The sequence below is a fragment of the Ruditapes philippinarum genome, unplaced genomic scaffold (assembly GCF_026571515.1).
Source record: "Ruditapes philippinarum isolate M1 unplaced genomic scaffold, ASM2657151v2 ctg495_1_1_1_1, whole genome shotgun sequence".
In the NCBI taxonomy this organism is placed as follows: Eukaryota; Metazoa; Mollusca; class Bivalvia; order Venerida; family Veneridae; genus Ruditapes; species Ruditapes philippinarum.
Genome location: NW_026859038.1, coordinates 1 through 58,525, shown reverse-complemented (window position 1 = coordinate 58,525; position 58,525 = coordinate 1). Strand labels below are relative to the sequence as shown.

Sequence of the window (58,525 nt, the reverse complement as noted above, 5' to 3'; positions counted from 1 at the left end):
ATGGAAACTAGAAACATGTGCTACATTCAATTTTAAGCTTATATTGATCGACTTCAAGCTGCGACATAATATTACGTCCGTGTATATCCAGTAACGCCGGAATGTGAAAATAACGCACGATTCGTGCAATAAGTAACTCATAATTGTGCAATAAATGGTGAATACCTGACAGGATTTCCAACGCGGTAAGTTAACTGGCCAATTTATATTTCATTTAACCGAACTGAAAAAAGGGAATAGCCGCATACGGCTGCGAAGACATTACTCTTTATCCTATTACTTCCATGAAATTGTTTGCTTTTCAAGATCATTCGTGAAAATGGTGACTTGACCACCGCTTTGAGCGAGATTTTGGCTTTTGTCGGCTCTTATAAGTACAACAATGCATATTTTACCGTATAATTTTGATTTTCGGTAGGCAAGTGACATTTACTAAACATTTACTGAACCTTTGGTATGAACAAGTAAAACTTTATATTATGTACGTGTAGATCTATATAAATACAATAAAGCATTATCGTTATAATTCACTTCTCCAAATCCCTCCAGAGGCGTGCACGTCGCGGAGAAGGCACACGGCAGGTCAAGGTCAAGTCATCTTAAGTACCAGAGGTGATTGGTTGACCTGTCGTGACTAACTCTTGAGGGTTGGCGCTAATGAGAGCCGTTTTTGTTATCGTCAGTATGGAACATGATGCCTGGCCAGTATTGTCGTCTCCTCTACCACGATCGAACGAAGAATGGGAATATCAGGAAGACTCAGCTTGACAAAGACGTCCCCGATGAGACTACCTTAGTGGACCGGCACGGATGCTGAATTCTCGGACATATGGTTATTCCGGCGCCGAGTATAAATAAACTTATAACTGACTGTTATAATTCATTTAACTATTTCTAAAAGGTTTTGACTTCAAGTGCAAAAAATCAATGTATCAATCAATCGAAATATACCAGCTGACAAAAGATTTCGCATAAGCTGTTTCTTACATAATATTGAAACTAATGAGTACTTTATGTTAAGATGTCAGATCTTCACATCTGAAAGATCTTTGTTAATTTCAAGTATATCTGTTGAACAGTTCTGTTCTATTTACTTTTCCCTTCCCTTCCCTTCATGCCCTCTCTTTCCTCACCCCCCTGTCCTGCCATTCCACGATCCTTTCCGTTCTATTCTATTCACTATTATATTCTATTCCATATTCTATTCTATTCACTATTTTTTTTCCTTTATTCCCTACTCTATTCTATTCCCTATTCTATTCTATAATATTCTTTTCACTATTCTGTTCACTATTCTATCCTATTCTATTTCAAATATTAAGTAGCCCATATGTTTAGACAATGTCCCAACATGTAAACCGTACTTTTCTCTGCAAGAACGACAACTGCGTTTAAGTTATGTCCCGTTGTTAGCGCACCTGTCTATATTTAATCGGATTTAATCGGATTTCTCCCTTACGAGCATCTGCTCAGACATGTGCGCAGTGACCAAATTCCTGAACCACGCGCATCGTGTAACCAAAACAATATGGCGTCTGGCAGTTGTCAAAAAATCTAAATTTCTCAAATGACCGGAATATTTACTTAAGTTGATGCTTAAAAATGAACAGAGACATTGAATAGAATCGATCATCAAGTAGCGTTGTTTTATCCGTAGAAAAATGCTTGGAGGGGCTTATTCGTATCCTTAGATAAGCGAAAACTTGGAAAAATATTGATTGTTTTCATTTGACAGAAAGTAAAATGGTTAAAATATTTAGATATGTTTGAATATTTTTGTGTATCTGTCCATTGTATTGTTTCAGTTAATTAGGAAAGGCCTACTTAAGTCACTGATAAGTTTTCCCAGGTGGAATATTGTTATTTTCTGAAGTTTTCTTTGATATTATTCTAACCGCTATTAGCAATAAGCTATAAATAATTAATTTGTAACACCTTGAAAAAAAACAACATATATGTAAATTTAAAATAAATATTGTTTGTGTATCATCAATCAATCAATAAACTTCAATTTTTTAAAAATTTAAAGTATAAAAATTCCTTTTTAAATGTAATAAAAAAGGGCCGAAACGTCTCGCGGAAAGGGCCGAAACATCTAAGGGCCGATTTTTGCACAGGGCCGATTTGGTTTGGGGCAGAATTTTCCTGTTTTTATAGATAACATTTGATTTAGAGGTAGAATAAATAAAATATGAGTTTAGCAGAACTAACAATTTCTAATATGTGTTTTTATTTATTTTTATTTGTTATACTTTTATGACAACTGTATATTCTAGTTCTATGTATGTTAACATATATATTTTGTTGTTTTCTTAAACTAGAAATTTATAGTTATAAAGTAACTAATTGTTACTGAAGGCCTAAAACTAAAAAAAGATACAGTATTTAAATGCGCACCACCAACTTGAAGAACCTATATTTTTCAGCAAATGCAAATAACATTTATTATTGTATAACTTAAACTTTTTTGAAGGACAATGATTAAGAACATGATGCCATGACAGGGCCTTTTTACCCTTCTGTACTGTAGCCGGTATTCGGCTACTTCCCCAAGCCTACTTACTACCTTTTTTCCCCAAAAAACAGTCTAAAATTCCCCTTCTTGCAAAGATTTTCCCTTTCAGAGAAATGTTACATCGAAGAAAAAAACTTGTTAACAAACTTTCTTGTTTAAAAATAGATCATTGTTTTTGTCCAATGAAAGCTAATTATTCAATTACCCACTAGAGGGATACCTCAAATCAAGAACCCTCACATGTCATACGTAAATTTTCTATAATTAGGAAATATGAGTTAATGTATTCTTAGGCAAATAAAAAGTGGCAATAAATTGATCTGTAAAAAAATCCCTGTAACTTATGTTGGACAGAAAGCTCCTAAAATAAGTGTGTTTGGGGGAAAATATGCAAATATATTATGATATTTCCCCCAAATGTATGATTTAAATAAGTCTTTATTTATAGTAATAACGGTTAAACTGCAAGTGGAAAATGCGATTGTTTTCCCCAAAAGTATTAAAACCGCACATTTTTTCCCCACAAAAAGGGCTTGGGCGCCTTCCCCAAAACTAGTGAAAAGGCCCTGCATGATGATAAATGAATTGGGGCGAATTGTCACAGAACTAGGGCGAATCGTTATAAGTATTAATATTGATAACTTAACAGTTAAAATGACAAATTTCTGTTAAAGTTAGAAACAGAGAACATTTTATTTCACAAATCTATATACTAAAACAAACATTTAATATTAATATTTCTTCATTTAGATAACATAAAGAAACTTTTAAATGATTGTTTTAAAGTGAGACAAATCATCATTAATCTGGGACGAATCATCACTAAAGTGTGGTGAATAGTCAGTAGGGCAAATCGTTATCAATTCCTCAGGGTACATGTAGGATGGAGGATAGCAGGGAAGCTGAACAAACTTCCTACCATTTTGCCTTTCACAGTCTGCACTGATAAATACCATCAAACTGAGTTCTCAGGACAGGGCCTTAAGCTGGGCTTTATAAAACCAATAGTCAAATACCTCACTCTTTCCTTGGGGTTCTTGGGCTGTGGTTACAATAATTGATAAGTGCAAAATAGTGAACTGTATTGAGTTTGAGATAAGTAAATAATTTTTTTAAATTGCCAAAAGTACAAATGTTACTTTTGTCTGTCTTACCTTTTAATACAGTTTTCAAAAATTTTAGTATCTCATTCTTTGTTTATCATTGTTATACATTTGTAAATAGAATTTGTAAATTCCTTAACAAAGGTGTAGGTCTCAGTTCAAGAATATTGAACGACAGCATGTAGACACAATTAAAACGCTGGCAGTCAATGAGAAGTCAGATGCCATTGCAAGAGCAAAGAAACTTTCTGTAGAAACCAATAGACGTCGAAGGTATTTAGTTTTACTGGTTCATTTATTTCAATTTGAATTAATATGTTCTAATGTTTAAAAATATCTCTAATAGTTCATCATATGTTTTTGTTGAACACTTATAAAATAGGTTTTTCAATAGACTTACTCTGAAATTAAGAATATTTTGGGTTTTCCCAGCTAATCCGGGGGTACAAACAAACTTTTACAGTTACAGCTTCAAAAATAAGTGCAACAGGAACTCATCTATTGTGACCTGTAGTGCACCGTGAAGCTATAACGGTTAAAAGTTTGTTTGTACCGGGGAATCGGCCTAGGAAAACCCACGTTTGTTGAGTTTTGGATAGTTTTATAGGATTAGCTTCATAATGAGGAGTTCTGAAAAAATAATTAACACTTGTATGTCAAGTATGATTGATTTAGCTTCCTAGTGAGATAACAATAATTTATCTCCAATTTCCAGTAAAAAATATATGCATACAATGTATAGTAGAACAAAAAACTTGTTGTTACACTGTTCAAATTTTGCAAAGCTGTAGTGAAAACAATGAGTTAACCCTTTACCTAATATAGACATGTTTTGACGGCTTTTCAATCCCCCCCCCCTTTTTTTTTGAGGCCTCAAACAGTGAAAAAATGTCCTATTTAGGCCCTAGTTTTGCTTCTATTTAGGGGCTTTGAAGGGGGAGGCCGCCCTCCTTATCGCCAAGAAAATTTTGGACACCTGACATGCTATAAATGGCCTCAGGTTGATCTTAAGGTAACATGTAACCAACGCTGAAAAGCCTTTTACTCTACATTTGTGTATCTCAATCCATTGAGAATTTGCAGCACTTTCAAATCAGTTTTGATGGGGGAAAAAAGCAAAATAGTGATTTTTGGCAATTTTGAGACATGGGTCCCTCTGTTACCAATGTTACTTGAAATTTAAGATTGAGCATGCTTTTACAGAGGCTATGGTCCAGTCAACATTTGTGCCAAGTTTCATCAGTATTGAAGCATTTTCACAGTTTCATAGCAGTTTGAACTTTTAACAGGAGGCTTTCCAATGAAAACGGCCATTTTTCACAATATGGCTTAAAGTTATGCTCATGAAGGAAAGGGTTAAGTCAAGATAATTTACCAGTCTAATATACCCAGAGATGTGTGTCTTCAGGACACATTATGGTATGGCATAACCCCTTTGACTGTCCATCCAAGTGTTGCAAAAGTAGTACTTAGAAGGTCAGAAAACTGTAAACAGAACAAAAGAACATTCATTCTTTAACAATAATATAAGAAACTTTGGCCCTTTCTATAACAAAACAGCTACGAAAAGATTGCTCCTTGTTTCCATTTCTTGGCATTTCAGTCAAACAAAATATTCTGTGTTAACTTAAGTATCAACAGTGTTGTTTTGACATGTTCTTATGACAGTTATCTTATGATAGTTGTTGCCCTTAAATGAGCTCAACTGCGGTCAAAAAGCCTAAAAACATAAGATTTGAAATTCATGTATGGGTCATGTAAAGCACCTAAAATAAAAAAAATCTGCAAATGAAAGTAAAAACATATAATCAGAATTAAATTCAAATTTTTTGTGTGTGTGGTTCTTAACCTTATTTGAATGAAAAGCATTGCATTGCTTTACAGTTTTGGGTCATTTTGCACAATAAAATTCTAAATTTAGGAAAAACTGGGAGAGGGAATGATCTGACAAACTGCTCTTATTGTCCTACATTAACTGGTACAAAAATCCCAGAAAGATATTTCCAGTTCTTTCATGTCAAAAAACCTCAGTGGAGTCCCTTAAACAGATGAGCATTAGCTGTTGTTTTAGGCCATCCTTAAAAAAATGTTTGTTTGCAGTAACGCGACCTACTCACAAAATTTGCCCCTACTCTAAAGTTTTTTTCATGGTCTGGATAAAAAATTAATTTTTTTTAACTAGAAAATTATGCCTTGTGCTTTGTTTTTGTTCTTTTAAAGGTTAATAGAAGAAATAAAATGTATGTATTATTTAATTAGAATTCTTTTATCAATTTATTAATTGTTACCAGATTATCAAAGCATAAATTGTCCAGCATTTTAAAATTCCATGTTTATTTGGGAGTACAGTTCAATAATAATAATAAAAAAAAATCGACCTACTTACCCACCTTGAAAATTCTGGGTCGGGTTACTGCAAACAAACATTTTTTTAAGGATGGCCTTATGTATGGATCAATTATCTTCTATATCATATACATGTACATTATTTTGTTAACTTCAAAATTTCACATTAACAGAAATGTTATCATCTGTGTCTGATAATTTACAACGAGAAATTTGCTACTGATCTTTAAAATATATTTTAGTCTATGATATCATCACATATATTTTCCATTTGACATAATTATATTATGCCCCATCTCAGCTGAGCTATGATGGTCATTTTGACAAATTATAAATGCATCATGTTTATTCTGCATGGAGCTGCATAAAAAAAAAATACTCAAAATTTTGTGGAGTTTAGTCACAATCTATTTTATAACATATCTTATAAATAAATTATACTACTACTACTTTACTAATTATATACATATAAATTATATTCCCAAGAAATACAAACAGGAATGCTCATATAGATAAAGGAACACTTGTAATATCTTGGGCTAGTTTAAATGTAGACTTATCCTGTATTCATCCCAGGTGCTAATCGTACATATTTCAATAGTGGGTAGGTAAATTATTTAATCTGTACCGGTATTTGGCACTGATATTTATTTTAAAATGATTTAAATCTGATATAGATAAGCTGTGAAGGTTTATTATCTAACCAACATTCTCTATAAATGGGAGGGTTAAATCAGGGTTATCGTGATGTCATAAATATCTGAAGTGTCTTACATGACAGTTGACTCATTTAAGTTTTATATAATACAAATAATTATACCCCCAAAAACGAAGTTTGGGGGGGTATATAGGAGTCACCCGGTGGTCGGTCGGTTGGTCGGTCGGTCGGTCGGTCGGTCCAGACGTCCGTTGCATTTTCCTTGTCCGGAGCATAACTTGAAAACTAATGGTTGGAATTCAATGTAACTACATACAATGGTCAAGCACATTGAGGGGAAGTGCAGTGCACAAGAACCATAACTCTATCTTGACTAATTACAGAGTTATTGCCCTTTGTTACTTTTCCTTGTCCGGGGCATAAGTTGAAAACTACTGGTTTGAATTCAAAACAACTTCATACAATTGTCAAACACAATAAGGGGAAGTGCAGTGCACAAGAACCATAACTCTATCTAAAGTAATTACAGAGTTATTGCCCTTTGTTGCTTTTCCAATGCATTTTTTTTGTCCGTTGCATTTTCCTTGTCCGGAGCATAACTTGAAGACTAATGGTTGGAATTCAATATAACTACATACAATGGTCAAGCACATTGAGAGGAAGTGCAGTGCGTAAGAAACATAACTCTATCTTGACTAATTACAGAGTTATTGCCCTTTGTTACTTTTCCTTGTCAGTGGCATAACTTGAAAACTACTGGTTTGAATTCAAAACAACTTCATACAATTGTCAAACACACTAAGGGGAAGTGCAGTGCACAAGAACCATAACTCTATCTAAAGTAATTACAGAGTTATTGCCCTTTATTACTTTTTCATTGCTTTCTTTTGTCCGGACCATAACTTGAAGACTAATTGTTGGAATTCATTATAACTTCATACAATGATCCAGCACATTGAGAGGAAGTGCAGTGCACAAGAACCATAACTCCATTTTGACTTATTACAGAGTTACTGCCCTTTGTTTCTTTTCCTTGTCCAGAGCATGACTTTAAAACGACTGGTTGGAATTCAAAACAACTTCATATAATGGTCAAGCACAATAAGGGGAAGTGCAGTGCACAAGAACCATAACTCCATCTTGACTAATTACAGAGTTATTGTCCTTTGTTACTTTTCCATTGCTTTCTTTTGTCCGGACCATAACTTGAAGACTTATTGTTGGAATTCATTATAACTTCATACAATGGTCAAGCACATTGAGAGAAAGTGCAGTGCATAAGAACCATAACTCCATCTTGACTAATTACAGAGTTACTGCCCTTTGTTACTTTTCCTTGTCCAGAGCATGACTTGAAAACTACTGGTTGGAATTCAAAACAACTTCATACAATGGTCAAGCACAATAAGGGGAAGTGCAGTGCACAAGAACCATAACTCCATCTTGACTAATTACAGAGTTATTGCCCTTTGTTACTTTTCCTTGTCCAGAGCATAACTTGAAAACTACTGTTTGGAATTCAGTACAACTTCATACAGTTGTCAAGGACATTCAAAGGAAGTGCATTCCACAATAGCCATAACTCCAATTTGACAAAATACAGAGTTACTGCCCTTTGATACTTTTCCTTGTCCGGAGCATAACTTAAAACATACTGGTTGGAATTCAAAACAACTTTATACAATGGTCAAGCACAATAAGAGGAAGTGCAAAGCACAAGAACTATAACTCTATCTTCAGTATTTATAGAGTGTTTGCCCTTTGTTCTTTTTCTTTGTCTGTCTGGACTTATTACAGAGTAATTCAATTAAACTTCATCAATGGCCAACCACATTGAAAGGAAATGCAACATACATGAACCACAATTATCTTTAATTTCCAACAACCATAACTCTATGTTTCAATTCTTTTACAAGGTATTCTGTTACTTAAAGTAACATCCTCATTTCCGAAGCAGACTTGTGGGGGTATTAATCACATTTAGTGATAGTTCTAGTTTAAATTGTTGTATATTTATTTTTCTACAGTTAATTGTAATGCCTCTGATGAATATTTACTTTATTACTGTTATAGTACAATAAACTATCATTGTTAAATTACCCACTTTTTAACATCAGATAATGTTTATTAATACATGTACTACAGTACGCTCAGCGCGACTTTTTCAAAACCCGCCTGACCCCGCGGATGAGGTTTACCGCGGACGAAAATTTGCTCAGATATTGTCCGTGTGACCCCGCGGACAGAAAATTTTCACCACCGCGGACATAAATCGGCGGCTGAAATCGTTTCCCCCGCGGAACGCAGTGGTAAATTGCGGAGGAACGCGGCGGTCAAACACCGGTCAACGCTGTGGAAACCTTAAATTTTAAAAACTAATTACTGTATTTAAACATCAGTATACGTACGTACATGTACTGTGACATGTACTGTACATATACATGTAACTATATGTAAAATTTGTTTGTTTTCTTTCTTTTTTGTTGTAATAAAAGTACATGTACAAATGCAGTGTTTTTCTTGTTCTTCTTCTTGTTATTGTGTTGGGTAATGTATAATATGTATTCGACATCAAGATAAATCATTGTCGTCGCAACTTCATGGTAGTGAGAAACTTGAAGTCAAATAATGAAAAAATCGGCATATGACATTTATGAAAAAGGTACTACAACAATTTATATGCCAGCTTTTGTTTCTTATTTAAAAGCTTTGAACACGTAACCCTCAACAATTTTATTCAGGCAATATTCCAGGACGTCTCTTTCAATTGTCAGATGCGTTTGCATGTTGATCATAAAGTCTTATATTTTATTTGGAACATTAAAAGAAAGCGTTTATTTCACCAAAATATACATTAAATGATATTTTGATTTATCTAATTACAGGTGTGAGCGTAATGTATATGTTTTGAAGTTTGTATCAACTGTTGAAGTTTATTTTCATTTTTTTTAGTAGTTTGTTTGCTTGTTCTTTTTTATTTTTTTATAGATTTTTTTTTGCAGAATTTTGTTTAACTTGACGTTATACTTTTGTTATTTTATTATGAACAGTATACATGTACATACATGTATATAAGGCAAACGGGCACATGGCAGTTATTTTCTAAGAACTTCCATCGACCGATTTTCAAGTTAAAAATATTTCATTTTAATTTCATCTTAAGATATTATTGTTCATAGGAATAATAGTATTTGTAGAATGTATTATATGTATTGTTTGTTACTATAAATTGAAAATGCTTTGAAGTTCCGAGTTGTTCTCAAAATTACCTAATGGAGCAAATGTTTTTCATTGGCTAGTTAATCTAAATTAAAGATTTATATAAACATATTCGACAGTTATCTCATTATCAGAAAAAATCTAGCAATAGCTGAAGTCATAAATTGGCTAAATCATAACTTTTTACACTGTAAAATGTCTTCCTTAAGACAGTCAACGCGACAAGAGTCGCATTTAATGAAAAAAAGATGACGTTAAAAAATAATAAAACGTCTATTATTTTGGAGGTAAATTTATACTGACCAACTGACCATGGCGATCCTGCGCGGGAAACGGGTGACTGATTTTATCGATAAATGAAGAACGGTCGTCAGAATTTTGTCCGCGGTGGAAACAACTGAACACCGGGGATCGCGGGGAAATTAGGCTTCTCATCGCGGACGAACCCCCGCGTTTGTCCGTGATAAAAAAAAATCGTCCGCGGTGGTATCGCGGAAAAAGCAAAACCCGCGGTGAGCGTACTGTATAATAATGAAAAAAGTGTTGTTGATTTTGCTGATGATCAGAAACTAGCTACAGCCCTGAAAGCAGGACAAGAGTGGCTTTGTACTTAAAAACATAACAGTTCTCAGGGCAAGAAAAATAGTATTATTAAGATTCTTGTACAGATTATCAAATTGATAGCAATTACTGTTGTTGAAATTCTTAGAAGTTTAGATTGAAATTATAGATACGGTTATACATGTATTATTAAAACAGTTGAGTAATGTTTTTATTTGTCATAGAAATAGTCAAATTATCAAAAATTCTTGACAGAGAAAAGTAAACATGTATCTTATTCATGCTAACTGGCCATTATAAAAACATTGAATTCAATGTTTACAACAATAAATGATATATTGATTATTTCTGTCAACTTAATTATAGATTCATTGTCATATAGAATATTTCAATACTGATCAACAAAGCTTTAGAAATACTTCATTTACTTTTATAATGTTAACAGTATATCCTGCATGTTTTATTTATCATTCTTATTAGATTCAGACCTTTCATAATTTGTTATCAATCAATAATTTCCTTTATGTCAAGTCCTTTTCATTTCTAAATAGGCATGCTATATCTTTATAAGTGAAATTTTCTATCCCCATAATCTATTGATATAGCTTCCAATACACTTGATAATATAAATAGATTTTCAAAAGAAATTCAGTTTAATGTTTTCAACAGTTTAAAAGCATGAATTTACCCATCTATTTAAAATATCAAAGGTATATGATTAATTTATATGCTCTTACATTAAGATTTGGATTTTTATATTTTGCATGGAGATATGCATTGCTGTGTTTTGTGTCACGTTTTTCATATAAAATATTTGCAATGATAAGTGGTCATGAAGCTTTAAGGCTGCAGTTGAGACTAAGGTATGGATTTGTAACATTACTGAGTTATATAGTAATATAAAATTTATCCACCAACAGACACAAATCTTTGATTAACCTAACACAAAATGGAAGGTAAATGAACTATGACTTATAACGATCAAATCATTATAAAAAAGTGATTTGATTTCTTTTACAAAAAAAGAATGTTTAAGTTAAGAGATGATAGCATAAGTTGGATTTTAATACTATATATTGGTGTAACCAAGTCATTCTATATGGGAATTGTTTGATCTTTAGATTTGATATACAAGTAATGGATGTGGCACATGTGTAAAGAATTAATTTTATGTGACCAATATGGTGAAATTCATCTTAAAAAGTTTTGAAAATTAGATATTAGTTATAATATGGGTTTTATAAAAACCTTGAAATATGAAGTCAATATAATGTATAAAAACTGAATAATATTGAAAGATGTATCAGGCCCATCTAGTTGACAGGAAATCTTTCTTGTGTGGTCTTTACACTACAAGCTGGTCAATCTGTTTTAGAGAATATTTCTTTATACTGACCCACTAAACTTACAGGATATTGTTAACAATAGCAGTATTATTTTGTCTGGTCGAGAACAAATCTATACATGTACTATATCCACTGTACTAATATAGGTTAATTATCCACAGGTATATGTCTGACAATTGACAAGAAATGAATACTCAATTACTAAAACATGGACCTTGTGCTTACCTAATACTATATATATTTATTTCAGAGCTCTTGCTATAAAGAGAAAGTCGGAGGCTGAACGCGAGGAGAAAAGACGTCAACAAATTCTTGCCAAACGACGAGAGAAACAACAAGAAGCTACAGAAAAATTTCAGAGAGGTCACATACAAAGTAGACCAGGCAGTGGAACAAGTAGTACAAGTATGTATTGTTATACTGGATGTTTTTATACTATTATCTTAGTAGTAATATCTAGTTAATCTCCTGATGAGTTTTCCTTCTTCCTTGTATTGTTTGACAGTTTTACTTATATGATTTCTCATATATTAATAAGCTTAAGTTGAAAAGCTTGAGATACATGATCTTTGACAATTACTTGTTAAAGATAGTTGCAGAATTCAATGATAGCATAATGAAAGATAACTGTGATTGTTCAAGGTTTCAAATTAAAATGTACACTGTTTAAAATTCAATTCATATCAATGAATATGTTACACACAAAGTTAATCATTATGCAAATTAACACAAACAACAGTTAAAAACTCAAATAACATCAGTAAAATAACATTTTCAGATATCTTAATTACTTAATTAATTGACTTAATTCTTAATTATGTGACATTTTTGAGTTGTTAAATATTCAGTAAATATCTTGTTTTGTCAGTGATGTGTTATATATATGCAGGTGGAAGATGGTCACCTAGACGAACCAATATACACACACAACTTGACGATGCTCTCAGAATTGTGCGAGGTAGCCCGGCCAGTTCAAGGTCAGGCTCGGCTCGAACTCGCAACCAGTCTAGCCCTACTTCCTCCTTCTACAGACAGAACTCAGACCCACTGAGTAAACCATACTTCAACAAATATGCCCATCCAAGTATCAATAATGGAAATGGTACCAACAAACAAGAAGAACTGCATAATAAAAGTTTACGTAACTTAAACAACAGTCGTAACTTATTCGAGCAACAGTTAGAATCGTACCAACAGTCATTGCTTGAACAACAACAAAAAACATTACGAGAATTCAATAAACAGATAATGAAAGAAATAGAAGTGGATAAAAATGTAATAAATTACGAACAAAATGAAGGTAATGGATTAGATAGGAGTGAAAGTCTTTCAACAGTTGACAGCCTAGAGGACGGAGACACAAGTGACACTCTTCGTCAAAGTTGTGATCTTAATGCATTTATGACGCAAAAAAATGAAAGTAGTAATGTTGTAAATGGTGCCAAAAATGTGACGTTTGCTGATAAAAGTAAAGATGAGATAAAAATATATGGAAACAACTCACATATTGTTAATGGTGCAGTAGATTTGGAGCCACAAAACATTGACTCTTATCATGCTCAAATGCAAGCTTCACAAACAACCAATCCAAGATCAGAAGATCAGAAACAACAGTTTTATATCCAGAGGCAGAAAGAAATACAATTACAGCTTCAAGAACAACAACATAAACAAATGTTGCAGCAGCAACAAAAACAACAGCAGGAACAAGATCAGAGAGCATTAGAACAGCAACAAAGGCAACAACAACTGTTACAGCAACAATATGAACGCCAGAAAAAGGACGAATTAGAGAGACAACAACAAGAGGAACGATACAGGCAGCAACAAGCTGCTGTTACTATGGCAACAACAACAGTTGGCTCCGGGTATATAGATAGTGAAGAAGGAAAAGAGAACCTGAGACCAAAAGCTCAGTTGAAAGCCTGGGGAACACCTTCACCCCACCCACCTACTCCTGCTAGCACTGTAACCACTACAACATCAACCTTTGTTACACATACAAGTCCATATACTGGTAAAAATACACACACAAACACAACTGTTCCCATGATGAACTCTAATGTTCAAAGTTCAAAAGTCAACTACATGCAGTAAGTGATAAATCGCAATCTAGTGTACCTCAGACAAACATTGTTTAGTGAAACACAATTAATTGACACAAATTCTACAATAAACAGAAAGAAATAACAAAATCCACCTAGAAATATGCAAGAGAAAAAGTCTGTCTTTCTTAGAAACAGTAACATTCAGGATTATCTGTAACACCACAATCCAACAGTAAAACTTCCTCGCCAGTTTCCAGGAACCGACTGATACCAGTGTGTCAGATGTTTAAATCCACACAAGTTTTCGAAAACAAATTCTGCTGGTTCAAAAGGCCATCTTCAACATCAGTTACCATTCTAAACCTCCAATACATGCTGGTTATTATAATTCATACGGTGCAGCATATAGTGCCAGACAAAAAGCTGACCAACAACGGCGCAAATACCAAACAAGATACACCTAGTACTGTAACAACTAATGGTGATACTGGTAAAACAAATGGAAATGTAACGTGGGGTTTACCGGAGGAGCTAGCGACTCATTTAAAGATGGCGACAACAGAATCGATGGTGAATGGAGACGATCCGGGAGATACAGATTCTGTCAGTACGATCTGCGAGGAACGGGAACCAGAACCTAAAGGTACCGGTAACTACTTTAATATTACATAAAGACTGAATAATCAATAGTTTCATGCAGTGTATATTGAAAAAATGGTAAAAGAAATTGAGAAAGTATGGTTGTTTGAATTTAGTCATTATATTTGTTGAATATCTCCAGTATGGTCAATTAAAAAAAAGCATTTTTGTTTCAGATAAATGCCAATCATAAATAAAAGATAGCAACACTATTTGCAGGCTTTGAATATTGACTTTCAAAGAATGTTTTATACTCTTATATATTTTATACTCTAATATATACTTTATATTTTTGAACATTGATACAATTTCTCATGCCCTTGCATTAAATGTTTTTCTTTCATGTAATAAATGTTTAATATAATATTTTCCGCATATCAAAAAAAAAAAAAAAAAGTTATTGAGATTTTATTGATAATTTAACTATGCCAATGTTTGTTTTATGATATTATAGAAGTAAGGAGTATATTAAAGCGTACAGGAAGTGGCAAGAAGACTAGTGGTATATTAAAGAAGTCTTGTTCTGCGGGCAATATGAAGGAAATACGTGACAGCTTGGAGATTACTCGTGTTCATCTGCAGACCAGTGCTGAAGAGAAGGAACAAAGGGTAGGTTGTCCACGTCATTGTTGTATAATACATTTGATTTTATCAGTCAGCACTATGTAGAGTGAGATATGGAAATATTTGAGCATAGATTACTGTAAATACATGTTTACAGATTTTGCACTGTTGTCTTGATTTAAAGGAAAGGTTTGGCACTATGACTTTATTGTCACATAGATGTGAAGGATGAGTCACTTTTTTTTAGCTCACCAGAGCCGAAGGCTCAGGGTGAGCTATTGGTATCAAAGGGGGATGATCCGGCGTCCGTCGTCTGTCGTCATGCGTCAACAATCGTCTTCTTCTCTTGAAACTACTAAGCAGATTTACTTCAAAAATTTGTTCTGTAGCATCCTTGTGACAGCCACACTTGAATTTGCTCGATGAATGTCATTCCCCCCAATTGGCCCCTTTTAGGGGTCAGCAGAGCTTAAAAAATAGGAAAAAACCTTTTAAACATCTTCTTCTACAGAACAATGGATGGATGATCAAACCAAATTTTTGTCTGTAGCATTCTTGGGTAGTCTTTTTATTAAAGTTTGCTCATATTAATTTTGATTGGCCCATTTTAGGGGCCGCTAAAGCTAAAAAAGAAAAACCTTTAAACATCTATTTCTACAGAACTAATTAAATGGATGATCACCAAACTTTTTCTGTAGCATTCTTAGGTAGTCTTTTATCAAGGTTGCTTAAATTATTTTGATTGGCCCCTTTAGGGTTCTCTAGGGACTAAAAATAGAAAAACCCCTTAAAACATCTTCTCCTACAGAACTAATTGATGATGATCACCAAACTTTGTCTGTAGCATTCTTGGGGTAGTCTTTTATCAAGTTTGCTCATATTAATTTTGATTGGCCCTTTTAGGGGCCGCTAAAGCTAAAAAATAGAAATACAGTTAGAATGTCTATTTCTAGAGAACTAATTGATGGATGATCACCAAACTTTGTCTGTAGCATTCTTAGGTAGTCTTTTATCAATTTTGCTTATATTATTTTGATTGGCCCCTTTTAGGGGTCTCTAGGGCTAAAAATAGAAAAACCTTTAAACATCTTCTCCTACAGAACTAATTGATGGATGATCACCAAACTTAGTTGGTACCATTATTGGGTAGTGTTTTATCAAGTTTGCTCATATAATTTTTGATTGGCCCCTTTTAGGGGCCACAAAAGCTAAAAATAGAAATACCTTTAAATGTCTATTTTTAGAGAACTTATTGATGGAGGATCACCAAACATTGTCTGTAGCATTCTTGGGTAGTCTTTTATCAATTTTGCTAACATTATTTTGATTGGCCCCTTTTAGGGGCCGCAAAAGCTAAAAAAAGAAATACCTTTAAATGTCTATTTCTACAGAACTAATTGATGGAAGAACACCAAACTTTGTTTGTAGCATTCTTGGGTAGTCTTTTATCAAGTTTGCTCATATTAATTTGATAAGCCCCTTTTAGGGGCCGCTTAAGCTAAAAATAGAAATACCTTTAAATGTCTATTTCTACAGAACTAATGAAGGATGATCACCAAACTTTGTCTGAAGCATTGTTGGGTAGTTTTTTAGCTCACCTGTCACACAGTGACAGGGTGAGCTTTTGTGATCGCTTTTCGTCCGGCGTCCGGCCGTCCGTAAACTTTTACTTTAAATGACATCTCCTCATAAACCATTAAGCCAATTTCATCCAAACTTCATAGGAATGTTCCTTTGGTGGTCTCCTTTAAAAATTGTTCAAAGAATTTAATCCCATGCAGAACTCCCATGGCAACCGAAAGAAAAAACTTTAAATATCTTCTTTTAAAAAACCCAAAGAGCTAGAGCTTAGATATTTGGCATGAAACATCTTCTAGTGAGTGTCTACCAAGTTTGTTCAAATAAAAGCCCTGGGGTCAAAATTGGCCCCGTCCCAGGGCAGGGGTTTTTTTTAGGAAAAGGGGAAGACGCTGGACGCTGGTAGGGAGGGGAAAAAATATACGAAAAAAGTGAATTTGGGGAAACTTTATTATGACGTTATTTATACTATATACTTAACTACATAGTAGAGAGTTACAACTATATCTTTTTCCCCTTAAAAACTTTATCATTATGCAAAATATTCTTTGCAGTATAACATATTTTCTTAATATGTATGGTGGTGAATGGTTTTTATACTTCTATTTTTATATGAAAATTTAATACAGTAAATAACGGTATAATAGTGTATCTGTGACACACTTTAGCTCCATACTAGTCATTTTCATAATAAGAAGTACAAAATATATTACTTTACTAAAAATAACAAGAAAATGACAATATTTTGATAGCAACTGATTTCCAGAAATAGTACCGTTCAGTACGGGATAATAGCCAAGAAAAAAAAAAATGGCTGCCTCCATGTTGAGACAGTACTTGAAGTTTTCCTTCCAATGTTTTTGGTTATTTTGAACTACAATTTGGTGGTTTATCCTGCATAAAATGAAGAAAAATAAATATTTTTAAACCATGTAAATATTAAATCTGATCCAGTTTAAAGGAAAAATAGAATTTTTTTGGGGGAAAAAAAACTTGGCTATTTACCGAGGGAAGACGCCGACTTATCGGTGTCAATTTGTTAGTAAAAAAAAACCCCTGCAGGGGTTCCATTGATTTTCCCTATATGCTTTATGAGTAAAAAACTTTAAAAATCTTCTTTTAAGAGCCCAAAGAGCTAGAGCTAAGATTTTTTAACATGAAACATCTTCTTGTGGGTGTCTACCAAAAGTTTGTGTTCAAATAAAAGCCCTTAGTTAAAAATTGGCCCTGCAGGGGTGGGGGGGGGGGGGTGCATTGGTCATTGTTTTTTCATTATATGTGTGTAGTAAAAACTTAACATCATGAAACATCTTCTAATGGGTGTCTTCCAAGTTTGTTCAAATAAAAGCCCTGGGGTTTAAACTGGCCCCGCTCCGGGGGCCTATATACAGGTGAGCGACCTCAGGACCATTATGGCCCTCTTGTTATCAAGTTTGCTCATATTATTTTGATTAGCCCCTTTTAGGGGCTGCTAAAATTAAAAATAGAAATACGTTAAAACATCTTCTCCTACAGAACTAATTAATGGATGATCACCAAACTTTGTCTGTAGCATTTTTGGGTAGTCTTTTATCAAGTTTGCTCATATTAATTTGATTGGCCCCTTTTAGGGGCTGCTAAAGCTAAAAATAGAAAAACCTTTAAACATCTTCTACTTCAGAACCAATTGATGGATGACCACCAAACTTTGTCTGTAGCATTTTTGGGTAGTCTTTTATCAAGTTTGCTTATATTTATTTGATTAGCCCCTTTTAGGGGCCACTACTGCTAAAATAGAAAAAACCTTCGAACATCATTTCCTACTGAAATAATTGAGTGTAGATGATCACCAAACTTTGTAGCATTCTTAGGTAGTCTTTTATCAAGTTTGCTCATATTAATTTGATTGACTCCATTTAAGATAAAGCTTAAATACACCAGGTCATGGCATTTCTTCAAATTATTGTTTAAACATATTCTATGCTCAAATTTAATATTAGAACATATTGACATTCCAACACTGAAAAGCAGTTGTTTCTGGTGAGTGACTCAGGGCCATCATGGCCCTCTTGTATTGATGTTTGTTTGATTGGCATGATGTTGTAGTGTTGTATTTTCATATCAGGACATGATGAATACACCAAATTAGATATACATGTATAATAATTGTTTTCCTTTAAATGTTTGTGAATTATTTATGGTATCAACAAAATGTAAGTTTTTCATTTTGGAAATTTACAGTTATTGAAAATTTATAATGAAAATTATGTTTATTTTTCTCTCAATATTGCAATTTATTCATAGGAGTGAAATGAAAAAAAAAGGGATGTGTGAAAATATGTAGATTCTGTTGACAAAACTACTTCTAGAAGAATGTATGTTGTTGTATTTGATTGGATATTAATCAAGCTTTTCTATCTTTGCTCTGGTATATTATATATCTGTAGATTATGTGTGGTAATATATGTATATAAATATTGTAAATGTTACTATAAATAGATGCTAAGAGAGAGGGAGAGACTTAAGAATCCTGCAGGGACGGTATGTGACACCATGCATGCTTCAATATACAATCATTGTTTAATAGATGTGGATTCATTATTATGCTTTATTTATTAACAGACATAATTTAATGTGGAGAATCATGTGATCTGAAATGGAAATTCACAGAAATAAATGTAGCTTCAGATCAAAGCTTACAGATTATATAATTTAGGTTTAATTTGACACCTCTACAGTTTATAATGCAATATTCACAGCATTATTTTCTGCTTCAGCAGTTATATTTTCTATCTCTTCTCCGTATGTAGATATTACTTATTGTATGTTTTCAGTAATATATAGTTCTGGCCGTCCAGAATTTGATGTTCTTTAGTTGTTGTTTTAAAACAACTCATTTTCGACTGCTTGATAAATGAAAATGTCTCTCTGGGCTGCTTTCATGCAGGCAGATCTCAAATCTTAACTGGTTGTTTTAAAATGTATGTAGAGCAATGTAAAGATAATGCAGCATCAAAGTAAACTGTTTAGTGTAAAATAATGCTGGATAGACTGAGCTAAATATAAATATTTACAACATGAATATGATAGGTTTGTATGTTTTTTTTTTCTACAAAAAGTATTTAGTTGTCTGGAATCAGCTGTTTCTGTTTAACTAATCATTTTAGATTACATGATTCTCAACAATTGTTACATTGTGTGGAAATATATTGATATTCCCATTTTATTCCTCGATTTTGCTTTCAGATTTTCTTTGCAGCTTCATTTCAAATAGACAATAATGAATCCATTGTTAATATATTACAGTTATAAACTATAGTTATATCCCTTTGTTGTGTTTGTGAGTGAACTATATAAATATCAATGTGACCCATTTAATATATCAACAATAACATGTGAAATATGACAATATATATATGTCTGTGAAATATACACTAGTATCCCATTACTATGATCATAAAATTATTGTCCATAATGATAAATTAATAAAATTAGATATACATTTAGAAATATTGACATGTGTGTATTAACTGCATGTTTTACAATATAAACATGAAGACAGGTGCTAATTTTAACACTGAGTTTACAATGCCAAGTGTCTCATTGATATACTACATTTATTTCATATGTCATAGTTATTAACTTGAATAATAATACATGGGTAAAGGTTTTCAGGTATTTTCCTAAATTTCAAGGTTTTCATACATAAAGCTTATGAACTTATGAAAATGTATGAAAGTAATGCTCCTTTTAAGGCTATAAGGTTTTTTTTGTTGTTTTTTTTAGCAGTTATTTTCTTTACATATAAACAGATTTTATGCATAGTATAATGGTGTTATGTTTATTGTTTATCCAAGAATGTCTATAGAAACCAATCTTCTATCATTACATGTCTTAGATACATTAATTTATTCTCATTCAAAACATAATGTTACAATTTTTTGATGGGTAGATACTAATATAGTATTGGTAGAGTATATTTTTCTTTGTATGGTTCTGCAAACTTGCTATGTTCAGATGGAAGAATATAACTTTGACTCTTTAGTGTTAAATAAATACTTTAGGCAGAAATAATTGCATTTAGTAACTGTCAACAGACAAGAACAAATATATTTCTGAAACATTAGTAAACTTAAAGGACTGTATTATTGAAATAGTGTGAAACAGTTTCTGGCCTGTAACCCAAACAGACCTATTTTATTATGTTTCACTTGGTACATACCGGTACATGCATATATCAATGTTAAGCTATAAAAAGTAGAAACTTATTGATAATTGGTAGTATATTAAATGTTTTCTGATTTTTCCAGCATTTTGCTTATCTTTGGTTGGATTAGAAAATCAGAATTTCACCTATCTTTGCTTTGTTATACACTTCACTGCTTTGTTGAACAATAGGAGCATTTCTTATTATAGTTTTACATTTTATACAGACAAGTACAGGGTTAAATGTTACAATGTGTTTCTCTCGGGGAGAGTACAGCCTTAAATGATATATTTCTTGTGGGGAGAGTACAGCCTTAAATGATATATTTCTTGTGGGGAGAGTACAGCCTTAAATGATATATTTCTTGTGGGGAGAGTACAGCCTTAAATGATATATTTCTTGTGGGGAGAGTACAGCCTAGTGGGGAAGAGTTCATAGTAAGGCTATATCGCATGGGACAAGTAACAATATATTTCTTGTGGGGAGAGTAAACGAGCATGTGATTTCAACAAATTTTCTACTGAAATAAATGTTTTTGTTTGTTCTTTAAAAAAAGTGTATTTTACAGAAAACATGTAAATATCATATCATGTTATAAATGTTAACATGCATTTGTAATTATGCAATGTTTATATAAACATACAAATAGTAAAACTTATTATTGGTCTTTGTTCCAATCTACTAGGCTAGTTTAATAACTTACATTTCTTTTTCAGGGTGATAATTATTTTATTTAAATCAGTCACTGTGTATTGAACATATTGAGTTATATATGATCTGTAATTAAGAGTTTATATGTAATTCCAGCCTACAAAGAAGAATGTAAGATTTGCTGATTTAACATATGATGAACCTGAGCCTAGTGGATACAGTGACAGTAAATTGTTCCACAAGAGAAATGATGGTAAGTTATAACAACAATAAAGTATGTTCAAACTGTTTTAAAATATAAAAAAATGCAACTCGTGTCACAATCTTACAAAGTCCATCTAGTAAATTTATTTTGTTTGTGTGCTACTGACTGTTAATTAATGTGCCATAATCTTTTCTGAAAGTTCACTTGATAAAAGTTGGACACAGTGAAATTAACACCAATATTTGCAAAAATGGACAAAGTAGATTTAAAGATTAAATTTTTGATAAGTTATTAACTACAGTTTTAAATATTAAATTAGTTGTTAGAGAAAAAGTATCAAAGTAATTTAAAAAAAATAATCAGTCTTTTGTCACAACGAAGTAAAAGCCAAAATTTAATATAATGTTTGACATTAGCAGTTTCTATGTTTAGATTCAGTTCATCACAAGCCACCTCGCCCAGTATCTGCTGTTACAACAAAGAATTTATCACCTAAGATAGACAGTAAACCTCCTCGTGCCACAAGTGCCACAAATGTACGTACAAGCACGATTCCGCGAGCTAAAACACAAGTTGTGAGACCCCAGGCTGCTGCACATATCATTACACAAAGTACACAGCTTCTAGATAATCCAAACGAGAAAGTCACAGTTGTCAATAGTAACTTTATGGAGAAAGTTCCAGCAATGGCAAGAGCCAATCAGACTGCTTTAACTGTAGCCCCAGCATCGGTGTATGCTGTAAATTCTGTCAGTTATACCCAGCCACAACAAAAAGGAAACTACGCTGTATCAAGTATAGTAATGCCCAAGAATGAAAGTGCTCCTTTCATTTATCCCGGCTATAATAAAACTGGTCCTGTCCCAGCAGGCAGTGTGAATGGTCCATCACAAGGTGGGAATAATTCTAAATATGAAGGTGCTGTATATGATGAGAATGGTGTACGAATAGATAGAACACCAACTGATGAAGAAATTAACTTTCTTTGGGATAAATTACGCACTTGTTTAAGTAGAAACTCCCAGGCCACACCTGACGCCCCTCAGGCAGAGAGTCAAAGTGCCAGTGCACGCCAGGCCGCTCCAGTTGCCCATACATATATTGATGGAAATGCATTAGGTCAGTTTAACAGTTTAAACAGAGTTGCCCAGCAACCAGGATACAATAACAACAATAACCCTGCAATACGCAGACAAAATTCACTTGATAATACACCTAATACATACACAAGACGTTACGGTCTACTGCAACAAAGAAAACAACAACCTAACCCAAACAGTCTGAAGTCACGACAACAACAACAACAACAGCAGCAAGGATATACAGTTTATCAGGCTCCTATTCAGAGTAACTCAGAACCCCAGCCAACAGGGCCTCTTATAAATGGTGCTGATGGTAAGTTATCTATTTGTCATACATTTACATCTGTTTTGGTTATTATGCCCCCATTTTGAAAAAAAGGGGGTATATTGCTTTGCACTTGTCGGTCCGTCGGTCCGTAGACCAAATGGTTTCCGAGTGATAACTAAAGAACCCTTAGGCCTAGGAACTTCAAACTTGGTATGGTGATTGGTCATGACCAGTAGATGACCCTATTGATTTTGGGTCAAGGGGTCAAAGGTCAAGGTCACATTGACCTTGAAAGCAAAAACGGTTTCCGATTCAATAACTAAAGAACCCTTAAGGCCTAGGAACTTCAAACTTGGTATGGTGATTGGTCATGACCAGTAGATGACCCTATTGATTTTGGGGTCAAGGGTCAAAGGTCAAGGTCCATTGACCTTGAAAGCAAAACGGTTTCCGATCAATAACTAAAGAACCTTAAGGCCTAGGAACTTCAAACTTGGTATGGTGATTAAGTCATGACCAGTAGATGACCCCCTATTGATTTTTGGGGTCAAGGGGTCAATGGGTCAAGGTCACATTGACCTTAAAAGCAAAAGCGGTTTCCGATCAATAACTAAAGAACCTTAAGGCCTAGGAACTTCAAACTTGGTATGGTGATTAGTCATGACCAGTAGATGACCCCTATTGATTTTGGGGTCAAGGGGTCAATGGTCAAGGTCACATTGACCTTAAAAGCAAAAAGCGGTTTCCGATCAATAACTAAAGAACCTTAAGGCCTAGGAACTTCAAACTTGGTATGGTGATTGGTCATGATCAGTAGATGACCCCTAATGATTTTGGGGTCAAGGGGTCAAAGGTCAAGGTCACATTGACCTTGTAAGCAAAAACGGTTTCCGATCAATAACTAAAGAACCTTAAGGCCTAGGAACTTCAAACTTGGTATGGTGATTGGTCATGATCAGTAGATGACCCCTATTGATTTTGGGGTCAAGGGGTCAAAGGTCAAGGTCACATTGACCTTGTAGGTAAAAAACGGTTTTCCGATCAATACTTAAAGAACCTAAAGGCTTAGGAACATCAAACTTGGTATGGTGATTGGTCATGATCAGTAGATGACCCTATTGATTTTGGGGTCAAGGGTCAAAGGTCAAGGTCACATTGACCTTGTAGGTAAAAACGGTTTCCGATCAATAACTAAAGAACCTTAAGGCCTAGGAACTTCAAACTTGGTATGGTGATTGGTCATGATCAGTAGATGACCCCGTATAGATTTTGGGGTCAAGGGGTCAAAGGTCAAGGTCACATTGACCTTTTAAATTAAAAACGGTTTCCTGATCAATAACAAAAGAACCTTAGGCCTAGGAACTTCAAACTTGGTATGGTGATTGGTCATGATCAGTAGATGACCCCTATTGATTTTGGGGTCAAGGGTCAAAGGTCAAGGTCACATTGACCTTGTAGGTAAAAACGGTTTCCGATCAATAACTAAAGAACCTTAAGGCCTAGGAACTTCAAACTTGGTATGGTGATTGGTCATGATCAGTAGATGACCCGTATAGATTTTGGGGTCAAGGGGTCAAAGGTCAAGGTCACATTGACCTTTTAAATTAAAAAACGGTTTCTGATCAATAACAAAAGAACCTTAGGCCTAGGAACTTCAAAAACTTGGTATGGTGATTGGTTATGACCAAATCAGATGACCCCTATTGATTTTGGCGTTAAGGGGTCAAAGGTCAAGGTCACATTGACCTTGTAGGTAAAAACGGTTTCCGATCAATAATGAAAGAACCCTTAGGCCTAGGGACTTCAAACTTGAGATGGTGATTGGTCATGATCAGTAGATGACCCTTTTGATTTTGGGGTCTAGGGGTCAAAGGTCAAGGTCACATTGACCTCTTAGGTAAAAACGGTTTCCGATCAATAACTAAAGAACCCTTAGGCCTAGGAACTTCAAACTTGGTATGGTGATTGGTCATGACCAGCAGATGACCCCTATTGATTTTTGGGTTAAGGGGTTAAAGGGCAAGGTCACATTGACCTTGTAGGTAAAAATGCTTTCCGATCAATAACTTAAGAAACCCTTATGCCTAGGAACTTCAAACTTGGTATGGTGATTGGTCATGACCAGCAGATGACCTATTGATTTTGGGGTCAAGGGGTCAAAGGTCAAGGTCACATTGACCTTGTAGGTAAAAACGGTTTCCGATCAATTAACTAAAAATGCTTAGGCCTAGGACTTCAAACTTTGTGTGATGATTGGTCATGACCAGCAGATGACCCCTATTGAGTTTTAGGTGAAGGGGTCAAAGGTCAAGGTCACATTGACCTTTTAAGTAAAAACGGTTTCTGATCAATAACTCAAGAACGCTTAGGCCTAGGAACTTCAAACTTGGTATGGTGATTTGTCATGACTAGCGTTTTACTCCTAATGATTTTGGGATCAAGGGGTCAAAGGTCAAGGTCACAATGACCTTGTAAGTAAAAATGGTTTCTGATCAATAACTAAAGAACGCTTCGGCCTAGAAACTTCAAAACTTGGCATGGTGATTGGTCATGACCAGCAGATGACCCCTATTGATTTTGGGGTCAAAGGTCAAGGTCACATTGACCTTGTATGTTAAAACGGTTTCCGATCAAATAATAAGAGAACCCTTAGGCCTAAGAACTTCAAACTTGGCATGGTGATTGGTCATGACCAGCAGATGACCCCTATTGATTTTGGGGTCAAGGGGTTAAAGGTCAAGGTCACATTGACCTTGTAGGTAAAAACGGTTTCTGATCAATTTACTAAAAACGCCTAGGCCTAGGAACTTCAAACTTTGTATGATCATTGGTCGTGACCAGCAGATGACCCCTATTGAGTTTTGGGTCAAGGGGTCAAAGGTCAAGGTCATGACCAGTAGATACTTTATAACCCTTATTAATTGTTTGATCACTGGGTCAGAAGTCATGCATAATAACCTTATCACATGACTAATTGGCTGCTGATAGGGGGCATACATGTTTTACAAACATTTCTTGTTACATTAACGTTCTTCTCTTGGTTTTAAGTCTTATTACATTAACCTTCTTTTTTTCTCTCATCAGTATATTTAACAACATTTTATGGCATGAATTTGCTCAACTGTTCAGAAATCTCATGGAAGCTTGAAAATGTATAGAGCTTCTTTTCTCCAGTGTGTTGGTTTTTGTACTGTAAACTGTAACTGTAGCTGGTTTTAATGATAATTACATTTAATGACATAAGAAAAACATTCCAGGGTTATAGAATATTCTTCTAACTTTTTTAAGAAAGAGACATTGAAACAAAAACAGGTGATGACATCAAACTTTAATATCTGTAAATTATATTTTATGTACCTTATGTAAATGTATAGATTATAAGTAAATGTTGTTTAAACTAAACTATGATATATTATTTTCAGTATCAGAGAGTATGGCAGGATTTCTGGCAGCGGAACAGTTAGCGGAACAGTCGGTATCTGAGAGTAGAATACACGAGGCCATGGAGGAGGCTCAAGCTAGACAACTTGCCTATAACTCCGCTAGACCTCAACCTAAAGGTAATTCTTTTTCACATACATGTATATCAACTTAATATTCTTGTAGTAAAACACATAGGCTTTAAATGTTGAATGTTACAATTAAACATGAAGAGCCTTATAGTGTTCTCCTTTCTAATTGTCTTTATATAAATTTACTCACTACTATTGGTAGGTTTGTAAATTATTTGCTTGTATCATCATGTCCACAATACTAGTAAGAAAACTTGTATAGAATACATGTATTAGTTTATGATTCATTTGTATTAATTTAAATTTTCAGAAGGTTGCTACTTTAATACACATATCTTGAACATGTTTGATTTATTTATTTGCTCAACTATTTGAAGAGTAGGGAGAGCTATTGTACTCGCCCAAGCATTGGTGCCACTCTTTTTTAATGATTTTGCATGCAAGTTGGTATCTCAAAAACTACTGAAGGGAATAGGTTGAAACTTGTTAAATTAAGAATGGTAAAATGATTCTAGGTATTTACATGTCCATGTAGGTATGTGACATACAGGTATATAACATTATATATTGTTTATTATAGTGAGGTCTGCATTGTCAGTAGAAGAACAGAGGTTGATGGAATCACTGGACAGACTAAATGATAAACTGAAAAGTAAGTTACTGTCATCATTATAATTTAGTTCAACATCAGAAAATCTTATGTTCAAAAGTGTATCAAATAATAAAATACATATATATATATTGTAGCTGGATAGATAGATGAATAATATTAATAATAAAATTAAAAGTAGTTTTTAACGCATTACATAATTTGAATTGTCCTGATACATTTTCCATTTAGTGAAATTCTTAACTCTGACCCTGCTAGAATTGAAGGTGATCAGCCTTTGTCACCAGTATAGAGCCATACTAGCCTGAATACTTGTGCAGTCTTATCAGGCTCTACTTCAAATTTTCAATTTGACATCCCAAAAATTGATGCTGGTCAGTCCAAAAAGTAGAAACTGGACAAGTTCATTTAAGAAATTAAGCAGTTTAAGGGTTAATATATTATTATGCTGTGTTCATACATGTGGAACTTGAAATTTAAATATTTCAGCTGCAGATGGTATTGTGCCAAATACTACCCCACCCAGTCAACCTGTACAACAACAACCACCAGCAGCAGCCAAGACAACAGTTATCTGTACATGTAAGTTAACTCACAGTGTTTCTGTTTTACAACAACAAGAGATTGTCACATGTCAATTATAGTCTCACATACCTGTCTGCAATATTTTATGATCGTTAGTTGATCTTCATGAATAAAAAAAAAAATTGCATGAAATTCTTACTGGAAAAAAAGCTTTGAAGCCTTTCATCTGTTTAATTTTGATGCCCTCACTCTTGGGGGAGGGGGAGCATTTAGATTTACCCTTGTTTGTCTGTTCCAAAATGTTATGTCACATGTAGCTCTAAAAGTGCTTGAGCTGGAGTCAAGAAACTTTACAGGAATGTTGATTGTCAGAGTAATTGCCCTTGATTTGTGTTGTGCATAGCTTAAAAAATATTTGACCTAGACAGATGAAACTTTACAGGAATGTTGGTCAGCATGTGCAGTTGTGCATCTGGGGTTTTGCTTGTAAATTGTGAAAATTGGTTAATTTCAACTATTACAGATTATAGAATTTGTTTGGGCAAACTAATGCTTAAATCATCAGCTGGGCTTAAGACAGGTCTGTAATATCAATCTTTTAAATCATTCATAGTGTATTTGCTTTTAAAGTATATGACTGTAATAAGAGGTCATGAATGAGTGGGGGCATCTGTGTCCAAAGCACACATTTCTTTGAGTTACATTTAAGTTTTACATTAGAAACTCTAAATTTATATGTTTTTCACAAATTAATACCTTGTCTAATGCTGCTTAAATATAAACAGATTTTCATTGACAATTTCAACTTCAAGGACTAATTGTTTCTAAAATCTTTAATAAAACTTATTTCTTGACATAATGAGAGTTTTACAAAATCACATTCGGATTAGTTTGGCTGAACTTAAACTACTGATGTATGAAGTTAAACTTGAGGCAAAACTGAATGATTATTTTATTTTGAAAGCTTTTTAGATAATAAATAGTTGAAATAGTCTAGCACTCAAATGATGTGCACATATCCAAATGATGTGCACATAGCACTCAAATGATGTGCACATATCCAAATGATGTGCACATAGCACTCAAATGATGTGCACATTTGAGGAAACATTATCAAACTGTAGGAAACGTCAAATATAACAAAGGTTGTATATACTTGCATACTTTATTTTAAGATGGTCATAATGAATGTATTACTTTTTAAAATTTCTAAAAATGAAAGTTTTCTTAAATAAGATAGTATTTTCTCTAAGTAAAAGAAAGTGTTTCAAAATAAATAGAAAGAAACACTTGTAAGAAATGCTGTAAGTTAAAGGAACATATATGCTAACTCATTCTAGAGATCCTCATTTCTTACTGAAGACGGAAAGGTAAATCTCTCATCTGTTATACCTTAACTTTTATTTTTTTTTGTTCATTTCCGTAAAGTTTATGTTAACTAAACATCTATGTTCCTTTACAATATCTAACAATGTTTCTATATGTCCTAACTTTACACACACCTGTCTGTTCAGTACACCAAAACTTAACACATAACTCGTTACTGCCACCTCGAATAATGCACCTGTCTCTAAAGCTACCTCAAGTTCTTGCTAAATAAATGTGCAATTATCTTCTCTCAACTCTTTAAATCAAATTTGTTAAAGATTTATTCTTGTATATGTTAGGCTACATTGTTATCTTCATTAAAGTTCAATTTCTGTCCAGATTTTGGAATTATCTTACCTTTTCACTGCTTATCTATCTTAAATATTAATTGGTTTTGACAGAAAATTCAATATCATTAATAAATTGAAATATTTAGTGAACAAATAAACTTTTGGATATAAAAGTCTTAATGTGGATTGTCATACAATACAGTTACATTATTTTCCTCATGTTTGAAAAAGAAAAAGAAGAACTATACTAATTTTTAGCTCGACTTTTCTATGAAAAGGGGAGCTATCCTACTCGCCCCGGCGTCGGCGTCGGCGTTAGCGTTGGCGTCACACCTTGGTTAAGTTTTTCGTACCACCCCACTTTATTTCAGAAGTATTACAAGTATGGCTTTGAAACTTACCATACTTGTTCACCATCATAACCTCCATCTACAGACAAGAGTACATAACTCTGTCAAGGTTTTTGACAGAATTATGGCCCTTTTTTGACTTAGAAAGTGTATTGAGCTTGGTTAAGTTTTTTGTACCACCTCACTTTATTTCAAAACCATTGGAGGTATTGCTTTGAAACTGACCATACTTGTTTACCATCACGACCTTCATCAACAGACAAGAGGACATAACTCTGTCAAGGTTTTTGACAGAATTATGCCCCTTTTTGACTTAGAAAATACATTGAATATGGGTAAAATCCACTTATTGCCTTAACCCTTTGAGATATTGCTTTGAAACTTTTAATGCTATTTCACATCATTACCCCCATCTGTACGCAAGAGAAGGTAACTCTGTCAAGGATTTGTTTTAAAAATTAAGGCCTTTTATCGACTTAGAATCTTGGTTAAGTTTTTTGTACCACCTCACTTTATTTCAAAACCATTGGAGGTATTGCTTTGAAACTGACCATACTTGTTTACCATCACGACCTTCATCAACAGACAAGAGGACATAACTCTGTCAAGGTTTTTGACAGAATTATGCCCCTTTTGACTTAGAAAATACATTGAATATGGGTAAAATCCACTTATTGCCTTAACCCTTTGAGATATTGCTTTGAAACTTTTAATGCTATTTCACATCATTACCCCCATCTGTACGCAAGAGAAGGTAACTCTGTCAAGGATTTGTTTTAAAAATTAAGGCCTTTTATCGACTTAGAATCTTGGTTAAGTTTTTAGTACCAGTCCACTTTTTGACTGAACTGTTTGAGATATTAATTTGAAAGTTGGAATACTTGTTTACAATCATGATTCCCAAACATGTCCAGGAGAAGGTAATTCTGTCAAAGATTTTATTTGAATTATGGCCCTTAACTGTCAATGTTTTGTATTATAGGCAAGCACTAAAAAAGTCGAGCGCGCTGTCTTACGGACAGCTCTTGTTAATAAGTGTCTTAATTCACATTTTCTTTTATTCAAAATTGATGCTAACAGGAAGATATTGAATGTGAGGAAATTATACAACAAGAAAATAAACCTTCACAAGATTGTGTAAGATGTCTGATATTTGTTGTTAATATAAAGCTAGTAGATGTTGTCTTTTGGGGCAGGTCTAGGATATGTCTGGGTGGTATTTGAAGGCATGTTTACGCCTATTAAATGTCAGTGGTAAAGTTATGAAATGTCAGGGGCAGACTTATAATGTCTAGGACAAGCCTATGACATGTCTAGGGCAGACCTATAATATTTCAGGTCAGATCTATAATATGTTATTGCAGACTTAGAGCATATGGAGCACCGCCCAGTTAGCTCACACTGTACCACTGCTCTGGCATGTACAGAAGAACTAGCAGTTCTTTGTAAAAGCATCTAGTACTGGTAAACTGGTTGACAGCTTGCCCAGGAACAGTGTGGTGGCTAAACTGTGCTCTGGTAAATTCAAAATGGCTTAGTGCCGTGATTCAGAGGGTAAGCTCCAAAAACCACCACTAGAGCATATCCAAAATACTAGGACAGATCCAGATTCTTTAGATAATGTAGGAACTTTTTTTATATCAAGTAGAGATGGCATTGTCTGGTTGATAATTTATTTCATTAATAACTCCTTGTTTTGATATTGGTGAGAAGGTTCATCAAAGGGACATAATACATGTAACATAATATTGCCTGTAACTGTCTTCTTTATTCTAGTTACTTTTAACTCCTCTGGATCTGTCTTGGACTGCTTTCTATATTTTATGTGTTACACATGCTGTTTATATTTGCTCATTGTTTGGTCTCTGCTTTTCTATATGTGTATACTTTGTAGATTATGTAGACTAAGACATGTATTTGTATAAACTATTGTGCAGCTTTAACATTTATTGTTTATTTGTAATTTTTTTTTTGGTGAAAATGTCTGAACAATAAGTAAACTTTATTTATACAGTGGTTAAAATTTTCTACTCCTTAAATGTTTATATTTTCTCTAAAACTAGTAAAAAGGGTAATGTTTTTTTCTCCCCCTATTCCTAGGTCCTACAGGTTAATTTTTTACCCTCCCTGTAACTGTTATATAACCAAATGTCCTGTCATTTCTCAGTATGTAACCATTGTGTAAGTATAACACATTGTTATTTTGTTAGTAATATTGCATGTTTTACAGATTTAATGTTAACATTGTTTGAATGTTATCAACTCTAACCAGCTGTTTTAGAAACTTAGTTATTGAAATAAGATGTTGCATGTTTTCAGAGATATTGAGTGGCAAAATCTCATCTTTAACAAGGGTAAAATAATTTGATATCTTGACATTTCCTGCACAATATTCTTTTGCTTTCAACAAAAACTTTCTGTGCATTCCTATAGCAATTCTGCTTTGTTGCCCTAGGAAATATATTTCCTTGTAATTGAAGACTTGAACATAAATTGCTATCACGTTAAAGACATTTCTGTATGACTTTGTGTTAAGCCAAAAAATATTGTACTGTTCTACTTTTAGTTTAAAGAAGCACTTCTCCAGATTTGTGTTAAGTTTTTATTAAAGAAGCATGCTTCCAGATTCATGCTAATTTTCATGAAAATTTTGAAAAATGCATTTTAAAGTGAAAAATTGTGAAGTAAACAAAGAAAGTAATTTAAACATAATGCAAACAGCACCTGCAATCCACGTAAACAACCAAAAACAGGTCAAAATAAGAAAAAATAGCCCTTAGTGCAGTACTCATGCAGTACAAATATGGTGAGTTGAATCTTGAATCTTTTTACTTTTCTTAAAAAATTAAGTACATTTTACTTAAGTTTGATCTTCTTGAACAAATTTGGCTCATCTGGAGACATTTTTTTACTTAAAAATTGTTTTAATGGTAAAGATGTTGTCAAAGTGATGTAACCTAGCATAATACACATTACAAAGTAATGACCTGTAACTTTTCAAAATATGCAAACACGTATTTTCTCAGTCCATTAATAATGAGGAGTAAATTATTCCATATTTTGCATAAAACATTAAACAATTTACTTGGATTGTGGTCATTTAAACTGTAGATATATTTTCCATAAGTTTAAAGTCTTTAAAATTGTATTAACTCTTCTGGAGGTGTGCTGCTTTAAGTGCAAAAAGGTTACATGATAGTTGGGGTTTAAATATAATTAACATGTACAATATTCTGAAGATGGTGTATATTTGTAAGTGCAATATCCATTAGTTCATATAAGTCTTGAAAGTGGCAATGGTATCGGGTATCATGCACCTGTGATGAGGGGTAAAGGGTAGTGTGTATAAAATATATGTTAATTATGGAGGATATTTGTACATATTATGAATGTCAAGAGAAGCATTTCAATGGGTTAGATACATGTTTTTTTTTTTAAAATAATTATAAAATAGGTTGTAATGTGTATTTCAGTTGCCAAGGGTAACATATATTACATGAGTTGGTAAGCCGTGAAATTGTGAATGATACTCAACCTTCAAACAAATAAACCAGATCAATTTACTAATGTCACACTGTATTCATTGTGAGCTATCATAGTTGATGTTTTTATTCCACATTATCACAATAATCAAAATCTTGTTATAACAGAGCCATGACTATATAACTGTCTTACCATTAATTACCGAGATTTTAAATATGTCTGGATAATGTTTGAAATAGTATCATATACGGTAGTTAAAGAAACACTGATGTTAGGGATTAGCCACAATGGTGTTATACATGTCCCTGTAGGTGTGAAATACCATTAAGGCTTGCTTTTAAGTACTTTCTTTTTCCTTCTCTGGAATAACCCTTTGTAACTCCTTGAAATAAAACTAAGTTTTGTTTGACATCCATCCATTTAATTATTTGCTTCAGCAACTTGTTCATATATGATTTAATAATACATGTACTTTTTTTGCCAGCATATAATCAGTTATGTAACTGTTGGAAGCCATTGTGTTTCATACAAATTAAAGGCAAACCCCAACAGCTATCCCTCTATGAAGTTTCCCTGTTCCTCTTTAAGTAACTTGTTTCACATCTTTCTCTGACAAGCTTATCTCTCCTTGTTTGAAGTGTGCAAATTTAGGGACAATCCTTAGTGTGTACTATATCTATCTATACTCTTGGACAATGTGAAGTGTGTATCTGTAGTCTGGGACAATGTGAAGTGTGTATTCTGTTGTGCAGGACAATGTGAAGTGTGTATATATATCTATACTCTGGGACAATTTGAAGTGTGCATTCTGTAGTCTGGGACAATATGAAGTGTGTATTCTGTAGTTTGGGACAATATGAAGTGTGTTCTGTAGTTGCGGACAATATGAAGTGTGTATCTGTAGTTCGGGACAATATGAAATTTGTATATGTAGTCCCGGACAATGTGAAGTGTGAAACTGTACTCTGGGACAATATGAAGTGTGTATTCTGTAGTCTGGGACAATGTAAAGTGTGTATTCTGTAGTCTGGGACAATGTAAAGTGTGTATTCTGTAGTCTGGGACAATGTAAAGTGTGTATTCTGTAGTCTGGGACAATGTAAAGTGTGTATTCTGTAGTCCGGGACAATGTAAAGTGTGTATTCTGTAGTCTGGGACAATATAAAGTGTGTATTCTGTAGTCCGGGACGATGTGAAGTTTGTATTCTCTAGTCCGGGACAATGTAAAGTGTGTATTCTGTAGTCCGGGACAACCTAAAGTGTGTATTCTGTAGTCCGGGAAGATATGAAGTGTATATTCTGTAGTCCGGGACAATATGAAGTGTGTATCTATACTCTTGGACAGCTGTCATATGATCATTGGATTAGATGTTTAGAGTAGTAGCATTGCAAAAATGTTTTAGAGAAAAAATTGTCTCTTATTTATACTAATTTTCACTCCCAAGATGTACATGGAACCACTCATGATATAATTCCTTCTATAAATAGTTTTAAAATATTGTTTAGGTATAAATGAAACACTACGGTAACTAAATGCACAGCATAAATGCAAAGTAAAGGTGTTTATCAAAATGTCTATAATTATAGTTTACATGAATGGAATACATGTGCTGTAACAGCTTATGAATAATATGTAAATGGACTTGAACATAATATTTTGCTGGTTTATATCATCAAATAATTTTCAAATTTCTTCTATATTTCTATAGACGTAATTTAACCTGTAAAATATTTAATATGCAAAATATTGAAAATAATAACTGCTAGTGTTTGAAGATGATTGATTAATCTGTCTTTAAATTATAGACATCACTCCTCTTTTATCTAATATGAATAATACATTATATTCTATATGCATATTATATTGAAATGGTACCATATATGATTGTCTCAAAGTATCAAGAATTTAACTACTTTTTTAGTGAAATTTTTATTTAATGTAAATTTGTTGAATATTGACCTGAATGTATCATGTATTTCAGGTGAGTGGGTTCAAAGGTCATGCACCAATTACACAGAGGAGGGTTATAGAGGCCGGGAACCACAGGGCCCGTTTGAGAATCACGTCTGCTCATCTGAAACGTAATATACACAGACACCAATAGACACGCATTAAATGTCACATATCTACTGTAACATAAATCAGAATGTCACATCTCTCTTATTACACAAGTCAGAATGTCACAAATTGATTCTGTGACATTGATATTCACCGGAATGTTAAAAATTTCAACAACTAGAATGTTGAATTCTGCAGACATTATTATCAAATGTATTACATTGTGTAAATAACCGTTACAGTTATAGATCTGGGTTTGCATGAATTCATACCAGTATAGTCTTTATAAATGTACTAAAGAAATATTAATGAACATTATTTGCTTTGATTGGAAAGGAAGGCCATACATTACTATTGTTTTCCATCAACTGTACCAGAGATGTTTCATTGTATATGTTCTTACAGTTTCGATTTTTCAGTAAGAACATTTCCATGTGATATAATGTCTCTACATATGTAAGATAGGGTCAAACGTTATAGTTTGATGACCTTGTTAACGCAGATTCTGCTAGCAGAAACACAATCTACTTGTGCGATCAGTGTTGACCAAGATCAGCCAGCACTACTGTGTCACCTTATCATGGCCTACATTGTTTGCTATTTAAGTAATAATACATTGTTAAAAATCTTCCCTAAAAATGATGACTGGTCTGATCCAGATTGAATCATGGACAAGTCCATTTAAGTTATTTAGGGTGGTAAGGGTTAACTTGATAAGAAATAAATCAAAACATTGTAACGTCTTTCATATAAGTTGTAACGTTTCTTTCAGTGTATGAAAAGGACTTTGTTACCTACATGTTGTTGTCACTGTAAATTTTACCTTTTATTTAACAAATTCAATTAGTTATAAGTCAAAGGGTCATTCTTTCCATGAACAGACCTATGTATACTGTACGTATCTAAATAAGGAACGAAATTACTGCATCACTTGCTGAATTACTGGTAATTAATATATCAATGTTTGTTACATGTAAACATGTAAGAGTGCAATCTTCTGTCACTTCTTGTAACCATGGTAACATTTACTTCTACCTCAACATTCTTGTTCTTACACCTATCTTGTCTAATTGTGTTAGGACAATATTCGTCTTCTTTCAAAGGAGTACATGTATATTCTTTTTGATAGGACCTTATTGTTGGAAAAGATGACTTGTATATCAAGATAGCAATTACGATTTTTTTCTTTATTGTGCAGTAAAGTTGTTTGTATTAGTGTTGATATCTATAACTAGCAAAAACTTCAATGTCTCATTATTAAAATGTTATAAGATGTTAATATAGTGTAACAGCAATTAATATTTTTTCTTTACTCTGTATTTACATGAATGGAATACTGTAAGTATTTCAAAAACTGCTTACCATAATTATATTATAGATCTTAGATAGGTAAATTTATTTTAATGTGTGTAATATGCTTGGATTATTATGACAATGGTCATATGTTGATTATAGAAGCTTGATGTAACTTTAAACTTAACTTAGAACATTGTAATGGTTGCAATGATGACCTTTTTGTCAGTCATTTTTCCAGGTATAAATTTACTATTTACAATTATTATTATTACATTCCGTCCCAACAAACTGTTGTGATAATGTTGGTTTACATGAAAGATTTCATTTGAGCTGCGTCACGACAAAACCAACATAGTGGGTTTGCAACCAGCATGGATCCAGACCAGCCTGCGAATTCGCGCAGTCTGATCAGGATCCATGCTGTTCGCTTACCAACTCTATTACAAGTAGAGAAACTGATAGCGAACAGCATGGATCCTGATCAGACTGCGCGGATGCGCAGGCTGGTCTGGATCCATGCTGGTCGCAAACGCATTATGTTGGTTTTGTCTTGGCGCGGCTCATTTTTGTTTGTTGTAATTTATGAGAGATCATGTTTATCATTTCTAATTTTATCATTGTATTAAAGTTATATTAGAATACATTCCGTCCAATATTCTATGTGTTCACAAAAAAATATATCTTAGATTTTTATTCAATATTTCACAAATATCCATATACATTTTAAACATTTGCTATTACATTTATCCAGTTTTTGCTGTACATGAATGAACTGAGAACCAACATTTTTCACCTTAGTCAAATTAATGCTAGATTTTTTACAAGAATGACATCATAAATTATAGCCAATATTGTCAATAGAAATAGTTCATAACAAAGGTAGCTGTAAATATGCAATATCTATGCATCATACAAAATAATCTTTTGTCAACTGTTTTAGATTTTCACACAAATAAACAAGACATTTTAGTATACAGATAAAATGGAGAAAAATATTTTTATTTTGGATTTTATTTCCATTCTGATCTTAAAGAACTTGAATATTTCATTATTTTAAATGAACAATAATTAAAGATTTTATTGCAGCTGATTATGTTTATTGTATATTTTTGTTATATGTTAATTTATTGCCACTGCATTATTGTTATACAGTGTAGTTTTGGAATGACTTGTGATCCATTCCAGGAGTTATTTTCTCAAAATCTGTGATAAAATGTTTGTGTTTACATGCCGAGAAACAATATAAATTTAGGAATCAATTTATTTTGTGTTGTTTTAATATCATTTACTATCAACAATGAGTTGTATAGATGCAGTGAACAAATGTTGTTTATAGCTAAACTATTCAAAGAATTATTTTTGTGGTTGGGTTTTACATCGCACAAACACATTAAAGGTTATATGATGACTTTCCAGCTTTACTGGTGGAGGAGGACCTTCGGTGCCCTTCCGTGTATTATTTCAGGCACAAACAGCCCCCCCCCCCCCGACTACAGCCAATGATGTAATGTAAGTAGGGCTACCCTACACACCTGGACAATGTCATCTATGTAAGCCTTTGGGTAGGTGTTAGCTGCAACATCTTGAACAGCCCTAATAAAAATGATTAATTGTAACCACAAATCTTTTTGGGATCATAATTGGGAGGTCACTATACAGGACCTATTACTACAACTGGATTTATACTGAATAATGGCCCATTGTGCACTTGCCATGCTTTACCAAACTACTGAATCTATACATGATTTCCTGTTCAAAATACAGGGTCATAACTATGGCTTGAATTTTGAGTGACTTGTGGTCCCTTGGGAAGTCAAAAAATTTGGATCAGATTCATAATAAGTCACTACCTAAGGCCCGTAGCTTGAATGAAGCCTTCCTCTGGCAATTCTTATATTATCTGGGCTCTTGTTTTACTGTCAAGATCTGCTATATAATGTACATGTATAAAGAGTCTTTAAATTAGCTTAAACTTCCGAGTAATATTCACTTGAAATATCCTCAATTGCATCATCATTGCACTGACATGACAAGGCTCACATATTTAAAGTTTTGTATTCGCTTTGGTTTCATGTTCAAGTTACAGTACTAGAATTAAGCTGTAGCCTATAAGCCCAGGGTAAGTAGTTTTTGTCCAAAAAAAATGCACTTGGCAAGTAGCCCAGACAAAGGATATATTTCAAGAGGTTGTTTACTTTTACAACGCAGATCTAGTAGGACTAGATGTATATTAAGAGTACTCTTTGTTCATTTTCAAGAGCCTTTATAATTCTAGGCACTGAACTTCTCAAGATTTATCCATATGTAAAGTTTCAAGATAATACATTGGAATTCTGCTCCTGACAAAAATTATATATGAACAGTAAAGGGCTAAAAACTCCCAATTTATACAACAGTTCTAGTTCTTTGACATTTTGCACTTCTCAATAGTATTTAACCGATACTACTAATACTTTTCGAAGTTGTGCTCCAGAACAAAGTATGAACAGTTTAAAAGGGCAATAACTTGAAAATTATGTACAAAAGTATTGATTCTGGGGCTAATCACTTCTTAATATGAAGTTTCAAGTTGATTATAATAGTTTTAAAGTTATTCCTTAAGAAGCACATTCCTGCAATACTAAAAAATATCACTGTTGTGAATCAGAACCTTTCCAATGAAATTGTATACCAAAGTTCTTCCAAGAATTACAATAAGGCAATTTAAACAAAACACTTTTTGGGTTTTCCAGATTTATTTTCCTTATTAATGTACAATAAATTATCGTTTTCCGCCAACTCTTGGAGCCTTGGGTTGTACCTGTTTAGCAGCTTTCTGTTTAGGCTGGCTCTTTGCTGCGGTGGCCTAAAATAGACACAAGATTGTGATTAAACAATGAATGCAAATAGTTATTGTCATCTTAAAATGTGCTTAAACTCTAGTATTATTCTTACCCTTTAATAAATATCAGTAACTGATATGATTCCAAATAATAAAAGCATCAAAGCTCATCATTTGTTAGACACTGCAGCATTTTCATATTTTCACAAAGTGTAACTCCTCTTCATATTATACTCAAATTTTTGTTATTAAATGTATCCAAAAATGATAAAACTACAATGTCAAAAACATTGAGCATTTGCTGCTTTACATTCTTTCTTTTGTAGGTACTAACTTAAAATTATCATTTGCGGCCAGAGAGGGCACCTCATTATAACAGTAAGCTTCCTCACACAAAATAACTACATCAATGATAGGATAGGAACAATTTTTGGTCTTGATTTGAAGCAAGTGGCACCTTCTAAGTTGAACTGTTAATGCCATACGAAAACTTTCAAGCAAAAACAATAAAGACTGCAAAAAAATCTCTGTTTTGTTCACATAATGTTTGAGCATGATTTTTTTGCCATCAGTAAAAAATTAGTGCAGTATTAAATTGTGACACAGTAGAAAGATCTTACCCTCTGTGATTTCTTCTGGGCGTCCTTGGCTTTCTGTTTCTCTTTAGCAGCTCTGTAAATAGTAGTAACAATATTTCAATGTTACTTCCTAATTACTTTAAAGCATTTAAATCTTTCCAAACCATAACATATATTACACCTAATAAAGACATTTAATTATATAATTGTTAAGTGATAATAATAATAATCATAATTTTAAAACATTTTCAAGAAAATACTTTTACAGCAGGGCCATCCTTAAAAAAATGTTTGTTTGCAGTAACCCGACCCAGAATTTTCAAGGTGGGTAGGTAGGTCGATTTTTTTTTTTTTATTGAACTGTACTCCCAAATAAACATGGAATTTCAAAATGCTGGACAATATATGCTTTGATAATCTGGTAACAATTAACAAATTGATAACTGAATTCTAATTTAATAAGACCTACATTTCATTTCTTCTATTAACCTTTAAAAGAATGAAAACAAAGCACAAGGCATAATTGTTTGATTGAAAAAAAAATTTTTTTATCCAGACCATGAAAAAAAAATTTGAGTAGGGGCAAATTTTGTGAGTCGGTCACGTTACTGCAAACAAACATTTTTTTAAGGATGGCCCAGACAACAGGTTACTCTGCTAAAAATTTATTTAAATAGCTTCATTTTTACAATACTGAGAACTGAAAATTAAAACAATTCTGTGATCAAGAGACAAATTCAAATTTCGAGAATGGTTGGGGAAAATAATACAGCCTAGAAAAATGTTATCTAAATACACTTGATTGGTTATTTTGGTGTAAGAATAAAACTGGTCTCTTTATGGTATAAAATTTTCTCTCTATAGGATATTTGCATGCCATTTGAAGCATTCAATTTCTTATAATTTTGTTTTGCAGTTTCAAAGGTCCAGAACAAAAGCTTATTTAGACTTTTACATGTATGTGTAGTGAATTCAGCTGGCTATTTTAAGCTGGTCAAGATTAGAGTTAATAAGGTAAACAAAAACAGTTAAAAATTGACTCTTGTAAACCAATAATTTGTATTAACTATACAACATGAAAAAATTTAGGCTGATCTTGTCTTCTTTAAATAACAAGGTTTTGTTTTGGTCTCATGTATTTATTTCTACAGATACCATGTTTCAGGCAGGTTCTACTAGACAATCTGGCGGAATATCATTACTACATCTATATAAGGATATATTTTGAATGGTACCTGATAGCCTGTTCTCTCTGAGCTTTCCTCACTTCTGGCTTCTGGTTGCGCTTTGCGAGGATATCATTAAGAGTGGCGCCAGTGATTGCTCTCTGGAACTTTGTTGTTCTACGTGTCCTCTTCTTAGAAATCTCCTCTGACTGACCTTTCTTGTACTTCCTTCTGTACAACACTGTCCAGTTAATTTTACGAGGATTCCTCTTCATCAAATGAGAACTCTCAGATTTTGAGTTGATAAACTGGAAAACCTGAAATAACAAAAATAACTAGATCGTTTATATCTGGTATATGTATAAGTTTTATATTTAAGTGGTATCACATTAAGATCTGATTTAAGAAAATGTCACAAGATCAGAAAAATGTGCAGCCCGACAGGGACTCAAACCTTGAACCCCCGGCACAATGTTTCACAGCCGTGATTTTTCTCACTTTAATTGGAAGAGGCCTTAGCCACTTAATTTTGGGAAAAATCATTGCTAAAATTGCTAATTTGGGAAGTAAAAAAGTAGGTTTACAGTACTGGACACGCGAAACCCGCAAAAGTCGCGTTATGCCGCGAGTGTAGTCTATGTCGCGACGGGACACTACGCGGTAAAACATCGCCGCATGCAAGTTCGCCGAATTTCATGGCGGTTCACGAAAAAATCGCCGCGATGTATCGCCGTAATTTACGGCGAATCTTCAGCAATAATTGTATTAGAAAGTACTACTTGGTCATTCCCGTGGTCTTTAATTTTGAAAACTTTAAAAAAATCTTGTAAATGTCATGTATATTTATAAATATTTAGCATTTGAACATGTACAGCGTATACATTTTGTATACTAAAACAAAGCAATCAGGTGCTGGTGAAAATTAGTTAACAATAAAACGAGATTGAAATTACAAAAGGTAATTGGTACTACATGTACATCAAAGACACACAATAACAAATTGTCCAATTGTTATTTTGATAATAGTACAAATGTAATTAAAATCCATTGTTTACTTTCGCACATATTCTATTTTTAGAACAATGCAAAGCGACATTTAGCACCGATTCACAGGTGTAACTAATTATTACGTCTAATACGCTAATTATGATTGTTGAAAATTGTAAAACATGCAATAAAACATTTCTGGTAGCAGAGGGGATTCTGTCATAAAATTGACTGAAAAAATAAATTTTTGGAAGCTGTGGTCCTTTCATATGCATTATTGTTTTGATAACAGACACAAGTATTGCACAATATCTTCAAGATCATAAAAATGTAAACAAGAAACATGGCAATGCCATGAAACCAGGTTTTCAATTATCACCATTGTAGATAAATATGTTGTATTTGAAATACAAATACAAGCAACAAACAATGTAACTATGTGCAATGTAAAACATGAATAATGTAGGAGGAATTGCCACTGAAGAAGTGTTCACTATAATATTATGTATAAGGAAAAAAACAAAGGGCCATAATTAGGTCAAAAACTATCCAATCACAAAGCCCCGACAATATGTGCCAGGGTGCTTGATGACAAAGCTTCTGTGAAAGTTTGAACAAAATCCGTTGAGAAATGTAGGACGAGTTCAGCACAGAAGAATTTGTTCACTATAATTATATTGGTAATTCTGTATAATGAAAAACAAGTTACAAAGTAGACATGAAATAATATATCATATCTTTTTTAAATTACCTCCAAAGATGATATGACCTTTGACTGCCAAATCAAGTTAAAATCATGTAAACAGGATTTTCAATGTTAATGTCACTGTGACCTTGACCTTGGAGCCAGCCATGCGGAACATGCGTTCTGCACGTCATCTTGATGTGGTAAACATTTGTCTGAAGTTTCATCAAAATTCTTCAAAGGGTTGAAGAGTTACAGAGCGGACAGGATTTTCAATGTTAATGTCACTGTGACCTTGACCTTGGAGCCAGCCATGCGGAACATGCGTTCTGCACGTCATCTTGATGTGGTAAACATTTGTCTGAAGTTTCATCAAAATTCTTCAAAGGGTTGAAGAGTTACAGAGCGGACAGGATTTTCAATGTTAATGTCACTGTGACCTTGACCTTGGAGCCAGCCATGCGGAACATGCGTTCTGCTGTGACCTTGACCTTGGAGCCAGCCATGCGGAACATGCGTTCTGCACGTCATCTTGATGTGGTAAACATTTGTCTGAAGTTTCATCAAAATTCTTCAAAGGGTTGAAGAGTTACAGAGCGGACAGGATTTTCAATGTTAATGTCACTGTGACCTTGACCTTGGAGCCAGCCATGCGGAACATGCGTTCTGCACGTCATCTTGATGTGGTAAACATTTGTCTGAAGTTTCATCAAAATTCTTCAAAGGGTTGAAGAGTTACAGAGCGGACAGGATTTTCAATGTTAATGTCACTGTGACCTTGACCTTGGAGCCAGCCATGCGGAACATGCGTTCTGCACGTCATCTTGATGTGGTAAACATTTGTCTGAAGTTTCATCAAAATTCTTCAAAGGGTTGAAGAGTTACAGAGCGGACACAATTTCGTTTGACGCCCGCCCATCCGCCCGCCATACCCCAATCTAATAACCAGGATTTTCAAAATTGAAAACCTGGTTAATAAAATATCACAATCAAAATGCACTTACGATTAATAATATGTCAATAATTGACACAATCAATATCCAACATTTCTTTTTACTTGAGCAATAATCAAACATGTGTAATCATTCCTTGACAAAAAGAAATGACAGTTTTTTTCTGATAAATAAAAATGAGGTGGAAGTCAATCGAGTGTCGGCATTTCTTTGATGATTCGGCAACAACTACAGGTGTGTAAACATCAAAGATTCACGGATTCTTCAGAAGAGCCGACCAGTCATTTGTCAGAGGTCATTTCGTGTGTAAATTTTGTATTTATTATTTAACAATGGAAACATTATATTCCTTTTATTTATGGATGCTTCTTTTTGCGCGAGTGTTTTTGTGTCTTTTAGGGCTATGAAATTTCAACAATCGGCGATAATTTTGGGTAACTAACAATTAAATATTTTAACATTTTTAAAACAGGGGTGCAAATATCCGCCATTCAGAAATTATAGGAAACAAATCTTGCGTGTGTTATTTTTTACAGACGTGTAATAAATTGAGTAATGATCACCCGAAAGAACGAAATGTCCCGGTGATCCACTAACTCTTCCAGGTCGTACGGGAATATTTACGCAGGATTAGTTTATCACATCGGTAATTTGACCATGCTTGAATTTATGTCTTATGTACTAACGTTTTCAATATGGGGATACATTTAGAAATGAACAAGTTAATGTCGTATCAAATATGTATCTTTTTATGTAACTAAATATCTTTTTACACATATATTATATTTATATCTCTACTTTGAACTCAATATGTATCCCCCCTAAAAAATATTTTTACATGTGTACATGTACACTATTTACCTGCCGATGGAGCCGCATACTTGTACTGCGTCGCATTTATACATTGAGGTCATGATTCCGCCATTCACGGAAAGTTTTTAACGGTGTTATTTGATTTCGCCGTGGTTATTTATATTTGCTGTTGGCATTAAAGATAAATAGAAAAAGGGCATTTTAGCAAATTACAAGATTTTCTTGATACAACTTCATGTAGATCTACTAATTAATTTTCGTACTTGTACATGTATATCTGGTTTCAAGTTCACAGAGTACAATTATAAATAGATCTACATTTATTATACAAATGAACATGTATTATTCCCCGCGAATCACGGCAAATGTTCACGGCAAAATCGCCGCGAGTTGAATTCGCGGCAATTGTCTCAAGTTGCCGCGAATTCGCTCGCGTTATAAAGCATGAGAGTTCGCCGCGAATACGCAAATTGTGCGGGTTTCGCGTGTCCAGTACTGTAAGTTCAAATTTTTGGGAAAACTGCATGCTTTTAAAGAAAATTTCAATTGGGAAAAGGCCTTTTATCGGACTCTGTAATATAAGCAGGAAAATCATTGCGCGGAACTACTGATAACTTTGACCAATGTAAACATTGCTCACATGGAAATGGGCCATGCATCGTGTGGAATGTTTTAAAGGTTACCTGGTGTATAACAGTGTAATTTTACAAACTATATAAACAGGTCTAGTATATTATCAGATTAGTGTATGATACAACAAGGAGTGTGTGGTGCATCAACTGATGTATTTGATGATATACTATCCAGGGTTATTTTGGACAACATATTATCATAATTATTATAGATTTACTATACAGAGTTAAATTAAAATAATTAAAACTAGAAATGTGTCCATAGGACACGGATGCCCCCACACGCCACTGTTCTGTCAATCTTATGACTCTAGGTCAAATATTTTTTGGACTACATGTGCCACAAGTTGAAAACTAAAAATCAACAAAGGGCCATAATTCTGTTAAATTTGGTCGCAGCAAAAAATTCCTTCCTTTACTACCATCTACACATTAAGGTTGTTAATCCCTGGAAGTTTAAGCAAAATCTGCCATCCGGTTTAAGAGGAGTTGCATTCACAAAATTTCAACATAGTATATAATGAAAAAATAAAAAAAGGGCCATAATTCTGTTAAATTTGGTTGCAGCAAAAATTCCTTTCTTTATTGCCATCTACACATTAAGGTTGTTCATTCCTGGAAGTTTAAGCAAAATCTGCTATCCGGTTTAAGAGGAGTTGCATTCACAAAATTTCTACATAGTATATAGTGAAAAAATCAACAAAGGGCCATAAATCTGTAAAATTTGGTCGCAGCGAAAATTCCTTCCTTTACAACCATCTACACCTGAAGGTTGTTCATCCCTGTAAGTTTAAGCAAAATCTGCCATCCGGTTTAAGAGGAGTTGCGTTCACAAAATTTCTACATAGTATATAGTGAAAAAATCAACAAAGGGCCATAATTCTGTTAAAATTGGTCGCAGCAAAAAATCCTTCCTTTACTACCATCTATACATAAAGGTTGTTCATCCCTGTAAGTTTAAGCAAATTCTGCCATATAGTTTAAGAGGAGTTGCGTTCACAAAAATTCTACATAGTATCTAGTGAAAAAATCAACAAAGGGCCATAATTCTGTTAAATTTGGTCGCAGCAAAAATTCCTTCCTTTACTACCATCTACACATTAAGGTTGTTCATCCCTGTAAGTTTAAGCAAAATCTGCCATCCGGTTTAAGAGGAGTTGCGTTCACAAGATTTCGGGACGTACGGACGGACGGACTGACGGACGGACGTACTGACGGACGGACGGACAAGTGCAACGCTATATGCTCCCACATTGTGGGGGCATAAAAATACACTATGCTCAGCTTTTGGTAAAATACTTTTACTGTACAACTTTATTGAAATGTGCACTGTTTATTTGATTGGGTTTTACGTCACCACGACACAGTATTGACCATATGGTGATGTTCCAGCTTTACAGGTGGAGGATTATTTCAGGCACAAACGGGCATCTGAGTAGAACCACCGATGTTCTGTAAGCCAGCTGGATAGCTTTATCGCATGGAATAATACAAAGTCCCTGTCAGAATTCGAACCCACAGTGGTGAGAGGCAAGTGGTTTGAAGTCCACGACACCTCAATATACGACTTAAACTACTCAGCCATGGACACCCCAAATGTGCACTGTGTGACGGCTATAAAATTGTTTATTGACCGTATAAAGAACAAGAATATAAAAGGATTTAAACATGATTTTTCAAATACATGTGTCAGTTAAACTATTTGGTAAAAAGGTAATTCCTTTTTACTTTTGTTCATGAACAACTCAAAATTAATGTGTTTAAACATGTTTTATTGTTGCTTGCTGAATGTGCTATGTGTTTATGAGCATTAGCGAATAAAAATAATTTGCGATTTGATGTTGATTAACTTGATTGGTAGTCAGACTATTCTCTCCCTTTAACCAGTTCCTCCCCTGACGTTTCCTCCCTGACGGTTCTCTCCCTATTTTGGGGGAGAACCGTCTGCATATTTGCAAATAAGCAGACAGTTCCTCCCCATTTTTATTAATACATTATTATTGAAGTATTTAGATGTTTAATAAATGGATAAGTTTATTATTAAATTATAATATTAATTGATATAAATTAGATAAAAAAAATTATTTGAGTATTTAGATGTTTAATACATGGGCATGTGTATGATTAATTGATATAGATAAATAAAAAAAATATTTTAAGCATATTAGTATATTATTCTGATTTTTTTTTATTAGGTCTAGCGTATACTTTTTAATGTGTTTAATTTACTTGATTGGTATAATGATTCGATATCTATTATTGGGTGAGGTTTTTTTGTTTGTTTTTTTAATAAATAAGAAAAAAAATTATAAGAAAAAATGATTTATAAATTTTAATTGCTAAATTGCATACTTTTGTGTAATGAAGAAAGGAATTCAATACACATGTGTGTTCAGTTTGCTGTTAGAGATAATTAAGGTGTTTATTAATTCATTATTCAAAAATCAAGGTGTAATCTAATGATTAAAATAACTGTAACTAGAACTGCCACTACCTTGGCGTGAATACCCCCGCATACCACTTTGTCAGAATCAACAGTGGCCATTTAGAGCTCAAGGACAACCTCCCTGCCAAATCTGAGGTTACTAAGCCAGTGCATTGCTAAGTTATGTATTCTACAAGCTTCAAATGTGAAAATGTCAAAATCAATACATTGCGGACAGGACATTCTTTAGCAATTGAGAAGAAAAGCTTTTTTTGTCAAGGTCCCTGTGACCTTGACCTTTGACCCAGTGACCTCAAAGTCAATAGGGGTCACCTTATAGTCATAATCAACATCCATGCCAAATATGAAGACTGTGGGTCAAAGGAATCTAAAGTTATTGGGCAGACAAACTTTTTGAAGTCAAAGTCCCTGTGACCTTGACCTTTGACCTGGTGACCTCAAAATCAATAGGGGTCATCTACTAATCATGACTAACCTCCATGCCAAACATGAAGACTGTGGGTCAAAGGAATCTTAAGTTATAGGGCGGACAAGCTTTTTGAAGTCAAGGCCCCTGTGACCTTGACCTTTGACCTGGCGACCTCAAAATCAATAGGGGTCATCTACTAATCATGACTAACCTCCATGCCAAATATGACGACTGTAGGTCAAAGGAATCTTAAGTTATTGGGCGGACAAGCTTTTTGAAGTCAAGGCCCCTGTGACCTTGACCTTTAACCTGGTGACCTCAAAATCAATAGGGGTCATCTACTAATCATGACTAACCTCCATGCCAAATATGAAGACTGTAGGTCAAAGGAATCTTAAGTTATTGGGCGGACAAGCTTTTTGAAGTCAAGGCCCCTGTGACCTTGACCTAGTGACCTCAAAATTAATAGGGGTCATCTACTAATCATGACTAACCTCCATGCCAAATATGAAGACTAAGGGTCAAAGATATCTTAATTTATTGGGCGGACAAGAAAAAACCGACGGACGGCCGGACGGACAAGCTGATTCCAGTATACCCCCCTTACAACTTTGTTGTGCGGGGGTATAAAAAGGTGTTGATAAACAAATATTTAAATTAGTTATTTGGTAATATATATTGTTTCATGTTAATGACTACATGTTCTTTAATCAATTTTGTATAAAAGTAAATGTGAATTTATATTATTTCATTTGTGTGATTGCATACCAGTTGTTGCTTATTTATTTTCTATAACATACTTGTTACCACCTTATTCGCTATTTAACAAACTAATGAATATCACTAGACCTACTCATAATTACAGGTGTATGTATATCAATCACTGTTCAATAATCTTAACCTCTCACAATGAAGGTGTTAATAGGATTAAAATATCTGAAAAAGGTGTTAAATGTACAAACACTTTTCAGAATCAAATAAACACTTTACTTAATATCAAATACATTCTTTTAATAATCTTCAAAAAATATTATTAGATTAAGTCAAAACTTATAAATGATAACTAACAAATAAAAATTGGGGGAGAACTGTCTGCATATTTCAAATTTGGGAGAGAACCGTCAGGGGAGGAAATGGTTTGGGAGAGAACCGTCAGGGAGAGGAACTGGCAAGGGAGAGAATAGTCTGTCATTCAACTTGATTAAGTAAAAATCATAGGCACTCGGTTCCAAAACCTTCTATGATTTTAATTTATTTTAAAAAAAAATTCATATCATGTATATAAAATACTACAAGGTTTCGCAGCCGCCATGTTTTATCGCAACGGAAGTGCATTGACTGGTGTACAATTTAGAAAAAAAATACTGACTCCCGAGTCACATATTAAAGCATATTGTTGATGCGGGTACCACGGCGAAATAGTCAATAATTGTGGTACCCGTATTAGCCAATAGTCTCTATTCATCGAATCGGGAACTAGTGTTTTTTAATGAAAATTGTACACCAGTCAACGTACTTCCGTTGCGTTAAAACATGGCGGCTGCGAAACCTTGTAGTATTTTATAAACATGACATGATTTTTTTTTTTAATAAATTAAAATCATAGAAGGTTTTGGAACCGAGTGCCTATGGTAAAAATATCTCCTAGCAATGTCATATGTTCCTTGTTTCACTTTGGTATAGACATAGATTCTATTAGACAAAAATTGACAATGATTTACATGGCAAATGCACAATTTGCATGAAAACCACAATTTAGTTGTGTAGAGTATAAATGTCTGTAAAAGAATAGGTTTTTTCTTTAATTTTATAAAATTGTGTAAATTTCACCGAGACAGTTGTCTTCGGCCGTTTATAATTAGAAATAACTAAATACAGGTTACATGAAAACATTCTATATTTCTTGTAATACTTAAAGCTTTATATTTATTCCAATATGTAACGAGGGATAAGAATGTAAAATAATTACCCTTCCATCGGTCTTGACAACTTTTTTGCCGTGACCAGGGTAGATTTTGAACCCACTGAACGAACACAGTTCGATCCTGAAAAGAAATAATATATGGAATATAAAGGGTGTATAATAAACTATGACTATTCATTGTTTCTGCTAAATTCATTTAAAACTGAATCAGATGAGGGGAGATTTTATTGAAATTTCACAACAATAACATACTTCATCTTGAAACCGGAAATGGAAAAGAACAGGATAAATTAATATAAGGTCGAAATGAAAATTTCATCGTAATCGGACAATTCATCCATCCATATTTTTCAGGAAGTCCTTAATATTTTTACCTATTTTATCTATTGAAATAATTTTCATAACCAATACTACCAAATACCATTTCGTTCGTTGAAGGAAATTTTTCATAGATTACCAGAGTACAGCTGAGTTCCTAATAGGTTTAAAGATAGCGTAGTTGCAAGTTTTATTTGATGAGTTTTTCACCAAGAAGACTTACATAGCCTAGACAATGGACTAGAAGCGGACGTCATAATGGTGGACATGAATTACAAAGACCCTTGGCAAAGTAGATCATCAAAAGTTAACAAACTAAAAAATGTGGGCGTCACAATCAAGTTTTATTCTGGCCCATTAAAAGTACTAAACATAAACTGCCAATCAGTCATTAGAAAGAAAACCTCGTTGGAATTTATTTGAGAAAATATTGGAGCAAACATCGTCATCGGAACTGAATCATGGCTTACAGCTTATCAACAAAGTAATGAGTTTTTCCCCGACTGGTATAACGTTTTCAGACGGGACAGAAATAAAGGGAAGGGAGGCAGCGTCTTTATATTCGTTGACAAGATGCTCCAGTGTTTTGTTCCGGAAGAAATCAACACCGGTGACTGAGAGATGTTGTTGGTACAAATATCTGTTCCCGACGCGAACAACATCTATGTTGGAGCATTCTACCGACCACCTAACATGGACCAACCAGAACATCTCTCTCACCTTGATACAAGTCTGTCCAGAACCTCTGATGGGGTTCAGGTGAATTTAACATCGAAGATATCGACTGGGAGAACAACAGTGTGATTCCATCTGCTACAAGGGGTTCTCTCTGCCAATAATAACTTGACATTGCCAATGGCAGATTCATAGAACAACAATTAAGTGTGTGACACAGAGCACACCAGTAACATCCTTGACTTATTCTTTACCAACAATAGTTCTCTAATGTGATAGAAACTGTGATAATTATGATTCATTTAAGACTCTCAAGAACAAAGTTCAGTATCTTGTTGCCAAAGCAAAAAAGGAATATTTTACTAATACACTGGATGAGAACAAAAATGACTCAACGTCTTTATGGAAAACTGTTAAAAATCTTGGTTTGCCTTCCAAGAAGGGTTCATCTTCAACCAGTTCAAATATTTGTTTAAATATTGATGATAATGTGTGTTTTGAAAAGAAACTTATTGCTGAATCATTTAACAAATTTTATACAACAGTTGCATGTAAACTTGTTGAAAAGTTACCAGAAAGTATGCATAAATTTGGTACGAATTTTGTTAATACTTTTTATGCAAACAAGGGTGTTTTTGCAAACAGTTTTTCTTTTTCCATTGTTTCTGAAAGTAAAGTTCTTAAATACTTAACTTCATTAGGTGTCAAAAAAAGCTACTGGCTTAGATGGTATACCCTCACGTTTTATCAGAGATGGATCCCCAGTTATTGCTAGTCCATTAGCTCATATCAATAAACTTATCCCTTATCCAAGGTCAAGTCCCTGATGATCTTAAATCTGCAAGAGTTGTTCCCCTCTATAAAAAGAACGACAAATTGTCTGTTGGTAATTACCGGCCTGTGTCCATTTTAAATGTTGTATCTAAAATCCTTGAAAAGGTGGTTTATGACCAGGTTTGAAGCTTATTTTTAAGGATAAAGATCTGCTGTATAAATTTCAATCAGGTTTCAGGAGTGGCTTCTCTACTGATACTTGTCTGATTCACCTTACAGACTTTATCAGGTATGAAAATGATAAAGGTAATGTTGTTGGTATGGTGCTGCTGGATTTGCAGAAAGCGTTTGACACAGTCGACCATTCCATTCTTTTAATGAAACTGCAAGCATCAGGTCTTAGTATTGACGTCCTAAATTGGTTCAAATCATATTTATCAGATAGACAGCAGCTTGTAGATGTCTCTGGTACTTATTCTTCCAATTCCAAAATAACATGTGGTGTTTCCTCAGGGCTCAATCATTGGACCCCTTCTCTTTTTAATTTATGTAAATGATATTTGTCAGCTGTGGTCAAAAATAAATTTGTTTTTTGTATGCTGATGATTCTGGTATCCTTGTATCTGGTAAAAGTTTATCTGTTGTTGAAAAGGTATTGACAGATGATATGGAATTGGTCAGCCAATGGTTAGTGGACAATAAGTTGTCATTGCATTTGGGTAAAACCGAGTCAATTTTATTTGGGTCCAGGCAAAAACTTAGGTCACAATCTAACCTGCATATAACCTGTTCTGGTACATCCATTGAATCAACTTCATCTATCAAGTATCTTGGGATTACTATAGACCAAAATCTGTCATTTTGCGCCATGGTCGAGTCTGTTCTTAAGAAGGCCAACTCTCGGTTAAAAATTTCTTTACCGCAAGAAAGAGTTTTTCTTACTCAGCATACCAAGAAACTTCTGGTTATGTCTCTTATTCAGTGTCACTATGGTTACGCATGCTCTGTTTGGTATTATAGCTTGACACAGTCTTTAAAAAATAAGTTACAAAACTTGTCAAAACAAAATAATGAGATTTGTACTTGACTTGGACTCTAGAGCCCACATTGACCCATCCCACTTTAAGTCCCTTAACTGGTTACCGGTCCACAAAAGAGTTGAACAGATAATGTTTGTGTCATGTCTTTAAGATAAAAAAATGGGCCTATCTCCGGATTACATGTCTGAACACTTTATTTCACAAGATTCCATTCATAATTATAGTACAAAGACTTAGTCAAAAGGGTTGATATTGTCTACCTAAGGTCAAAAGGCCAGGGTTCTAAATCATTTGCTTTCTCTGGTATTAAATTATGGAATGATTTACCTGTAAAGTTAACGGAGATCAACAGGTACAAAGTTTTAAGGTTGCCATCAAAAGTCATCTTATGAACAGTATTTTAAAAAAAATTTTTAAAACATGTTTTTACATATTTCGGCTCAGGATTTTAAATTGTCTGCCATTTATCTTATTACAATTTTAGTAATGTGTTTTTAAATCCTAGCTGTAAACAGGAGTATCATTAACTCAAGATTTGACTGTGATATACATTTTTATGATTTATTAGTATTTTTAAAACATGATTATATTAAGGTTTGCCTCTCTATGTCATGCCGCCAATACAAAAAGGACCACAATGGAAATAAGAGATTTTTTGCCCTTTTTTGTGTTATCCTTGGTTTTTGGTGAGCATGTCATAGTTTTACTCGTATGTGATATAGTATTTAATAATGCTCATTATTTTATCCTATGTTATATTGTCAACTATGTATATGCTTCCTTTGCCGAAATAAATCTAATCAACACAACAGAAGTTTTGCCAGGAATCTCCGACCACGAACCAGCCAGCTTACGTCCACATAGATCACAACCACTGAAGCGGAAGGTTTTCACCTACCAGAAGGCAAATTATGATAACCTTAACAAATGGCTGCGTGATCTCTATGCAGAAAGGAAAACGCTCCATAAAACACCCTTTGGTTGTTATTTAAAAACTCTCTCTCTTATCTCTAATGGAAAACACATTCCCACAAAACTCATTAAAGAAGATCATTAAAAGAAACCATGGATAACAAGTACACTGAAAAAGGCCATGAGAAGAAGGTTAAAACTGTACACCAGGATGAAGGAGACCGGAAAAGCATCAGATATAAATAGATATAAAAACTTTAAATCACAATTCCAAAAATTTTAAAGACAATCCTACCATTCATATGTCAACAATATTATGGAAGTTGAGGACACAGAGAAAGACAAACAACCGAAGCAGAAAAAGTTTTGGAGCTTCATCAAGTCACTTCGGAAAGACTGCATAAGGAAAAATATCTAACTCACCAACTCTGGCATTTCATCACTTAAAGATAAGGGTCGACTCTTCAACGCTGCGCGCGACAAGGCCAACATGTTATACAAGCAATACGTGTCGGTATTTACTCATGAAGCAGATAGTAATATCCCAACACCAGTAGGTACACCTTTCCGGATATGGACACCATAAAGATCAATGAAGAGGGCATCTTGAAGTTGTTACTCAACATCAACCCAAGGAAGGCTTCAGGTCCTGATAACACCCCGGCACGCATACTAAGAGACTGTGCTTCTGATCTGGCCCCAATCCTCAATATGACCTTCAAACCGTAATGGAGGAAAGTAAGGTACCGGACGACTGGAGCCAAGCCATCTACAAGAAAGGCTCAAGGCAGGATCCCGCAATCTTCCGGTCGGTCTCCCTCACAAGCCTATTCTGCAAGCTGCTCGAGCATGTCATTGTCAGCCAGACCATGAAACATCTGGAATGACGTAACATCCTACACGATTGCTAACATGGTTTCAGAACAAGGCGGAGCTGCAAAACTGAACTCCTCACCCTTGCGCATGAGTTGGCAGAATCACTTGACAAGAGGATCCAGACAGACATGATTGTATATGCTTCGCTACAAACGAAAGTAAAAAGGAAATTCAATTTAATGTAATTAAACAGATACCATAACACAAGCAGCGTCTCAGATATGCTACATCACCTTAATTGGGACACACTCGAAATACGCCGTCAAAAGCTCCAACTCATTATGCTTTACAAAATCATCCATCAACTTGTGGAGATAGATCCAGGCCACTTCTTAACACCAACTTAACCCAGACCAAAGTCGCCACACAGTACCCGATTCCTGCAGTATACAACATCCACTGACGTTATGAAGTTCAGCATCTTTCCTCGTTGTATTTTTCTGTGGAAAACCCTGCCCACATCTATAGTGCTGAGGCTCATTCTTTGGCATCCTTCAAGAACGAGCTGTCTAAACTAACCTTCTATAGGGGACTTACATGCACAGTTACGGAGTACCGCCAATTGAAGGGCTTGAATATTTAGTTTCAACTTTTTGGCACTTTCTAGTTGGGTGGTTTCAATATTCCTACTTGAATAATGTTGAATCACCCTTAGGATATGTTGCCTGCTTTTTAAATGTCTTTTGACGTCCTATCTGTGATACGCAGGCTTCATAACCTCAGATCCCCTTTCAAAATTCCATTTTATTTAGTTCCGCCCATTGTTTTCTCGTTTAGGGCACACGCATTTTTTTACTTGGGGACCATATGCCGCTTTTCATGGAATGGCACTACCGTGTCACATTGAAGGTTCCATGATAACCGCCATATGAACACATCTGCGGATGTTTCAAAATTCTAAATTTTACCAGTTCATGTTAAATGTTGAATTCTGCTTAAGCCGGTGCTAGGGGGCGTGGACGGTAACTTACACTTTCCAGTACCGTCCATGAACAGGCTCAATCAAACCGAGCCTGCAACATTTTCAATTTTGCCGTGTTGTGCTTTCTTTAGGGATTCTGTATTTATCTATTTTTTGAGCTATGCCAGCAGGGTCTCGGACCTGGGCACCGCCACGGAAGCTGGATTGGTCTTGCCTAGATGGCTGAAAAGTAACTGTGTACAACTATTTTCTGCTACTTCATTTCTTTTTTACAACCCAGCCACACGAGAAGGGCGCACAGAAGGAACCAAACCGTTAGTTCAACGTGGAAGGGTCTACTACAAACAACACTATTTAGAAAACCATAAAAAGACCTAAAAGAAATAAGGGTGTATTGGAAGGAACTAAACAACCTTCGTCGCAGATACTGGTGTGATTTTGTAGAGCGAACGCCAGAAGAAGAAGAAGATGAATTACTATTATTTAGCTTCTGCATGTGTATGATTTTGCATTAAATGTGATTTTTGCTTTCCTTCTCTGCACAATTCTTGCTTATTCAATATCATCATTTAGTTTTTAGGTAAGAACTTAATTGCATTATTTGTGATTTTGTTTCGCTTCTCTTCCCAGCATGATTCAAGTTATTTTTTAGGATTTCTACTGTTGACTTCTGAACCCCTCTGTATTACTTCATGTAGTCTTTTTATTATGTTTTTATCTGAAAATGTAAGAATGAAAATTGATATAAATTTTTCTTTTGATTGACCAACTTTGGGTCGTGTTGACTGTTTCAAGGATAGGATAGGCTGGTACAGTATAAGCTTTTTTGTTGGAAATATTGATAATGTAGACAGGGATGTGTCTTAGAAGAAATTCTTGATAATTATTTCCGGTAATTTTTGCTATAGTTTATCATTCTGGTAATATTTTGATTATTTACGGACTTTGGCTATGTACAATTCTGTTCTTCGTCAACCTTTTAGTCAGTGTTGATCACAGCCAATCAAATTTGTCGTTACATATTGTCAATTCCCAAGCGGGAACATGGCGGACAGAGGTTTGTTTTGAACAAGCTTGAACATGTTTTTCTTTGTTTACAAGCAGTTTGTGTACAAATGACCTCATTAAATCGCAAAAAGTATTTAATCCATAAACCTTCTTTAGTATAGACTTGCATGATGTGTTGTTACATTTTATCAAAACCTTTAAAACATAGATAATTTACAGGTTGCTAATGTAAACTTGTTTACAGATAAAAAAATATAGTAAACTTTACTTGACGAACAACTTACTGATGCTGACAACATTGATTAAAGTGTGCAATTGTTTATTTTACAGACACTTTCTTGTAATGTATACACAACTGTCAAACTTAGTTATGAAGCTGTGCAAAATTTCATCCACTAATTTAGTAGCAAATATGAAATTTATTTGGTGAGTTGGATATTTTTCCTTAGGATTCCTTATGCAGTAATCAATTGTAACTCGGCCTCATAATTGCATAAAGTTGATATCTGGGTAATCAAACATGATGATGATGAATGATTGTGCAAGACTATTTAAAAACTTTGTTTTTTACCATAAAATAATCTTAATTCCATGAGTATTAGTTAAGATAAAACCTTATCCTAAACTTAAGGAGAGCTCTGAATGTGTACACTGCAGAACCTTCCGGTATGTACGCAGCGGAGCTTGACTTCAGAACACTATTGTTGTATGGAATTACCCAAAAAATACTGTAAGATAACAAAATATACTTTAAATTCATCATAATAAGAATAATAAGACGAAAATATTAGACAATCAGTTAATATGAATAAGGCAAAGCCTCAAAGCGAGCTCTTTGACAGAAATTATTGGACATTATTATTAAGACTTGATGGCGGCTGCGGCTACACATTTTTTGATTTCAATACACTTTGAACTGCATACTTTCGTGAACAATTCACTCAGCACAACCACACACAATAAACGGCCATTTCATGTTTTATATGATCATTTTCCATTTTAAAAGTGCCATTTGGTATTTCATACACTGCTGTCAGTTGATTCTGGTTTCCTGTCCTACTATGGTTCCCATATAAGTGCTCAGGAGACTAGTCTATGCACCTGTTTTTCAATCTTTTTGTTATTATCTTGTAATTTGAAAAGTTGTGATTAATCAATTACCCATAATTTATCAGTACTTCCATCAAAAGTTTTCAAAACGATAACTATCTAGCATTATCGTAAAGCTAATTTTGCTAGCAGACCATTTGGTTATGTTTTGGCGTCTTTTAATAAGTTTTAACAATCAAAGATTATTAAAAAAAAAAACCAACTTTTCAGACATAAACCTATATCTGTTTGTTTTTGGCTACTATTCAAATTCTGGAAGTCTTTAGACTTGAGACTTGTCTCAGAAATATTTAATTTATAATTTTATTGTTTTTATAAATGAATTACAAACTTTGTATTGTAATGAACTTTTGCACACTTATTCATAGAACACTGTAAAATAGTTTATTAAACAAGTTACTCTGCTCCACATTATTATAGACCAGCTATCCCTTACAACAATACAAAAACTTTTTTTATACCTACAATAAAACAAAAAGTATTTGTTTGAAAAGGAAAACAACGTCATTGATAATACAATAATTGTTTATAGAGTTTATGTAGTTACAGTAAGCCAAACTTGTAACTGAAATATAATGATGTTTTGAATAACATATGATATTTGGTGCAAATTATTAACATTTTTTATGTTACTTTTTTTTGTTATTCCTTGTATAAAGTGAAGATTGACAAACTTTTGTTAAAGAAACAGTGAAAATGTTATATATGAAACAAATATATAAGAGACAATAATGTTCATCAGAATTTATACATTTATTATAAAATATTGGATTTAATTGCAATGGACTTGGACAAAACTCTTAACAGTAAGTATAATACTGTCATGTTATTTGTCTCCCTTGATAATTACATATTGTATAAAATATAATTTTGAGAGTATTCAGTAAAACAATGTTCATTCAATTTTGTTACATTCATAACTTTTAATTGTAATTTTCTATTTATAGAGAATTTTTCGCTCAGAACTGTGAAGCTATCTATAAAAGAATCAAGAAAGAGCGCGAAAATCTAAAT

At 33.9% G+C, this 58,525-nt stretch overlaps 2 protein-coding genes across 2 annotated transcripts; one reads left to right on the top strand and one right to left on the bottom strand.

Annotated features, from left to right (window-relative positions):
• Nucleotides 1–1,479: 1,479 nt before the first annotated feature.
• Nucleotides 1,480–36,523, top strand: LOC132754973 (uncharacterized). The gene is made up of 13 exons (XM_060745737.1): nt 1,480–1,681; nt 3,769–3,891; nt 11,999–12,153; nt 12,638–13,841; nt 14,030–14,439; nt 14,890–15,044; nt 19,056–19,097; nt 21,571–21,667; nt 22,052–23,014; nt 26,392–26,529; nt 27,062–27,133; nt 27,581–27,673; nt 35,090–36,523. Exons 1-13 carry the CDS (start codon nt 1,662–1,664, stop codon nt 35,191–35,193), a joined length of 3,576 nt encoding a protein of 1,191 aa, XP_060601720.1. The 5' UTR covers nt 1,480–1,661; the 3' UTR covers nt 35,194–36,523.
• A 2,655-nt stretch (nt 36,524–39,178) lies between these two features.
• On the bottom strand, nt 39,179–50,192 carry LOC132754963 (large ribosomal subunit protein eL24-like). The gene is made up of 5 exons (XM_060745717.1): nt 50,129–50,192; nt 49,922–49,997; nt 41,097–41,344; nt 39,904–39,955; nt 39,179–39,307 (listed from the first exon to the last, which is right to left on the bottom strand). Exons 1-5 carry the CDS (start codon nt 50,131–50,133, stop codon nt 39,224–39,226), a joined length of 465 nt encoding a protein of 154 aa, XP_060601700.1. The 5' UTR covers nt 50,134–50,192; the 3' UTR covers nt 39,179–39,223.
• Nucleotides 50,193–58,525: the final 8,333 nt, after the last annotated feature.

Bases quoted from the DNA above. Each gene is read 5' to 3' on its own strand.
- LOC132754973 (XM_060745737.1), top strand. From the start codon at position 1,662: ATGCTTGGAGGGGCTTATTC. The intron at 1,682-3,768 runs GTATCCTTAGAT...ACAAAGGTGTAG, and splicing joins ATGCTTGGAGGGGCTTATTC to GTCTCAGTTCAAGAATATTG. The intron at 13,842-14,029 runs GTAAGTGATAAA...ACAATCCAACAG, and splicing joins TCAAAAGTCAACTACATGCA to TAAAACTTCCTCGCCAGTTT.
- LOC132754963 (XM_060745717.1), bottom strand. The intron at 41,345-49,921 runs GTAATTATTTTA...TTGTTATTTCAG, and splicing joins TTGTCAAGACCGATGGAAGG to GTTTTCCAGTTTATCAACTC. The intron at 39,956-41,096 runs GTACCATTCAAA...TACTATTTACAG, and splicing joins CAGAGAGAACAGGCTATCAG to AGCTGCTAAAGAGAAACAGA.